Source organism: Saccostrea cucullata, unplaced genomic scaffold, assembly GCF_032062105.1.
Source record: "Saccostrea cucullata isolate Sc308-1 unplaced genomic scaffold, CSIRO_AGI_Scuc_v1 ctg1817, whole genome shotgun sequence".
NCBI classification, from domain to species: Eukaryota; Metazoa; Mollusca; class Bivalvia; order Ostreida; family Ostreidae; genus Saccostrea; species Saccostrea cuccullata.
Genome location: NW_026928842.1, coordinates 35,735 through 96,682, shown reverse-complemented (window position 1 = coordinate 96,682; position 60,948 = coordinate 35,735). Strand labels below are relative to the sequence as shown.

Sequence of the window (60,948 nt, the reverse complement as noted above, 5' to 3'; positions counted from 1 at the left end):
CATAATCGCACTTTGTGTTTAATTCGATATTTTGAAAAGTATCAATCATTTTAATTTGAATTTTTCAGAACTGATTTAAAATAAATATATCTTCCATCATGTAAAATTTTGTTAATTTACGTCGACTAGGAGAAATTTTATCGAAGTTGTGACATTACTTTTGGATCAACCCTCGTACCTAGACAAAATGAGTGCAGTTTAATACAAATAATAGGCTATTGTGATAAGTTTGAACTTTTGATGAGAAGTTTTTAATTAATGGAAGATTTTTTTCATACCTATACACTGTAGTATATACTAAAACTAACACAGAATGTACGCTTATCAATGTGTGCTGTACGCCTGAGAGATTTCCTTTCTGGAACCATTCTCAAATTCTTTGTTACATGGCTAATTTACATCAAAAGTAAGCCAGGGAAGGGAGATCAAGTGATAGCTTAAGATGATTTGCAAGATCTGTTTTAACATGATGAGCTTTAAATATCTTGACACCCAAATTTTATTGAGCAAGCAGAAATTGCTGATGAGGGCAATTACGATCAGGTGCGCGCTGTAGGAGTGATGTAACAAATTTGTTTCGTTCGCCGGGGCTAAAAAAAAAATGACATTTTGGTGCTTAAAACACCAGATTGGTTTCTACTGCGTTAAAAATACATAGTTATATTCAAAGATTTATTTCTTTTCTAATTTACATGTCGTTTTTGTAAAAAAAAAAAATCGAAATTATGCATTAGAGTTTTCTATATTTAAAGAATGAATTATGATGAATAAATGTTAAATTTAGATTATTCTCATTGGTTTGAAACAGATTTACTTCTATCTTTCAGGTCACATCAGAAGTGATAATGCTATCCCATCCTTCATTTGATTAAAACACGGGAAAAGCACGTTGTAACAACGTTTGCCAAGTCGTAATTTACAAAAAGGTGCCCTCTACCGCAGCTAAGCTCACTCCTGAATGAAATGCTACACGGATCTTCAAAATGTTTGATGCTAAAAAATGGAAATGACAAGGAGATTACTTTCAAAATAGCATCGATCACTATTTTTGAAAAAAGATTATGATTGCTGATTACAGTGAAACGGATACCATGGAAATGACGCATCTTTTATAGCTTTCATGCCTTATGGTGACCCCGCTGTTAGGTTTATCAAAACTGCTCTTCGGGAACTCTTGACTTATTAATATGATAGAGAGATGTAAGCAGATAAAGGATCATCCTCGGTATCAAAATTGCCAGAGAAAAAACTGCACTCACCCAAAATCAGCTGGAGGCGGCACTTAGGTGACGTCAGAAAATGTAAAACTGGTATTTTCAGATTTTTGAATGATTGATCAAAACTGATAGTTATTCCAAGTTTATTGATATTGTCAAAACTGTCAGAAAACAGCTTCGTGAGAACAATTTAAAAGGTATGTGAATATTTACTGAGAACCTTTGTGCGAAAGGATCGGTTAAAAAAAATGGCTACGAATATGAAGCTGATGCAGGAAATTAGTGACCAATTCCTTCATTGTAAAATATGTTTGGAACCATACAAAAGCCCAAAAACACTAACGTGCTTACATACGTTTTGTTCAGAATGTATTCAGCAGCATGTGGATTCGGAAAACACGCGTTCTCGATACTCTTTATACAACCGCCACGTCACCTGTCCCCTATGTCGCAAACGAACAGAAATTCCTACAGGTGGAGTTCGACGTCTTCCAGATAATTTTTTATTGGCCAATCTGACGGAAGTGATTGACAGAAAAAGACCACTGAAAATCCCACCATGTGAAATTTGCCATACTGTTAGACCAAGAAGCAACGATGCATGTTCAAAGTGCCTAGATTGCTCAAAATTGCTATGTAAGGCCTGTGTTGAATTACATTTAACAACAAAAGTCACGCAGAATCATAGCTTGATTGATGTTGAGGGAGAAAAAGATATTGAATGTAAAGTTCATCCAGATGAAATTGTTCGATTTTACTGCGAACCTTGTGATGCCTGTATTTGTGTTGTATGCACTTTTCAGGAACATCGGGACCATGAAATATGTTCATTCAACGAAGGATACTCGAAATATAAATCCTCCATGGAATCATTGTTGAATAACTGTAGAAGCAGATACGAGGTTGTCCAAGATCGAATCAGTATTATGAATCAATGTGAAACGATTCTGAAGGAGACGAGAGAAAATATACGAGACCTGGCTATTAGTTATATCCAACAAGTGCGATCAACTGAAAAAGAGCTGCTCAAAGAAGTTGAATCTTATTTTGGTGAAAACATCATGTCTTTTCTTGAAAATAAAGACTGGCTCCAAGAAAACTTAGACGGGCTTCAAAATGCGTGTAACTTGACAGATATTATAATGAGGGACAAAGGTGTTGAAATGCTACTATTAAAGAAAGAGATGCAGAACAAACTAGTATCGCTTTTAGAACCCACTCTTCCCGAACCTCCAGAAGATGTAACCAACTTTACAACTAAAATTAGATTTGTTCCAGGTGGAATAAAATTCGGAAAGATCACATTCAATGGTAATTCCGATGAAAATGAAAATTCAGAATATTCAATGGATCTGCAGAAGAATTCATTTGGATGCCAGACTGACGACTCTGCAAATGAGGAATGGGCCAAGCGTTCAAAAGAAAGTAGCATACAAAGCTTCTCCGAAACTGGTTCTGTGGCATCTGAAATGGAAATCAGTTACACTTCAGAGGTCACAAACTACTACGGACATAAAATGGGTTCGCAAAGTAGCCTTCGTTCCCTGACACCAGTTCCAACCGTTGATGCTTGTATGCAAACCTTTTCAAATGTTGGCTCTAAAGGTTCCGGTATTTGTGTGAAATGCTGTCAAGATTTACAATCTGAGGTCAACATTGCCTCATCAAATTTCAACACTGCCCCTTGTGTTCAAGATGTTATTGTCCTTGATTCGGCAGAGGGAAATCCCAAAGAATGGCGGCGGAGAAGACGAAGTTTGATACGGAGTAGGCGAGTTCAAACTGATCTTTCCATGTCAAATGAAAGTGTAGACGAAATGAGTCTCTCTGTTCCGAACTTGCGACATATACCAGAAAGAAGCCTTTCTTGTGGTGCAATGACAGGCATGCCTCAGCGAGAAACAAGAACAATAGCTCTGGATCCGATCATTTTAGAGTGTATCAATGAAAAGAAACATAAGATATCTACTCGAGATACAACGACAATGACAACTATGGAAATGAAACCAGTCGTGCCAACTAGAAATGCATCTACTGTCACCAATTCACCCCGTACAAGAGACTCAGAAATGCAAACCAAAGTAGAAAATAAAACATGTGATACACAAACTCCGAAAGTGATTCAGTCCACTAAGAAAATTGGGACCGATTATGCTGGACAAACAGATAAAAGCACGGCTACCGTTAAAGTCTCTCTTATGGACAGTGAAACCACCATGCCGACGATCTGTCACTCTTCTGTTGAGACCTGGACAGATCCGCCATCCACAACTGATAGGTCAACCTTTACTGTAGTTTGTGAGAAGGCAGATGCAGTGACGGAAATGACGCCAATTTCCGTCTCAGATCAGGGTTTGCAAGTAAAACCCAACCAACAAGACATGAATACTTTAACACAACCAATAAATATGTCAAATTCTTGTATTCAGACTGATCATTGGGAACCATCGGGATCTTCTGAAAATAGAAAATCTTGGCATGGTGGTCTACTGAAACTATTCAAAGGAAAAGGATCCGTAGATAGTCGAGGTTCGAATGATAGGCTTTCCAGTCAGTCGAGTTTAACAGAAATGCTACCACCTCTGAGTCCCACAATGGTAGAAGCAAGCACAGAGACATTCTCTGCTGTGTTTTCAGATAAAGAAACAAATACTACTAAATCAACAACTACAGACCAATGGACTGAAACACATAATCCTGTTTTGGTCAGTACAGGCATATCTCCGCCTCGGCCGGCAACAATAGATTCTAGTGTGGAGACAAACCCCTTAATACTGATGGACCAAGCAACACATACAGAAACTGTCAAGTTAAAAGACTCGACAACTGAGACCACACTTGTTGTTCAAGATAATGAAACATTGACCGAAAGATTAAAGTGCCAGGATGCTCAAACATTTGTAGATTTAATGACGGAAACAAAAGAGACAAGCACTGATATAAAACAAATCATCGATGCCAGTGTAGGTACATCAGATATGTTACCAGAGAGTAGATCGCTAACAGACATGTATCTTGGAAAATGCTCAACTCCAAAGCACAAGTCAACAAACGTGAGCCTAGAAGAATTTGTACAAAGGGTTGATACAGCAACAAATCCTTCACCACCTGATGTACACGACCGTGGTACTATGGCTATGTCGTTTGGCCAGTCTTCTCTAATGTTCACAGAAACTTCAACACAAACCTCTATGATTAATCTCTTTGACAAGTCAATAGGTACTTCGCGTGATTTTGATCAAAGACCAATTGAATATTGTGATATGGCAACATCAACCGAATCGTTACCGTACATCGGTTTATTGAGTGAATTAGAAGGAGACGAACTCTTTCTTATCCCCGAATCTGCATTTGATCTTGTGTCATCGGAACCATCTATAGACGAATTTGGTGATCCAATTGAAATGGTGGATGATTACACATCAACGGATTTTGCTCCAGATACCGAGACTGCCACGCAGACATTCGTTATTCCTTTTCCCCAAGCAAACGAAGTTGAACTTAATGAGTCAGAAGTATGGAAGCATTCGAAAAGGAAGGACAAGGAAGGAAAGGAGATAATTGATGTAGGCACTAACACTCTTCCAAAACTGACATTTGAAAAAGAAACGTCCACACCAATTCGGCATCTATTTTCGAAAGGGACAATGACATTTTACATTGCAAAATCCGATAAAGCTACAAGTACTTTCAGCAATTCCAGACAGATAGCTGAAAATGTTTTCGGGAATAAGACAGTACATGATACAGCAAATAAACTCACCATGACTCCCAAGATAGAGGTATCTGATGCATCCACCCTCACAGAAACAAACTCTGTCGCGGAAGGAAAAATGGCGGCTTGCATTTCAAAATTACAAAAGGTGTCACAGCGGTTACAAAGTCCTACTCAAAAAAATATGCCGGATGTACCTTGGAAAAGTTCATCGGAAGATCAGCTGTCTTCTAAAGAGAACTCAAATGACGTTATTGACGCAACGGAACAAGAACGACAGAAAAATGTCCAACAGTTAATAGCACAATCCAACGATGTTGGAAAAGCTAAAAAGGGGGACAGAAAACCACAACCAATAACAACATTGAAAGGAAAGACACTGCTACCTCCAGAAGAGTCCCTCAATAAAAGTGATATTCTTCCTCGTGATACTGGGGGAAATGAGACAATGTTACCTGGGAACACAAACAACAGCAATCAAATGCCCCGATATAATTCAGCGCCAGGAAAAATTGCGACGGTACCGAACAAGAAATATAAGATTAATCAGAAACAGCATAATAAATCCCCAAGTCGTATTCCTGTTCACACAGGTAGTAACACTTCATTGGATATAACGCCTGTTGTAAAACCAAAATTTCCAAAGGCTACGGGTACTTCAAGGCCATCCTCAACAGAGTCCGAATCAACGGCGTCATTTATTTCGTGCAACTCAGATAGTTCATTTATTTCGAATGACGCCAAAATGGACTTTTCGTCTTTGAAAATTAATCCTAATCAAACTCCCTCTTCCCTTCCTAAGGAAAGAGGGAAGGCAGAGGAGGATTCAGCAAAGAAACCTCAATCGCAGAAAAAGGCCAGTTCTTCTAATGTGAGCTTTATGCAAAAGCTTTTCTCGAAGAAGAAAAAAGATCCCGATCCAATCAAAAATCTACCAAAAACACATGGTAAAGAACCAAAACAGCTTCCGAAAGCAAATCCTCCTCCGGACACGGAACCGATGAAGCCACAGAAATCGAAACCTTTCGTGTACATTCGACAGAAATACATGTCAATAGAACATGACAGTGAGGAAGAAAAGCCCGGAAGTGAAGCCTCAGGAGGAAACCCTAGACCCGTGTCCCCGTTCCCAAAGAAGGACCGTCCCACGAAAAATGAAGTAGGAAAAACAACTCCAAAGTCAACCCCAAAACGGTCACAATCAAATCGGAAATCTAGACCAAAATCTAAAGAGATAAAGCAAGGCGAAGGAGGCAGTAATTCAGACGTGCGCCCATTGTCTTCCTATGATAATCTGTGATAGAAACTATAAAACAACAAATTCAATGTTTTATCGGAACATACAATAATGAAACTTTTTTTTCTTTTTATATAGCAATATCTTGAGCGTTCTCATTTTGTTATATGTATTTAAATATCGTGTAATTTTGTAGATACATTGAAATGTAAAATTCATAACTAATATCCTACACTTTCAGGTGGTAGTTTTCAGGTAGTTGCTAGAATCCGTCCTCAATTTTTTAGTTTGGATATACCTTCAGAGATATATTGTATGATTTGTTTATCCATTTTAGATGACTTTCAATATTTGCGAAAAATATATCCTATACAACTCTATATATATACTCACTTGTAGAGATTTCATTTTTCACATTTGTCTACAGAGTGCAAATCAATTAAAATTTGACAATCCATGGAAAAATGTTTTTTTTTATGTAAAATGTAAGCGAAACTTCTATATTGAGTGCTGAATTTAGACATTGTATCCTACGAGACAATTCTCTTGTGTGTATATTTATCTGTTCAAAAGATTGCTGAACTCTGTCATCTCAGAACTATATTGTATAGATTGTGTAACACATTCATATAAAAGTAATGAATTGTGCTGAAATAAATTTATGAATGGTCTTCTATTTGCCATGTTATATTACAATTTATTTGTAATTAAATAATATTATTATTGATTATAATTATATTTTATAATTATATAATGTAATTAATAAGTGTAACTTAAAGAATTAATAATAATAGTTTTAAAAAGGGAATCTGCTTAATTTTGCTAATGTTGCAAAGCTCAAGAAGTTGTAATGACAGTAGGTGCAGATCTGTAGCTCTCCAAAAAATAATTTGACAGACCGGAGAGCTACAGTGCCACCCATTGAAAAAAAAACCTACCGGTATATATTTATTGAGCACAAGAACGTGGGCTGTTTCTCGATTTCTTTCTCCGTGTTTTTAAAACTATAATATCAAAATATTACTAATCATGTATTCCTAACATAATCTTTCACTGTATCCACAACAAAACATACCTTATAGTTGTTGTTTATAGCCCTCCTGGCCCTGAAATCGAGATCATAGAAAATTTTGTTAGTTTATACTGCCATTTTGGTTTGTAAGAAAATTCTGCCTAATGCGCTTCGTGTAGATGTCAACTACGAAAGTACTTGATAGAAGACTGCGGAATTTTTTGAAATCTGATTTTTTTTTAAAGAGTTTATTATGGTAAGAATTTGGAAGAATTAATCCATACACAAGTGCAACTTTTTGTGCGCAATAAATATACAGTTTTTTCAATTGGTGGCACTGTAGCTCTCCGGTCTATCAATATATTTTTCGGCGAGCTACAGTTCTGCAGCTAGAATGACAGTTGATAATTCACACCATTTCTATTTCAAATAATTTTGTGGAGTCCCCATTAAAAGCTGTGCAAAAAGAAATTAAAAACAAGGAAGGGAGAAATTTTTTTCGTTGTATGACATTTGCATACATGTACATGGGTAATTTGTGATATACTGTCTTCAAGTGAACATATATCAGAGAATATTTTCACTACATTTTTGGCATATAATTAAGCAATGAATCATTTTTTTTTAAAGATATAGTCTCATAACTGCAACGGTGTGTGCAAACAAATGAGTAACGCGCGTTAACTAGCGCGTTATGAAAATTTGTTTGCACCCACCGTTGCAGTTATGAGACTATATCTTTAAAAAAAAATGATTCATTGCTTATATTTACATTTTTCAACTCTCAACCTTGACTGAAAATGTGATTTATATTCAAAAACATATGTATTATTCTTTGTGTAAGCTACAATTGATGGAAGAGCCAACGTAACAGCTTCTGGTCAATGTAAGCGTGTTTTTTTTTTAATTCCGCTTATGACGTTAAACTAAAACGCATGCTTTATCCTTTCGGCATCCTGTCCGTGTTATGATGTTTTAAATAGATAGATTCAATAGATTTCCATCCACTTTATATGCAGAAAACACGTGTAATGTAAATATATAGTGTGTTAAAATCTATGACAGTTAAAGCATGCCTTTTAATTTTACGTCACAAACGTTGAACACCGATGAAGTGCAACGTCATCAGCGAAAATCAAAAATCACGCTAATATTTGCTAGAAGCTATTGCATTTGCCCTTCCTTAAACAGTGCCTTACACAAAGGATAATACATGGAATTTGAAATATAAATCGCTTTCGCAATAAAGGCAGAGCGTTTAAAAAATGTAAATATAAGCAATGAATCCTTATTTTTTTAAGATATTATAAATTATTGCTGTTTTTCGGTCAATACAATGATTTAGCCAGTTATGGTACTATATCTTTCAAAACATAATGATTTATTGCTTAGATATGTATTGTAGATTAATTATAATTGTATTCAAAAATGTCGAATTTAAATTTTAATTTATCACTGTACAAGAGAGAGAGAAGAAAATATCTCGGTTATAAAATTTCAAATTGATATTGTTATTTACAGCCCTAGACTGGCAAAGCGGAATAACCGTTACAATTCATTCCTTAGTAAGAAATTTCAGTTTGAGGTGAGGGTAAAACCTAATAAAATTTTTTTGAAGATGTCAACTTTAAATGGCAGCCGTAAATAAGTACCTATTTAACAGTATATAATGCCAAATTATTCTAGGGCACGAACGCAGAAATAATCTTTTTTTTTTTCAATTATAAGAATTTAATAAGAAGTATGATAATTCTGGACAAATTAAAAATATAACGAAGGACTACAACACAATGAGTAAACATTTTTGTAATGAAAGTTCATAACAAAAATGTTTAAGCATTGTGTTTTGATCCTTGTAAATGTAAATTTGCCCTGAATTCACATACCCAACAAACTAGGCAGTAATTTATTTCTTTTACTATAAATCATATGAGAAACTAAGGGAAGGAGAAAAATGTTTTACGGTTAAACTTCATAGTATTATGCCACTTGTCTGCATTTTTTTCTTTTCATGAAATATATGGAGATAACAAACTTTGAGCTCAAAATTCCATTAAGAATACAAAGTTCTTAAAATTGAAAACATATTTTATTCCTACTTTCATACCCTATAATAATTTTGCCATTATTAAAAAGCAATGCTGAAGTCATCACATATATTACAATTCGTATTATTATATTACATTCATTTTTTTTTGATTTTTTATTTGTATCAAAAGAAACGATTACTTATATACTCAAGTTTAACTTCACAACATGTATCATAGACGTGGATTTTAAGAGAAATCGATGTTCTACATCTCATCAAATAAGTTCCAATAAAAATTCATTTGCATTACAGAATTAAGGTTTGATCTAGAGAGAAAACTACAGTACATGTAACTGTTATTTACTATAGAAAATCCTTATTGGTGTTATAACCTAGAAATGGAAGGTAACAACATATGGTGTTCGACGGAGATTTAAGGTTGGACCAAGAAAATGGGGAAGGTATTGTGTTTTTCCTATATATTTAAGACTTACAATTGTAGTCTCTTTGTCGTTGCTTTTAGTTCTTATTCAGCAACTCACTCTTGTAGAGGTCATGATTACGCTTTTAGATGCATTTCACACCCTTTGTTTTCTATTTATTTGTAGATTTTACGTGTTATTATTATCACACTGTGTAAATTAATATAAGTGTGCAATTGAAATCTTATTTCAAATGAAATTTAAATTTGATTTTATATACATTTTAAACAATTATATCATATTATAAATTCTACAAAAGTAATTGCCTTTATTTATTATTTGTTTCTGTTCCCAAAAATATTATATCAATAAGAATGTCAAGATTAAAATAATGTGGTTTTTTTTTTTGGTCTAGATATCAATGAAGATATTGACAGAAATCATGATTTACCAAAGTATTTATGGTATACATGGTTGATTTTTTTCTTTTTAAAAAGATTATTGAAATGTCGTATTTACTTGTTTCATTCAAGAGATGTAATATAAAATCTGTTGCAATAGAGGTGTAAGTTTTTTCTGAACTAACTCCGCCCAAAGCATGTTGCCAATTCAAACAAATCAATGTAAAATGTAAAATTTTCTGTTTTCTTACATGCAAATATCATATAAAACAACAGTGTACAATAAACTTAAATGAGAGAAATTAAAGTATGAATGATTCGTTACCTTTAAGATGTGCATTTATTTCTACCTTTAGTGTTAGTGTCTTCATCATCAGATACCTGTACGACCATTTTTTGTCGTAATGGCGGCTATTGTGAGGAGGGGAGATGTGTATGTCAAGAGGGCTTCTACGGAATTAGATGTGAAGGTAAAGTACCTCTAACTTCCATTGCCTTTGAAAATGATTCATTTTAAGCACTTATAAAAATTTAGTAATGTATTTTTTTTTTAAATATTATACTGTCAATGAACGTACATTATATTACTATTTCTTATCATGCTATCAAAAGATCCAACTCAATTTTCTTTCACGGATTTCTTTCTCTCATGAAGTTATCTTTCGATTGTTATTCCCAGGAAGTTCAAAAATTCGTAAAAATGTTCAATACTTTCTGAGATTATTAATATCAAATTACCTTTTCAAAGATCCGTCTATTCAATTTATACTGAGAGATCTTGGTAGAAAAAATTTAATTATTTGAGTAATTAATCAATAAAACATTACATATAATTTTATTTTGTAAAACGTAGATGAGTGTGATGGTCCAGATTCTTGCAACAATCACGGCGCATGCGTAGGGATTCCTAGGAAATGTGAGTGTGATATAGGGTATCAACCTACTGGATACTACGGAAAGCATTGTGAAGGTGTTGTGTCTTTTCTTCTTATTATTTTTTTTTTTTTTTGCTATTTTTGAAAAGATAATTGATCAATTCTTCCAAATGCTGAACATCAGCTATCGTAATCTTACAAAAATATAAACAACTATGTATGTATTTCTAATTATTTAGACTCATGCCATCCGTCAGTGAATGGTTCCTGTGGATTTGCAGGCACCTGCTCTGGGGCGCCGCATAGGTGCGTCTGTAAACAAGGGTTCCATGGCCCCTGGTGTGTAGGTGAGAATAGATAACACCAATATTTTATTTTAATTCTTTGATATAGCAACGTATCTTATCTATAAGCGACTTTTTTTCTACATTTTGAGCTTTTAAAGTTGTTTTTACTGCTAGAGTATTGGTGCTTGAATATGTTTTTTAATTCCCAACTCCCAAGTCCTATCCCTGATTTTCATTTATATGTACAGATCTGTATTAATACATTTAAGTTTATTGTTGATAGCATGCACACTAGACATTCACTGTAAACATGGTGGAACCTGTAATAGTGATGGAACATGTACGTGTAAGAAAGTAATTCCAGAAATCAGAGGACTGCACTGCGAAGGTAGTAAATATATGTTTCTTTTAGCCTAATGATTACAGAAACTAAGAGCTTATTTAGATTATGATTGAATTTATTGTATAAATAGCTTGATGTCCTTGTTTTACTATTATAAACACAGAGGTGTGTGTAAAAGATTCTGACTGTATGAACGCTGGGAAATGTTTACCCAATAAAACATGTAAATGTACGAAATTTGAAGATGGATTCCGATGCATCTCTGCGGGTAATCGTGGTTTTTAACTTTTACTCTTGTATTTTACATTTTTTTTTAACATCTAAATGTAAAATCAAATCAGAACTTTGCATATGACAAAAATAGTTTATTAATTTGCAAACTTCGATACGTGTCTATTCTGATTATTTTAATTGTTATTACAATTTATTTTTTACAGCTGCTGTTAAACCTATTCTGTCAACTTTTGTTATGTATCTGTTTTTCTTAGCCGTTACAATTTGTGCATAAAATGTTAAGAATTAGTTTTTTGTTTCATATATATTTCATTAATGTGAGTAACTGTGAATAAAATGAGTAACTAAAAAGATATTTTTGAACCAATTAAGATTATGGAATAAAAATGTCCCAAATTTACTCAAAGGTTTTACAATGCGGTTTTTATGTTAGTCTGCTATGACAAACTACTGAGATTAACTTTTATCACTGACTGCAATTTTTTTGCCTTTATTTTCCATCAGCTTTGTAGTTAAAGTGTGTCTTATTTAACAAACAAAAAGCCAAACACAAGTTATGTTCTATCTGTTATAAAATTCATTTTATTTATACAAAATTTAAGTGTAGAAATGAGCAATTAATTTATTAATTTTTTTCCTTACAACTCTTAAAACAAACGATATTGAATTTCATTTTGAATAGATACAGTGTACGCTAAGATTATATTAATTTAATCTAAAAATCTTTTCATTTCTTTAAATCTTTCTGTGAATTTTTGAAGATTTTCTGACATCTCCGCTCTTCTATAAAAATTCGGAACTTCTTCAAAAACCTTAATCAGTCTTTGCAATTCAAAACATCCATCATAATATGTTCTAAACAATTCCTCCCTGTTCCCTAAAGAAAAATGTGCCTCGAGTAAAATTCTGTATGAATGAAATAAACTTTTATTTGTAGGTGTCTGTTGAATGAAACTGTCTTTTCTAAAAAGGGCCTTTTCCAATATTCTGACCACCTTTGCATTTTCTCCAAGAGCAAGGAGAACATCTGCATATAAGCAATATAATTTTACCATAAAGCTATCTTCTTCGCATGTTTTCAATTTCAGATCAATGGCCTTTTGGAAATGTCTACCTGCTTCAGAATATGCACGTGCTTTGAAATAACATTTCCCTTTTGTTTTTAATAACAAGACCTTGGCGTCATCAAAAAGTCCGGGAAATCCTTGTAGACGAGTGAGCGCTTGATCCAACAGTGTAATGGCTTCACTATAGTCTCCTTTAGCTAAAATGGTTTCTGCAAGATCCCTTTCAGAGAGAGCTATGTCTTTCACTGGGGCTCCTGTTGAAATCTTTATTTCTAAACCTTGTCTTTGATAGTCGAGTGCTGTATTTATGTCACCTTTTCTTAAAAACATGCAACCCATGTTGTTTAGCGTAGACCCCATTATTGGGTGATTTTTCGTCCCTATTGCTTTTAATCTTCTTTTGTAACATTCAACCTGAAACTGTTCGCCATTTTCAATATCGTCTGCAATTAAAAAATAATCATGAAAGAAATATATGCTTAGCTTAAAGATCAAAAAGATCCCACCATCATGCTTATATTTCTTTTTAAAATTCTTACCCGAAAATATGTAGAATAAGGCCAAAGATTGCAATGTCTGTAAAATGAGTCTTTCGGAGTACATTCCTAAACCTTGTTCAACACAATAAGCCTCTCTCAGGTACCTAAACAAAAGTCAAAATTCCTACATAATAAATTCATACATAAAAAATTCATAAAAATAATTGTTTGAAATCTTTTATGAAAGATACTTTAAAGAAGCCTTGTATTTTCCTTGCATTCCAAGGTTCCATCCATAGCTCTGAAGAAGAAAGGCCAGATGATAATCACGAGTCTTGGGATGACGTCTCCTTATATCTAACGCTCGTTGATACATCTCAGCACCTTCAACTAAGTTTCCCTGTAGAACATATTGGGATAAAAATTCATACTTTGCCTTTGAACATTTTTGTTTTAATAAGTAAAGGAAATTTTTGCAAACAGAAACTGACCTTTAAACCAATTATATTATAATGATGGATGTAAAAGAAACATTTGACAACTTTTCCCAATTAATTTTTTTTTTATGGTTGCAGAAAATGATTTTATATGAAGGTTTTGGAAAAAAATATATATACTAGTATTGTATTTTAGAAGCGTTTAAAATTGATTTGATTTATTATAGGAATAAATTTCGTATTCCTTCGTCTTTCACATGATTCTTGTAATATTTTACCGTAATATTTGTAAGAACTCGTCCATATCCTGATAGTACTCTAGCTTCGTCTAGTTCTTGCCCAAACAACCTAGTTCTTTCTAGACAATGGCCGAAAAATTCAATCATTGCTTCTGTTGGTTAGTTAAAACAATATACATATTAAAGTTTATACGATAAATTCAAAACAGACACCGATTTATGAAGTTACAGACTTACGATATAGTGTCATTGTTTTCAGCAGGACCCTCCCTATGGTAAGCGTGGTGGCTAATTCTACAAACACGTGATAACAGTCCGAGGGGCAATTAATCACTTCTTTAAACAGTTTCCAGATATTACCATATTCTAAACTAAACTGACTCATGGCCCAACAGTAATCCTCAGTGCTGGATCGTGATTCAATCTCTTGTAAAATCCTTGAAAAAGTTTCACAAAATCTCTTTCGAACACCTAAAATTGAGGCGATTGAAACTGACTGAATTTTATAATTTTTATAATACAATACTGAATATTTCAGTTTGAAACCTTAAGCAACGATACATGTTTAAGACTCATGCAATCACTTCTATTCGTATAATTACTTGGTAAATGCTTTATTTTAATGAATTCCTTCACACAATCTCTCAATATCCCATGGATGTCGTATCTATTGGCAGATTCACTCTTAAAGATCAGATGATATTGGTTACAGCTACGTAGAGTATTATTAATGTTGACATTGTCAACACCTAAATGAAATGCAAAGATGAACTTGTAAAACAACATCGATTGTTTATTTTAAAAAAAAAAATGTTTAGAGATTTGAAGTGAAATAACCAAAAGATAAGTCTCGGATGCTGATTGACACTAAGTGATATCAAAAAGCGAATATATGGTTTACCAAGTTATAGAAGATTTTAAAGAATGGATATATATTTGCCTAATATTTCTACCTGGAAAATGATTTCAGAAAAGAGGTGAATCACTTCAGGTAATAGATTTTGTACGTACCCAAAATGCTGGAAGCCTCATGCGCGTTAAAAGTCCCTGGAATATAATTTAATGTCGATAGCGCGTCTTGTAATGGTTCAGATATCCTATTTAGAAATTCTCTGTAAGTTGAGTCTGCAATAGGAGAACAAGTAAAGCATTTTAACTATTTAGTTTCAAACAGATTTCCCCCATGAATGAGTTGGCATTTCACCGGATATAGAAATATATCTTCATGAGTGAAAAATTATCAAATGGGACGTAAAAATTAAAACAAGCAAACAACCACTCATTCATTCAATAAGATTTCAACAATATCTATCCCATTAGTAAAAAAAAATCTTAAATCAAATTATCAAATGTTGCCAATATCTCATGTATTTTATAAACTTTAGTATTTGTCAATTGTTTAGACGGCGGTACTTTTTACATTTTAAATTAAACGCAACTAGGTATTGTGCGATAGACAAAATAAACACATTCTTAGTCATTTAACAAAGATTGAAAAAAATATTACCTATCTGATCATTTTTTGGAAAATACTCTTGACTTAATACCTTCAGTCTGGACTTAGTGAGAAGAATCACCAGATCTTCTGGTGTAAGTAATCTACTTTCTAATTCTAACCCTACTATCTGGAGAGCAAGTGGAATCCCTTCACACAATTCAATAATTTTGCACACAAAATAATTATCTTCTTCCATTGAGGGACAAATAGTTTTGAGAAGTTCATGAGCATCAGTGTGTGAAAGGGGTTTTAAAGGTAGCTCTATTATCTGTTCATTCATCTCGACAGGACAGAAGGTTGATGTAATCAAAATTGTCACACCAGATAATGTGGAAATGGAAGTCAATGTGGAAATTGATCCTGAATCGATGCATATTTCTTCTGCATTGTCCAAAACTAAAAGCATTTCGATTTCCTGTCTCCGGTTACTTGCTGAATAAGCATTATCAGTTTTTAATAAATCGCTATTTTCAACGGATGGTTTATTTGTCTCACAGTTCTTTATTCTTCGGATCCCTCCTACTTCTGATTCTAACATTTCAATTAGTTGTAAAGGATCTTCCTCTCTCCGCCGAACGTCGATAAAAATGTGGTTTATATTTTCACAAAATTGTTTTACAAAAGATGATTTTCCTATCCCCTTCAATCCATGGATCAAAATCAAATCAGAAAAACGACACATTTCTCGTAATTCTTCCAACTCCCTCCGTCTACCCACAAAGATCGCCATTTTTCTTCATCACCTTGAAATCAAGGTCATACGCTGTCGTTATGTAATCGAGTGCAACAACTCAAGCAGCACTAACGCAATATTTAGTAAAAAGATTTAGATTTAGCGTTAAAAATACAATATACTTCCTAGTAAGGTCCTCTCATTTCTGCAAATAATACATATTTTATGACTTAGAAAATACTTGACCCTGAACATAGGTTTTGTGGGTTGAGAATTAAAAAAAAAGGATTTCCTTGTTGAAGGATATCCTATAACAACTCTTTGTATGAATCTGCGTTTTCCTGTGAAAGCAATCCTGCTTCAATAATTGAGAATTTATCAGCCTTATAACGGACGTTATTAATCATTCTTAACAATCGAGAAAAAATGTTCATTTCTGCAAAGAATTCACATTGCTAAAAAAATCGTACGTTTTAATTATGTTTTCATAAATTATAAAGAATGTTAATAATAACCTGTGTGTTTATCATAGAAATGAAAGAGCACCACTGTAATCAAATGAGTACTAAAACAACATCATATTACATGCTAATGGTTGCTCATTAGAAAAGACACACTGTCAATATCTGTAAAAAAAAAAAGGGGGGGTGGAAAGACTTTCCTTCATTATTTTCGTAATGAAGACAATTTTTAAGTTTGGTATTTCCTAAGTAAAAAAGTTTTGAGTCAATAGTTATCAAATGTACTCCCTATAATCGTTCCTAAAGACGTAACTATTTTGGGAGATCATGAGTTAAACAAACTCACATGTGGTCCAGTGGTTCTTGAGCAGATTTTCAATTGATCCCACCTATTGTTTCCTTTTTGTAATTATCCCCCAATGAAGGATGGTGTGGCCCTTAGTTTAAACATTACCCAAGGATAAAGTATGCTACGTTTGTTTGGAATTATGCTGTTGGGTCTGGAAGATGAAAATGTGACAAGGTCATGAAAACAACAACAACAACGTTTTGATCAGAAAAGGTTCAGTTAAGCTTTCGACTTAGATTAACTAAAAACAATTTATCTTCAAATTAATTTTTTTAATAAATTTTACTCTTGTATACTTTTTTATTTACGAAAAAATATTCGCCTGTTTTTCTGACGAATACTCTTACTAATATATGTATTATTTTTAAATAACAAATACTTCGTTTATGTATATTTTTAACATTAATATTCATTTTATCCTTACAACAATTAATTTAAAAAAATAAGCTTACACTTTTTAGTTAAATGTAAAATAAAACTATTTCATTTGTACCAATACGTTTATTGGAAAAAAAAACTTCCATAGTTTTTTTTTTCTTCCACACGATCTATTTAGGAAATTAAGACATATCCTTTTTAAAATATATATATATAATTATTTATGAATTTCTTAATTTTTCAAAATTGAATGTGAACAAATTTTATGCATGTAATTTCTAAATACGCATGAAATACATGTTCAGTTTGTATACTTAACTATTAAGGAATTTATCAGTGCAATTGCATGGTTTGAATCTGTTGAAAATTTTTTAATCTTTTGTATGCATATTGATTTTTAAGATAAGAAGAGAGATCAACTCGAGAGAGAAAAGATTCAAAGACGAAAAAAGATAAACGGGTTTAAATGATTCGTGTATGGAAATTATGGCATACGTATATTTGTGAGTAGATATTTTTTTCTCTATCAAATCACAGTATTATTTTGTTTTCTTTCTCTATTTAATAATTGGCATCATTTTAGTTACTTTCCCTATTACGCATTTTATGTAAACGGAATATAACTAAGAAGAATATTTGGAAGCAATTTTTGTTCGATCTCACCCAGTTTTAATTATGAAACGAAGTTTGGGAACATATTGAGAATTTTCTTCTCCGGTACTTTTTTTGTCCGCGAGAAACTACTCATCCGATCTAGGTGAAACCTTTTAGGGTCACTAGGTATGTTATGTAGATGTGCGGAACGAAGGTCATTTTGCGCGCACGTGCGTGCATGTGCGCACACGTGTAACGCGTGAAATGACCAATATGATAGATATAGCCGTAACCTTTTAAATTTTTGATGAAATGCTTTGAAACTCATAATATAAGGATATAATAGTAGTATAGACATGATGACATGGTCAAAATAGCAAGATCTCACACGCATGCACGTGCGCTTCGTTCCGATTGGCTGAAACTAAAGTCTTTATATCTTTTTTGTTTTCTGACAAAATCCTTTGAAATTTTGAACATAGTCATACATTATGAAGATCTACAGCATGATGTATAAGAATAATCATGAACGCACGCACATGCACGTGTGCTGCAATCTGATTGGCTAAAAGTTTAAATGCCTAAAACTTTCTTAGTTCTCAATAATACAGGGTGAAATTTCGAATATGAATAGATATAATGAATGCCTACATTATTCTACCATCAAAAGTAAATTCAAGGACGTCATGCATATGCGCGCACACACAATGCGTTAAACGACAGTATACTTAAGTCTTTTGATGTTCATGCAGAATTAAGAACTTCTAAATGTAAAGACATGTAACATACTGAAGCAGATCTTTTTACCCTTGACCTTGATACTTAGGTCAAGGTCACTAGTAACCTGAATAAAATGTTGATATTAGCTATTTACCAAAATGACCTTGACCTATGAACTTGAAATCGACCTTAACCTTTGACCTTAACCCAAGGGTAGAAAGACCCCCCCCCCCACACACACAAAGTAGAGAATCGCTGTAAAGCTCAAATTACACCTCGGATCCACATAACATCTTAAGGAAACTGCAGAAAAGAGCTCGAAGAAAGAGTATTAAAATATTTGATGTGAGTTTCCAAAGTATATAGAAATTATTAATTTCATTAATTACAAATCCTGTCGTGTTTGAAATTAAAGTACAGATGAACAAAGTTGGTATATAAGCCTTCTATGTTTACATGTATTTATTCGGATGTCGTTAATAGCATTCAATTCTACTGATTTGAAACAATATTTTAATACCAAGCATCCTTTGTTTATTTAACCTTTGAAATTTAATTGATTTCTTTTAGAATTACGCAATCCCCAGAAATTCAAAATCAATATACATGTACGCCCCTTCGTAAAAAAAATATCAAAAAATATATTAATAAGAGGGTCTTAAAGAATATTGGTCACATTAGCTGATACGAATGTCTTTATGAATATCTATTGTAAACCCCAGAAAGTAGCCTCCAATGCATTGGAAAAAATAAATAGTTCCGGTCAAAAACCTTTACATGTACATGTATATATTTATTTACATAGTATATAAAATTTACTAGGCACAGGTACCAGAGTTGTCAAAATGACCAGAGAGGAGATATATATAAAAAAAATCTGAACAGATTAAAGGAAAATCCCTTTTCTATGCATGGAACTAAAATTGACTTTCATTTTGATTGGTTAGCTCTCTCTCTCTCTCTCTCTTAAAATCTCAAAAAATGATATATACTTGAAATGTGGTAACTTTCTGTATCTCTGTGTTAATCGCTTAACCAACATGCCATGATCATCTTGCATATGCAATGTACCAAGCTCCAAACAGCTTATTACGTTACGCTACAACTCCATATCATCGCTGCCACAGGCCTTTTGATATGACCTAGTTCAACCAATTTTCCAGATTTTGGAAAAAGTTTGGAAAGCCTGTGGCAGTGGCGTTATTCGTATAACGACACTGTATGGAGTTTGATGCATGTACATGTACGTGTGCGCCCATGCAAAACATTAAACGATATATAGTTGATATCATTGTAACTTTTATATCTTTCAATGAAATCCTTAAATGCTTAGTATATTTATAAAAGGTCTTACAGGAAAAGCTATGGCACGAAAAGGGACATGGGGAGCGTTTGGGGAACATCTGTAACGGTCCCCGTTACAATTAGCCCTAGTTATGCATTTGCTCTCTCTCTCTCTCTCTCGACCTTCCAAATTATAATAATACTATCATATAATAAGAAAACTTTATTTAAAAATGATCAGCATAATTGCATTCACATCATACCTCTTTATGTTCGAATTTGCTCTATTCTTACTGACTTTTACAGATTCTTTAAGGAAACTGAGATATTAAATACCTTAACTAAAAGATACTTGGACGATAGCAAATACAATGGAGAGAATTTCCAGGCGTGGAAACAAGAATTAATGAAATGCCTTCAATCAAGGGTACTCAACAATAGTTCTATTGAAGAGGATTTTGACTATCTTCGGAGGCATAGATTATTAAATACAGGATTTTTGATAGATGTTTTAAAACATGTTGATTTAAAAGCTGTCGGATATGTTCAACAGTACCGGTGGCATAGGAGGATTCAACGTAAGGTTACAATTATTGATTTGTTTATGTTTGTCAAGTGTTTTTATAAGACGTCGTGTCAATATATATTTCTATATTTGTTTTGTAGGAGAAATCGAAATGCAAAAGCAGAAGCAGAATTGAATAGAAAGTACCGCACATTCAGTGAATTGATGAAAGCATGGACCCCATCACATGATTTGTTAGAATATTTGAAAAATGTACTCACTTACTGAATATAAATATCATGCTCTAGAAGAAGATCTATGTTCGCTAATCTTAAATAGTATTTTCAATGAATTGATGTGAATATTGAACACGTGATTTATGGATCATTTTAGACACAGACTCGTTATTAGAATGATGTTGATTTGACATGCCATGTATCCAAATAAAATATCTGTAAATGATGCTAAGAAATTATACATGATATGCATTCTTGTCAGAAAATATGATAAATAAAGTAAATTACGCAAATTTAAAAAAAAATCATGTAGAATGGGTTTGTATTTTTCATAGTGCTTAACACTTAAAGATGTTTTCGGGAACATCTTATGAATATGAAAACTATTTATACTTTTGTGTTCAATAATTCAAAAGTGAGAAAAGAATTCAATAGATTACTCGGACTGTACGCACTGGTCAAAGTTCCAAGCTTTATTGGCAATTTAAATATGGCGTAAGTATTATTATAATCATGGTTTCTGCAATATCACTGCATTCAAATTCATATCGTAACATATATGTCTACCCCTTGGAGAGATGTAAGAACGTCCGCTTATTCAGAGCCAAAAGGGTAAAAATGTTGGTCCTTAGTGCAGCCTTCGATTCCACTATCATGATACATGTTGACAAGTCCTTCTAATTGAATCATTTGTACACCCTCAGTCAAAAGCACATAAAGATAATTATTACAAATCTGAAAATAATGCTGGACATTTTTGTAAATGTAATCAAATATCTCTTTAAACAGATTTAGAGTTATTGTTCTTTAATTTTCATGCACACATACAGAAACACCACACAAATAACTCTCAGCGTACAAAATGATACAACAGTTACTATATTATTAGTGCAGCCTTCAACGGGTATTTCACCATTTAACTGTGCAAGCATTTCAGCATATCTTGCTTTGAACTTCCGAAGATGGTCCAACACATCCTGCCTTTTATTGAAGTTCTTCAAATTCTCGTACACTTTAATCAACCGATAGAATTCGGCTATTCCACCTTCATAGGTTTTCTCCAAGTCCTTTCTCCTCTTTAAAGCAAATTGCGCTTCCATTAACTTCTCATATGTTAGAATGATAGTAGGATTCGTTGGGTTATTTTTAATGATTAAGTCACATAAACAAAGACCTTTCTTTATTTCCTTTATAGCTTTCTCATATTCAGCCAACGCCAGTAGACTTTTGGCATACAAACATACCAAACCTAAAATAGAATGATCCATGGCAGAACTGTGAGATCGATATTCTATTGCTTTCTTGAAAGACTCCGCTGCCTCCTCAAAATTGTTCAACTTAATAAATGCGTTGCCCATTGCTTCCCAAAGCAAAGATTTTGCATCGCTAAAAAGAGATGGAAAATCATCGAGACGCTTGAAACTATTCTCCAGCAGAATAATTGCTTCCTCGGCCTGTCCACTTTCTAGTAAACTCCGGGCTACATTTGTTTCAGATATTATAATTGCCTTTAGTGGCGCATTTGTTTCTTCTTTGATCTTAAGTCCGTTTCGATAATATTCAGCAGCCTTACGAAAATCTTTCTTTCTTTCATACATTACACCCATATTGTTCATGATTGACCCAATGATGGGATGGTTATCGGTTCCAATAACATGACGTCTTCGTTTTAACACCTCTTGCTGAAAAGGTTCGCCTTTTTCAATGTTATCTGTATTTGTAAAAGAAATAGGATAATTTCAAAATTAACAAATACGAAAATGTTTATGCGAATTTTAGAGATATTTAACCTAGCAACCTTTAAAAAGTCTTCCTTAAAAAATATAGAAAGTAAATAACAATGTTCTACGAAATTTTACGTAAAGGAGTAAAAAAAAACAATCAAACCCTCAGCCAATCGACGTTACGGAAGCCTCATTGTTGCTTTTAAATGTGTAGTAATAATGATGATTATTTGACGTTTTCACTTAAATACTTACCAGACATATTTAGAAATATAGCAAGAGATTGCATAGTTTGAAGAATGAGATTTTCGTAATACATCTTAAGTTCCCGTTCCACTTGGAAAGCTTCTTCTAGAATTCTAAAAAATAATTTTTTTAGATTTAAAAAAGATCAATAATACCGAAAGCTTAACAATGAGTTTAATGTATTCAATACTTCCACCCTGCAATAGAATACTAATTTAATCGATGTATGTTTTCGAATTCATTATTAAGTGGAACATGGTTATCATCATTATACACAGTAAACTGCATCAAAGAGGCACCAGGAACAAAACTACACCAAAAGATGTATCTTGGAAAGACAGAAAATGATAACTAAATTACTAAAGAGGAAAAATAGAGGTTAATAATATGTTTTAATGAGCATGAAACGGTTAGTACCTTATGGCATCAACAAACTTTCCCTGTGAACCTAGATTCCAGCCATAGCTTTGACAAAGAAGGGCCAAGAAATAATCTCTTTTGTCTGGATGTTGTCTACGAATTGCCATTGCTTTTTGAAATTTCTCTTCAGCTTTCACACAATCTCCCTATAAGAGTTTAAAATCTCGTTTAAAGGCAATATTTCACAATTTTTATGTTCAATTCTGAGACTTTGTTTTGAAAAAGAATAAGTCATAACGCTAATGCTAACTGACGTCTTTGAAATAAATATAGTTTTTTTAATGTTTTTTATGTATATTATTCTTATTTAATTATGTATGCTTGATTCTGTCCACAGTAGAATAAACACGGATAACTGTTCAAGATAAGATCGTCAATGCAGAAGTGCTACTACTAACTGTCTTACTGAAAATCATAAAAAAATTTATAAACCTTGATGTTTGTTAATACTCGTCCATATCCAGTGAGTACTTTTGCCTCATCCAATTCCTGTCTGAATTCCTGTGCTTTCTGCAAGCATTTCTCATAAAACTCTACACCAACATCTGAAAACAATGTCTTTTGTATAATAAAAAGAAATATAGTTACTTGAGCTTACTTTTCCATTCTTTAATTAGCATCATATTAATTGAATCTTCAGAGGACAGTGGAAATGACATCACTTACTGTATGTTGCCATGGATCTGAACATAATCGATCCGCCACCTATTGTCGTTGCTGCTAAGTCTATAAACACGTGATACGTATCCTCAGTGCAGTAAATGACGTCAGAAAACAGTTTCCCGAAGTTCCGATGCTCTACATTCAACCTGCACAGAGCGTCAGCGTAGTCTTTAGTGTAAGTCTTCTGTTCTATTTCCTTCAGAATATCGGAAAATGTCTTGCAGAATCTCGACCGAACACCTGAAAAAAGAAGCACAGCCTCCCTTTTACACTATACATCAAATCATGCTGAACATTTCTAGTATATTGACGATTACTTAGCCATTTTGGTGATTTTCTTCTAGGTCATCGTGAACTTTCAGAGGAGGCTAAATTACTTAAACAAATTTTAAAATATATATTATCATTTATTATTTTCTCAATATGAACCTTTTATATCTTTGATCTTTAAATATTCAGTAATGCACTGCCTCAGTATTCCATGAATATCAAATCTCTCTTCCGTTTGTTTTGAAATCAAATGTCGATGCAAAAATATCTGTATTGTTTCTTGTGAATCTTCTTCACCAGGACCTTTTTCAAAGAGAAAAATAATTTGTTTTAAGCTATTACCACAACATGATCTAAAAGTGAAACATAACACAAGTATTACCTAAAATATCTAACGCTTCCTTTAAATCAAATGTGCCTGGAATGTAATTCACATTTGCTAAATTTTCTCCTAGGAGTTTGGGAAGTCTGTCCAGGAAGCCTTTATAAATCGAGTCTACAAGAAAATTTTCAGGTTAAGATTGTAAATATTGTTGCCTCTTTAATGAAAAACGAAAAAAGGAATTTGATTTCATTAAGTGTCTGAAAAATGCACAAAAAGATTTTTCTAGTTGTAATCGAATCAAGTTCTGAAAAATTGCTTATCATACAGGTCCTAGTATGTAAAATTTTATTCTTATTTTTGATTATAAATACTGTAATAAAAAGAACAATAATATAGATACCAATTTGTTCATCTTGTGTATAGAATTCTGAACTCAATATTCTTATCCTTTGGTGACTAAGAAAATAAATAACATCTTCCGCGTCAAGTAAATTGCTGTCATCTTCTACTTCTCCGCCAGCCAGGAGCAGTGCAAGAGGAAGCCCCTCACACAACTCTACGATCTTTGATATTTTATCTGTGTCTTTCAGAGAGGGGCATATGGTTTTCAGAAGGTCAAACGAATCCTCATAAGAAAGTTCTTTCAGTAGCAATTCATCCAACTGAACCTTTTCAGATGAAACTCTGATGGTTGATGTCACTATTATTTTTGTGTTTTTCAGTTGTGAAAGCGAAAGTAGAATTTCCACACTGAGATTATCCTCGTCTTTGAAAACGTCCTCAGCATTGTCAAAAACAATTATGCAATGTTTCCTTCTAACAATATTTTCGCATAAGGCAGAAAGCAAAGCCCTTGTGTCATCCGCTATAACTTCCTCCTGTAAGCAGTGTCTCGCTAACGAATAAAGAACTTCCTCAGAGTTGGTTATATTCCGGAGGTCTATCCATAGATATGGTCTGTTAGCGCCTTTACAATATTCCCTCGCTAAGGATGTCTTTCCAATGCCTTTTAATCCATGTATGACAATTATATCATATCGTGTAAGTTTCTCTGCTAATTTTTGCAGTTCTGATCTCCGACCAATAAACGTGGCCATTGTGTCGAATCTCAAGCGAACAGAATCGATATGTTATCTTTGATTAAGGAAGTTTAAATGGATTGCATAGCGAAAAAGATTAAATATATACAACGCTTATCCTACCTTAATATTTAAATCTTTACTTATTTTTTGTTTTCATATAGGCAGTGATAATAAAGAGGCATACTTTGATTAAACATAAAGAATAGAACACTACATTTGGCTCAAATGAGCGTGCTGATCGCGCTTCGCCACAATTCTCAAACACTTTCATCATATCATCATATTTAAGTTTCAGTGTTCTTAGACGTTCAGACATCTCTTCGCGTTTATTGAAATTCCTTAAATTTTCAAATACTAGGATCAGTCGATGTAACTCATCCTTCACTCGACTGAAGGTGAGTACCAGTTCCTCTCTCAATCCAAGGGTGAAGTTAACATCCATCAACAATATTAGGCAATCAATAATGATAAGATTGGTTTGGTCTTGTTCAATGATGAGGTCACATAACCGTAATTCACGCTGTAAAACCCTTTTAGCTTTCTCATTTTTTCCGAGCGATATCAGACACTTTGAATAATCGTAGGCTAAAGCAAGTAAAGTGAGATCACACAGGGATATTTTATATCGCAATTCGAGCGCTTTTTTATAAGATGATGCTGCATTTTCAAAATTTCCTGATCTTGAGTAAGCCTTTCCAAGTGTCTCATAAAGCATAGACCTGACATCATAGTAGAGATCTGGAATATTTTCAAACCGCTCAAGACTATTGGTTAGCAATGCTATGACCTTTTCATATTCTCCTATTTCTATTAAATTCTCTGCAACATTTCTTTCAGAGAATATTATAGCCTTTAAAGGCGCATTTGTCTCCAATTTTATGTCTAGACTCTTTTGAAAGAAATGGGCGGCTTTTTCGTGGTCTCCTTTGTTTTTATACATGATTCCCATGTTGTTCATCACAGAACCTATAATCGGATGTTTCTCGGTTCCAATCACATGAAGTCTTCGTCTTAACACTTCCAGTTGCAAAGGTTCACCTTTCCCTATACCGCCTGTAATAATAACAGATGGAAAGGTATTCTTATATTCTTTGTATTGTTATACCTGTAATAAACTCAATATGCTTTGTTGACGTTTTATCTTACCTGAGATATTGTGGAATATTGCGAGTGATTGCATTGTTTGGAGGATAAGATGTTCGTAATACATTTTCAGTTCCTTCTCTATTTCGAATGCCATTTCTAAAATACTAGTATGAGAAAGTCAATGAATGTATATTTGCAATTCTAAGGAAACATGTTTTATGATAAATTATCCAACTATGTCTTATAAATAAGAACAGCCCTATTTATATCCAGCTGGTCGAAGTATTGTCTCAGTGACCCCATACGTGCAATCTTTAGCAACACTGTATAAGTATTTAATCTATAACCAAGAAAATAACAACCCGATATTATTTTACCTTAAAAATTCGGAAAATTTTCCTTGACACCCAAGGTTCCAACCAAAACTCTGACATAACAAGGCGAGATAAAAATCTCTGTTTTCTGGATGCTGATTTCTTAATTCAAAAGCAACGCGAAACTTTTTCTCTCCCTCATCGTAATTTCCCTAAAATTGATTTCATTTTTTAAGTTAAATAAAAACGAATAAGTAAAAATATGTCTGTGTAATATTTCTAGTGATAATTTTTTTTCTGTTTTACCTTTATATTTCAATCATATCCCGTCAAAACTTTTGATTCATCTATTTCTGCTTTAAACTCTCTGGTTTTTTGCAAGCATTTCTCGAAATATTCTATACCAAACTCTGTGATAAAAGAAAAAATCAATCATTTTATATATATCTTAATCTATTTTTTTCATAATTATCAAAGATTACAGTTTCAGCGGGAATTCTCTGAAATTATTTCTTTTTCAATATACATGTAGTTGTACCGTAAGTTGCCATGGCAGTAAAGAGAACGGCTCCATCTGAGATGGTGGTGGCGGCTAAATCTACAAACACGGGGTACGTATCCTCTGTACAGTGAATGACGTCAGTGAAAAGTTGTTGAAAATTCTGGTGTTCCACATTCAGCATGCACATAGCGCCTGCGTAATCTTCTGTCTGTGATTTGTGTTCTATTTCTTTTAATATATTTGCAAAAGTATGGCAAAACCTGGTTCTAACACCTATAAAATGGAGAAAATGGAGTAGCGAGAATGAAACATTTCTAAGTTATATTTATTTCTACTTAATCTCACAAGCACTCGTGGACAGGACGCCCAATCTAAAAAAAAATCAACCAAGAGCTCGTTAGACATTATATTTCATGGCAAAGTATGTATGTTATTATCATATATATGTATTATATAATGTAGGAAAAATCAGGAAAGAGTCAAAATAATTGCTCCATACAAAAGCTTCTCTATTGTAAATCATAAAAGAGAAAATGTGTAGTAGGGAATTTTTGGTTGGAATGGTTATTTTATAATTAGGGGGTTCACAATTTTTCTTGTGATAATCTTGATAGATAGGTATGTGAAATGAAATCTGTGAAGAAAAAAATGTCAGTCAAGATCCCGGGTTGAATAGCAGACGAGGAGTCGCATGTACCTGTGTAAATATTTATCAGGCGCTATTTACCTTTTAAATCTTTAATTTTCAAATATTCTCTAATGCAATCTCGCAAAATTCCATGAATGTTGAATCTCTCTCCACGTTCAATCGACACAAAATGGCGTTGAAGCAACCCTTGCAATGAATCTTGACTTTCTTTATCGGAAAGTCCTGGCAATGAACAAAAGAATGAAATCTATTTCAATACTTTATCACTTTATTTACTCATTTATTGACCACAATAAAAGACATTTTATAAAAATACCTAAAATCCTCCTGGCTTCTTCTTCATTAAACGATCCAGGAATGTAATTAATGACAGCCAAATGTTCTTCTAATGCTTTTGATAGCCGTTCCAAAAATCCTCTGTACTTGGAATCTAAAAATGTACGTGTATATTTCAAATTTTATGAAAAAGATAAAAATAATCTGCAAGCCATCAGATTTAATGTATTTAATCTATAGAATATCTTAAAGCTGAACACGACTCGTAAATAGGCATACGCCATTTCTGATAGCATTATCTACAATACATCAATACTAGGGTATACTCGTCGCTTTCGTTACACCTGACTGCTTTATTGTCACAGGTATCGGCGTGGAATGGCGGCCCGTGTTCGTGCTGGTTATCTTGCATTACATTTGTTTATATTTTATTGCAGTTACGTTTATCTATGTTGTTTGTATACTGCTCTGACTTATACATCTATAATTGTAAATTTATTTGGTATCTTACTTTCCTGCATTAGACAAAGTATTACGTTATTATTCTCGCTACCAAGTCCTGTATAGCATACGTCCGTCTACACCGGTGTCGACTGATTAAACTGAACAGTCTCTAAGTCTTGCCCTATTTATATGGGTCTGCAGGGTAGCGAGTCTCGGGAACTAAAATGGCGGATACATTTCTTTTACGAATCGTGTTCAGCTTTAATACGGAAAAAATTTTGAATCAGACATATTTTTGTCACGCAATAAGAAATTGATAGATAAATTTATTCTAGTAATTCAATACCGTACATATAAATGGAAATAACGATTAATTAGTAGAAGCTATTCCTGTAGAGTATTAAATGTAAGCGATTATTAGTTAATGTAAGAGATTTCTTTAAGGGGAAGAAGGACCTTTAGCTGAAAAAATACCTGTCGTTTAATTTTTTTCATATTTTGTAGATCTCTAATATAGTATGTCCTACATACCTTAAAGCATATATATCAATAGGTTTCTAGACTTATTTTTGAGATATTGAGTGACAAATACTATACCCCACAGTGTCTGAGTGGAGTTTAATTCTCAATGTTTCTGGGCCCATTAATCGGTCCATAATGGCTTTTTTCAGTATAGATAAAAGATATATCAGCCAACATGTGTCTTTTAAAATATTTCAGAGTATGAATAGGGTTAAAATTCGAAAAAGCAATATTCTTTTGTTTGCTCTGCTCCTATTTTGTATTGTTTTATGGACTTTTGATCTTTTAATATTGTTCGTTATCTCCATATGTTTCGTACTTATTCTTAAGTACAAACATGTCATGAGAAACATTAAACCAACTGTATGATAAATTATTCTGACATATGAAATTAAGAAATTTACTTTTAATATACGTGCAATTCTGCAATAGCGTTCAGATATATTTCATGCAGTTTGAAATTAAGGTATTTCCATCCTCCTATGATGTAATAATATATTTTTGCAAAAACTGAATTTAATTTAAATTCATGCCAAGTAGAACAATAATTTTTAAAGGAATGCTTTTCAATAGGTGTAATGATAAATACTGTTTAGAAAAGTGTAACGCTAGCGGTTCTGCTAACTGTGTGTGGTATTTGATTTAACTCAACTTCCTTCATAAATGTACCATTCGCAAAGAAGACATGAGATTATAAACATTAAACAATTATATTTATTAAATGTATTATCAACAAACAATTTTTTTCAAACGACGACATTAACACCACATTCATACCAAATAAACAATAATAAATAAAGTTTTAATAAATTAAATAAGAAAAATCGTAGCGTAAAACAGAATGAAAAAACACCCCAAAAATCTATGTTTCTATTTCCCAATATCTAATAATGAAAACAAGCCGTAGTTATTTATAACTTTGACTTGTAAAACTTAACACAGGCTTTACTGTATTTAACAGGTTAGCTTGTTAAACTCCTAAACACTTTATAAAAACGGGACACAAGCCGTGGTTATTTATAACGCTGACTTGTTAGACCTAACGCAAGCTTTACTGTATTAAACAGATTCAGCTTGTAAATACTACGGGCCATAAATGACAAATCCTTAATCTTTATTAAGTTTAAAATAAAGTGAAATTTAAATTCCCAAGTTCTTTCATGAAAAATGCTATGAAAAATTCTAAAGAAAAATTTACGTATCTAGAAAAATTAATTACTGAATCTAAATAAAATAAAAATTGACTTTCTTTGAATTGATTGATTGATTGATTTGAATATATTTTATTGTAATATAATTACAAAGGGATTGAGTATTGAATACTTATAACGCCCTCTCCCTATACATGTAAATTACACATTGATATTATCACAGTTAAACATGCTATATAAAGGATTCAGAATTTGCAAAAGTAAACAAATTGATGCATTTTGCATATATGTATAAATATATAAAAGTTAAACAAATTCATATATTAATATATAGGTACAGTAATTAACAAGGAAATCTACCAGAATGCTTAATAAATGTTTGAACAAATGAAAAGAGACGTTCATTCTCTGCAGCACTCAGGGATTCAACCCCCCATAATAAGACATGTGTATCTAGTATGTGGATTTTATCAAATTGTAAAAAATTATTTAAAAATTCATTTCTGGCGTTCGCATACTTTGGACATACGAAAAAATAATGATATGTGTCCTCAGCTTTACCGCATGTGCACAAGGGATTTGATATTAAATTGCATCTATAAAGGTTGTTATTTAATACACAATTATGTCGTAGTCTGGTTTGAAGAACATTAAGTCTTCTGTTCTTTGAATTAATCAACTTTAGTCATTATAAAAGAGAAAAATAGCAACCGTATAACTTTTGTGACGTAGTTTGCATAAAAATAAAAATTAAATAAATGTACAGTAAAACTGTAAAATAAAATAATCCTAGATAAATTAATTACTGAGGAGAACTACTCGGTCAAAGACTGTTAAGTTCTTACAACAACCGATCACGGACAATAGTATTTTTACTATTTAATGTCCTACACGGTTAAATCCTATCCTAACTAGATAAATGAAAAATAAAATAAATTCCTAAATGAAATAAAAGATAGACAAAAATAAAAGTTAAAATAAAATCCTAACAAAAATCTAAAAGCTCCGTAAAACGGACCTACCAAATCAAAATAAGCAGAAGAGTGACTAAAATTTCTCAGCGTCTAACTTTTATATGACTCTATGACAGAAAATGACGGAAAATGCTGGGGAAAGACGGAATTATTAATTATGAAATTTAATTGGATTAACAATTATCAGTTATCAAACATTCTGATTGGTCAGTAGTAAAACATCACGATCTTTCACGTGAACAAGTGTTACCAAATATTCTATACAAATTAAACACTGGGTGAAAAAAGTGGTTTCCCATCATGGGAAACTTTATGGAAACCACATGGAAACCTCAAGTTTACATCATGTTTCCCAGTGGTTTCCGTAGCGGATGCTAGGTTATTCCGCCAAGTTTCCGTGACACGGAAACCCTCTACGCTCCGATTCCCATAAGGTATCCCGAACCACGGAAACCTCTGTAAACCTGAAGTTTCCCGAATATCCATGTAGTTTCCAATAATGGGAAACCTGAAGATTCCAATGGTTTCCAGAATCAGGAAACTTGATGGAATCGGAGCGTAGGGGGTTTCCGTGGAATGGAAACTTGGTGGTATCTTTAGGTTTCCTTATACGGGAAACTACATGGAAGCTCGGGAAACCTCACGATTCCTAAAGTTTCCTCGACTCAGGAAACCATATGGAATCGGAGCGTAGTGGTTTCTGTGGAATGAAAACTTGATGGAATCTTTAGGTTTCCTTATACGGGAAACTACATAGAAGCTCGGGAAACCTCACGATTCCTAAAGTTTCCTCGACTCAGGAAACCATATGGAATATGAGCGTAGTGGTTTCCGTGGAATGGAAACTTGATGGAATCTTAAGGTTTTCTTTTATGGGAAACAATATGGAAGCTCGTGAAACCTTATGATTCCTGAAGTTTCCTTGACTCAGGAAACTATATGGAACTTGTGTAGCACTTTCTGTGTGGCGGAAACTTGGTGGAATTATCTGGAGTCCCATTCCTGGTGGAAATTACTGGGAAACTTCAAGATTCCCCAACTTTTCTAAAGGAAGCAATGTGAAATAATGCGCATTCTTTTAAAAATCTATCAAAAAAATTTATTACATGTAAAAGAAAAAAGCATTACCATTTTCAATGTTTAATAATTCATTTGATGTACAAAAACTGTAACTGAATTTTTCAATGATATCAAAATATTAAATAAATTCATATATCTTAGATAAACAATGGAACAGTCTTTCACATTTAAGTCCATTCATAAGGGTCATTAAGTACTTCTTTCAACATCAGTTTCCTGGTTTTCTTCACATCACCTATGATCTGCAATATTCATACAAAATTATTATATGATGTCAGAATTATAATGCTTGATAACTTAGAAATCTGAAAGATCAGTCAATGTCCTTTAATATACCAATATAAATAATTAATTTCCCTGACCATGATACATATGTTTTCATCATTTAATTTATCTCTTTAATATTTAATGCTTTATGATAAGTGAAAAAAAAATAACATAATATAAATAATGTTTTCAGCCTTATTATGTCATTGAGAATATATTACTACATGTATCTCATACTAAGAACCCTGCTTTAAGTTTCATTAGTTTGAGAGAAAACATACCCTTTATAATAACAAAAATATAAGGGAGAGATTTTTTTTTTAATTTTGATATTCGACCTATAAAGTGGTTGAAGATCATTGCAGACCCTCCACCCCATTACACAAAAGCTAGATTACACCAGGGGAGAAATATACTCTGGACTACGATTTTAAATAAAGATATACAGTACATTTTGATACTGACCTTTGACCTAGAAAATTAGTCCAAGGTCACATGGAGTGATGGGTAGACACTGTCTTAGGGCATCCACAGAACAGGACCTAAAAATAATGCAATATATATGTTTTACAGTATATATACACATGTACTTGTATGTTAATGATTTATCATATGCTGCATTGGACACATATGATTTTATCATGGTTTAAGTATACATGTATCTTATGAGTAATTTTATACCGGTATTGCATGTATGCTCAGTTTATTTAAGAAATAAATAACAAGTTTATAAACTTCAATGGGAAAGATACCACAAATGTATATATAAACAAGTAATTTAATTTTTTTTTAGCTCACCTGAGTTGAAAGCTCAAGTGAGCTTTTCTGATCACATTTTGTCCGGCGTCCGTCTGTCTGTCCGTCTGTCTGTCCGTCTGTCTGTAAACTTTTCACATTTTCGACTTCTTCTCAAGAACCGCTGGGCCAATTTCAACCAAACTTGCCACAAAGTATCCTTGGGTAAAGGGGATTCAGGTTTGTTCAAATGAAGGGCCACGCCCTCATTCAAGGGGAGATAATTGGGAATTAAAAAAATTTGGTGGCATATTTAAAAAATCTTCTTCTCAAGAACCACAGAGCCAGGAAAGATGAAACTTATGGGGAAACATCCTCAGGTAGTGTAGATTCAAGTTTGTTCAAATCATGACCCCCGGGGGTAGGGCGGGGCCAAAATGGCCGACCAAAGTTTAACATAGAAATATATATGAAAATTCTTTAAAAATCTTCTTCTCAAGAATGACAAAGCCATAATTCATCATATTTATATGGAAGCATGCTCAGGTAGTGTAGATTCAAGTTTGTTCAAATCATGACCCCCGGGGGTAGGGCGGGGCCAAAATGGCCGACCAAAGTTTTACACAGAAATATATAGGAAAATTCTTTAAAAATCTTCTTCTCAAGAATAACAAAGCCATAATTCATCATATTAATATGGAAGCATGCTCAGGTAGTGTAGATTCAAGTTTGTTCAAATCATGACCCACGGGGTAGGGCGGGGCCAAAATGGCTGATCAAAGTTTTGCATAGAAATATATAGGTAAATTCTTTAAAAATCTTCTTCTCAAGAATTACAAAGCCATAATTCATCATATTTATTTGGAAGCATGCTCCGGTAGTGTAGATTCAAATTAGTTCAAATCATGACCCCCGAGGGTAGGGCGGGGCCAAAATGGCCGACCAAAGTTTAACATAGAAATATATAGGAAAATTTTTTAAAAATCTTCTTCTCAAGAATGACAAAGCCATAATTCATCATATTTATATGGAAGCATGCTCAAGTAGTGTAGATTCAATTTTTTTCAAATCATGACCCCCAGGGGTAGGGCAGGGCAAAAATGGCCGACTAAAGTTTTTAAAGATATATATAGGAAAATTCTTTAACAATCATTTTCTAAAAAATAGCAAATCCATGATTGGTCATGGGACTACTTTTGGATTTAAACTTTACAATAAAAAGCCATTTTGTACTTTTTCCTACCCTTAGTGCTCAGGTGAGCGATGTGGCCCATGGGCCTCTTGTTTTACATATATTGACCAACATTATTTACATCCATTCATCATGTTCATGAATTGGCTGATCAAAATTCAGTCAGTTTTAGATCTATATGATATACCATAAAGGACTTTGAAGTTTCACATTTACAAAAGTTATTCCCCTTCGCAGGGTCGATCTGGGGTCAACCGGCTTAAGACGCTGTTTTCCCTCTTTAACCGTATCAACGTTGAGGGACAATTTATCTTAGAAATAAAATCTGTATGAACATATTCATTATGATTTTCATGTTGCCCCCATACTCTGGCAATACAGATACAGATCGTAATTGTCCAATATTTTTGAAGATTGAAAATATTAACAAGAAACTTACAAAGGACAAAGTGGGAAAAATGAGCGATACGCCGACAATTGGAGAAAACTCTTAGAAATGTGAAATTCGTCTATTGGTGATGACAATTCCTGTTTTAATGTCACTGAAAAATTAAGAGACATTAAAAATTTAAGCCCTGATTGTCATACACGCATGCTGTTTTTTCATCCATATAACCTTTTAGTATCATAAAATTTACCAAAATTTAATACTTCAAATAATTTCATTGAATATCTATAAAATAAAGGAAACTCTAAAAACTTAGCGACTTGCAGAAATTATTCCTTGGAGAAAAAAAAATCTATCATATTTCATATAAATATATGCATAATGAGCCTTTTTTATGCATTTAGAACATATGGTATGTGCCTCATTTCCCCAAGAAATTTTCAAAGACAATGGACTATCTGTAAGCAGAAATCATTGCTGTTTACTTACATTGGAACAATTTATGAAAATAACTAATTTCCTATTTTTTTAATTTTAAATAATGCTAAAAATAATTTAATCTATCAAAAATAATCTAACTGACTGTAAAATAACATTTTTCATAATCTTAATCTAAGGGCAGATCACTCTAACTTCATAAAACTACCTGATATTAAAGTAGAACTCTTTAGTGTGCAGTTTTTACAGCTTCCTTTAAGTAATCAAAATAATGACCAGCAAGAAATCAGTTAACATGGTTAATAAGCATTTCCTTTTTTTCATTCATTTTTTTTCGAGAGATCTCAGAGTTTTTTCTTTTCAATTCAGGTTCAAGATGACAAAGTTTTATTGAAGTGTATGTATTAGAGAACTGATTGTATGTCAATCATAGCAATACACACATAACATGGAGGGGGCAAATTGTTTCAGCCCTAGCTTTTACATAAAACTTCTTGTAGCTCACAGCTGATATACCACTGTTCAGTATTTAAATAAAATTTAGAATCTTTTTTTTTCAGGCAATTGTCACATACATACTAATCATGAATGAATTACCACTTACCAAATGACCACATACATTTTCTATGATTTTATCTCACTGGTTTTCTTTTAACGTCACACAGTTTTCTTCTCTCTGAAATGATAAATTACGTCCAGGTACTATTGCATTCTAATTTAAACTAATTATGTAATAGCATTAGCAACAACCGGGATGGAAGAAAAATAACCAGAGGTCTCTGTCGAGACTGTAGCTCTACTGGTTTGTACTTATCAAAGACTGATGCACAGAATTATGTATAGTCTACTTGTGTGCCAAGTTATATTGAAATCAGACTAAAATTTAAGGAGGAGTAGTGTTTGCAGACAGACGGACAGACAGACAGACGGACGCCAGACGCATTACTATCGCATAAGCTCTTCTGGTCTCTGACCAGTAGAGCTAAAAACAAGATGCGCTTGTGAAACACAGCAACAAAGTTCAAAAATGCAATTTTTTTTAGCATACAGGTCACAGTCAAGATCACATAATCATTGTCCTTGTTGCCATTTGAAAGCACTTCATTAGTGGAGTATGCATACTAAATATGAAGCCACTATCTCGTATAGTTCTAAAGTTATGGTGAAGGTTTAAGTTGACAACAGACACTCAGACAGACACACAGATATACAGTTATGGCAAAAGTTTGAACATTATAACATGGTATACACACAGCCACTTCAAGGTATCAAGGGTAAAATTCATAGCACAGCGGGACTGCATTTTGACTTCGAGGGATCAAGGGTTTCGAGAGATCAGGAGAAATCAAGAGCAAATCTGCTTAGTTATATAGAGGAAAAAAATCGGGACCGGAGATTCACTTCAAGCGATCAAGAACTTTCGAGAAATTGAAGTTCAAGCCATTAAGAGTTACTTGTATATACAGATATAAGAAGCATGTTATTATTTGCAATTTTGACCTAATGACAGCTAAATCTGTTCAGTACCCTTAGCAAAATCAAATTGATTGAATTGTGATTTATTTTGTAGTTATATTCTGAGCATTGGATTTTCATTGTTTTTTGATTTGCAAAGAAATCAACTGTGTCTCCTTGCTAAATTGTATGGGAAAAAAACATTGAAATAGCATTGAACATTGGATTTTGATTTATTTTGCATTGGCTTTTGATTGAATTTGGCTGGATTTTCGCGAAATATGTAAATGAGATGAAGGATTAATTTGACATCACAGAAAAATGCAAAATCAATACAAAACAAATGAAATACAGTATGAAGCATTTATTTGATGTCACTTAGCATTATTGTGACATCACAGAAAAATGTTAAAGTAATACATATAAAAACATTTAAGTGATGTTATGAAACTTGAGAAGTAACATAGAAAAAATACATGGTAACAAACAATATCCAGCATCATGCTCAATGCAAACATTATTACTAATAATCCATAACATTTATCTTTACCAAGATTTTGAATACTTATCTTAAAAATTCACCTGAGTACAGTTATAAATCCAAGTAAATGTTACTAACTTCCTATTAATTAAATGTTACACTTGAATGTGTGTGAGGCATGATTGAAACCCAAAAATCACTGACACAACAACATTAATTCCATCCATTAATCACATATCACAAAGGCACAATTTAAAGTAGTCACTTCCTTGAATTCCATATCTATGTTACTCAGCAAATAAGTTTCTCACTTTCTGGATTGTTATTGGTAGTTTTTGTGGAACTGCATTAGTTGTATCTTTTTTTCCATTTAACTAGACTGCTTTAAATTTATTGAACATTTTCGGTGGCACAGGATCTAACTGCAAATTTTTGCACTTGGAGCATGTACATACTCTGAAAGAAAAAAATAAACACATTCAAGATATTTATCATTTGATAAATAAATGAATCTTTTAAATAAAAAAGAAATGAGAGTCAAGACTGCATGGTTTTTTGAGGTTTGGTGCATAAATTAGTTATTCTGTAGTGTAGACTAATTAATTTAAAGTTACACTATCTGCTCAGCAGTGGACACCAGCAGTGTTGCTTATAAAGAAAGAGCATAGATTAACTTAATCTGATCAGAAAGCATGTGATGGAAATTAAGCCCCGATCATTGTTTACATCAAGACTTCCTTGGAGAGTGAAATTTAATACTTGGCATGTTCCCCCTCTTTGAAATTCCCACAGAATGTGTAATGATGTGTAAAATAATGCTATAAACAGTGATTATAAGAATAAATTTTGAGAAAAAAAAAGAAATAACTTACTTCCTGAGAAAACAATATATCCATATTTGTATGGCATCAGTACTTCAACATTGTTCAACAGCACCATCTTTTCATCACCTTCAATATCACTTGTCTGACACAAAACAACACTAGCTGTCCTCATCATTCTTAGATTCTACACAACTTTTTGCCATAATATGAATAGAACACAACAAAATGTTGATAATTTCCATCAAAGTACATCATGGCTTCTAGCTATAGCTTGTCTGGATGCAGCGCCAGCAGAATTTGAAATGGCTGATAAAGTGACGTAGAGTAATCACGTGATTTTTATCAGCCTCTCCCTGGATAATTGTTTACAGCTGGTCAGCACTAATATAACCAGCAATATACACAGCTGATAAAGCTACCATTTATTTCTGAATCAATGCTTCAGAAAATAAAGACAAATTCAATCATGGATTAACCAAAGAGAACACTTCATGTGTAACTTGTTATTGGTATGACATCATATAAATTCAAAATAAATGCATAATAAATGCATTGAAACAACATTTAGTGAAAAAATCAAATTTCAATCATTCCAAAATCAATGGTCTGAAGATTTTTGAATTGGATTCAATCAAAAATAAATGCATAACCAATGTTCAATGTATTTTCAAGACAAATAAAATCAAAAATAAATGCAAATATAGCATTTGTTTTTGCTAAGGGTAAGACAATACCGTGTACATGTATGTACGTAGTTTTGTTGTGCATTATTTGCTATACATTGACCTACTCAGGTCAATAATTGTGAAAAAACTGATAATTCAAGCTGATGATTCATTTGCATTTCTTGACATACTATCAATATTAATTCACTATTAGGCTTTTCTTTTTTTACATCTTCATCTCAACAGGTTAGACATTACAAAAAAAATCTTTTGAGAAGTAATATATATCAATAAAAAATAAAACTAACCTAATCTCTTCAGAAAAGTGGACAGGCTTTCACCTACATTCACTTTTTTATGTATATTTTTCCTCCATATCATTAGTCTCGTTCAACCAGACCCTCGGCTGTCTCCGTAAATCTCCGACCACCCAGAGGGTCTGGTAAAGATACGTAATAATCATTTGTAATGCCAAAACGAGGCTTACCGAAATTCTGGTAAAGTTTTTGATTGGCTGAAAAGAACACACCTACACGATTTAAATAAATACATGATAAATCAGCAGAAAAATAACTTACAGATGTAAAAGTTATACCGTATAATCCCTATTAACCGCCCCTACCCCTATTAGCGCCCCCCTGGGTCTTTTTCAATTGTCAGGAAATAAGGGCCCCCTTTACAGTGATCGAAATCATCCAGAATCCGTCTGAATCGTATCAAAAGTCCGCCATAAGGAAGAAAGTGAAAATGAAAGTTTGTTATTAGGTAACTCATACATAAAATATTCTTGAAAGTTAAAGTTTTATGAACGACCTAATCATGTATTTCTGAAAGTGAAAGTTATACACACAAGTACAAAATCTGTTCTCCGTGTCTATTCCCTAATTTCAAAGTGGGAAAATGAGTCATATAGCATAATTTTGGTGGATTATTGTAATTAAAGGCAGGTTAGACAATTTTTAGTGGTTTTCTGTTATTTTTTTTTCCAAATGATTTCTTGAGGTTAAAATATAACATTCAAAATTTTTGGCAAGAATATCAAAATAACCGCCCCCTTCCCGCAGTTTTCTAAGCGCCCGGGGCGGTTAATAGGGATTATACGGTATGTCTGAAAGTTAAAGCTGTTAGATAGGAATTGTTTACGGTAATGCCCACCAGTTATAGGTAAGTGTATAAGTGTGTATCTTGCAAATATTCGGTACGAAAGCAAAAGTGAAAGTAGTGTAGCCCTACCTGCGTAATACACATTCCTTCGATTGATATAGCAATTTCTCGTTTGGTGTCCCAAATTAAAGATTAGTTTATTAATATAAAGACACAATCCAGAAGAAGAAACACATATAACGTTTGTTTTCAAAAAGGATCGTCAAAATGAAAACAAGATAGCGCCCTCTGACGGTTACAAATGCTAACGTGATTCTTTACCAGACCCTCTGGGTGGTCGGAGATTTACGGAGACAGCCGAGGGTCTGGTTGAACGAGACTACCATATCATCGACATGCATATGATTAAGGTTATGCTATTTGCTATAATCTATTCCTACTGTTCTGATGAGGATATCCTTCATGAATAATCGGATAAGCTGAGATTGAAGACACTTTTTGTAAAAATATCGATGCTTTTATCAAAGTTTTGAACCAAAAATATTTAATTTATACCTTGCCATAAGTCGTAAGTTCCAAAAAACAAGAGTTGGCTATCCGAAAAGTCAGAAAACGGGTGCGTCGATTTACCCAAATGGACCCAAATGGACCCAAATGCGACCCAAATGGACCCAAATGGCGACCCAAATGGACCCAAATGGCGATCCAAATGGACTAATAGAAGACTCAGAGATACTCTGAATCATATTTTAGTAAAATAGTAGTACGTGCAAAAGATTTTAACCGATAAGAAAAGGGTTGTTAGCCGTTATTTATACAGACACGTTGTATATGACATATTTCGAACGTATATGTATAAATAACGTTGCCCAGCTCTTGCCACGTGGAGGCCACCCATACAAAGAGCCATAATTTATGTTTTTGGAAAAAAAAAGCCAAAGTTCCGAAATGGAAAGTGTATAATAATTAATCCATACGCGTTTTAAAATTGATAATATTTTTTGGTGTTTTTAAATATAAAATTGAGGGTTAAAAAAAGACAAATGAATTTCAAAAAATAATCCATACTAAGAAAGTAAAAACATAATATTCTATATATATATATATGTGATAGACAATATGTACAAGCACTAGAAATAAGAAAATCAACAACAACAGAACATTAAAGTATATACATATATATAAGAACAACTAACTATACGCACTATATCATAAAAAAGTGAACACGAAAAAGTAAAACATTTATACATACTAATAGGCATGCAAAACAAATTTCTGTCAGATATACATATAAAAAAGGCGAAACATGTAACTGTGAGAAACGTGAAGCCTACTATAAATATATCTATCTCTCTCTCTACATATATATATATCGAGAAAAAATGTAACACTACGCACAAAAAAAGTATGGATTATTTTTTGATATGTTTTAAAAAAAAATAATTATACGCAATAAATGAAAAAAAATGTCAAAACTAAAAGCAGAACATATATACATAGTAAATAAAGGCATGCAAAACACAATAAAAAGAAGAAACAATATAAGCTACTGGGTAAGCACTACTAGTATCTATTGTATAGGTAAAAAGGTAGGCAATATAATAAAATTTTGGTCGAGAAAACTGTTCTTAACGAGTTGTAAAACACGTCACCCTACCAGGGCCCAGACTCAGTTTCTCGCATAGCCCCAAAATGTTAAAATATTACTTAACAATTAGAATATGGACGTTACATCTAAGGAACACAAGAAGGAAGATAAATAAGTAAACATCATCAACAGTTCGTTTTATCAAGTGCACAAGAAAACTGTTCTTATCGAGTTAAAACACGACGCCCTACCAGGGCTCAGACTCAGTTTTTCTCGTACATTTCTAAAATTAAAATAAATTGAAATAAACTGTTTACATATTTACATATTTACAGTGCAAATGATAATAGATGATAGTCATATATGTATTTAGTTACACTTGTTGATATAGTCACGTTCTGGTTAGGCACACGCACATTAGTGGAAAGTCCGGTAATCATGCTTCTAGTCACAATCGGTAATATAGTCACAATCAGTAAATTTAAGTCACATATGGTTTAGGCACACTCATTTAGTGGAAAGTTCTAGTCACAATTGGTAATACAGTCACAATCAGTAAAGTCACATCTATAGTGGAAAGTCCGGTAATATATTCGGTTTCACAGATAGAAATTAACGCCTCACACGCTCAGCTCTCGGTCGTTTCCTCTGGTGTGGTTTCTGGGCTATCTTCGCGGTCGGGGGAACCTGTATAATAAAATAATGTAAAATTAACTGTTTGGATTGTTATTTGAAAGTGTGCATATAGATATGTATGTATATTTCCGGTTGTCCTTTCTTATATATTACTAAGTAAAGTCACTTATTTATTTAAATAAATTTATTAACATTTATCTTTACCTGGAAACTGCACTTCGTAGACTTGATATAGTTCTTCTTCTCGGCGTCTCTGGGTTTCTGCGACAGGAGTTTCCAAGTTCGTTTCCGTTTTTCGGTCTGGCTTAATTTCACCCATACATCTGGTGACACATGATGATTCTTAAAGGTGTCCTCTAGGATGTAGTTACCATTACCATGGATGGACCGACGAAGATCATTGAACTGAAACGCACTTATTTCGTTAATTTTGCTGATCAGGTCCGGGAGTTTATGTGGCTTCCAGTTTATTGATTCTTTGAGTCTGTTATTCATGGATTCCGAGTTATTGTTTGTCCAAAGCTCGCCCACTGTCCCATTTTGAAGAGGTTTGAAGACATGGTCCAAAAGAAGTGGTTTTAAACGTTTATCGAAATAGTTGCGAAAATTTGGAAATTTGGAAATACGACTCTCCATATCAGCAATTTTTGATTCAAAGGAGAACGAGTCATCACTGTTCACAAGTCCGTCGTAGCCGAATATTAGCTTCACAATAAACTCCCTTTCCTTTGCGCCACATCTCTCTTTGTCTTTCAAATAACGTCTCACATTGTCTTTAAGGTGTTTTGTGCACAGGAGGTGAACGGGGTCGTGGAATGCTTGTTGGATGGCATTTTTAATGGCCTTTTCTTCGTCACTGCCAATTTTCAGTTGTGATGGGTAACCTAATTTGGCGTTGAGATGACAGAGGAACTTATAGTAAGTTCCAGTTTCGCCGTCCCAGTGTAGAAAGGTAGGCCCGAGGAAAATTGGATTTTGTAACGTCTCGCGTTTTAAAATTTTTTGATTTTTGTAGGTTGTTGTAGTGACAAAGCAAGGTCCCAGATTAAATGTCCTGTCTATTCCTATCACACTGCCGTTGGTCACATTGCAGTTCGTCCTTAGATCCTCAAGTTGTTCGTCGGAATAAACAACGACGCTAGGGGGTTTTGATGGACTAACAAACACTTCCCTCACGTTGTTTTCCCCGTTCTGGCACATACTCAATACGGAGAGGACCTCATCAGCAATGTTGTGAAGTTTTGTGGTATGCTGGCCGTTGTCTGTCTTTTTGGAGTCTCTGTATACTTTGTCCCTAATTTGCTTGGCATTTGGGGCGTTAATAGAATCCTCCAGCATCATCTGGTGACTGGTCTTGAGAGGCTTTTGGTGTGATTCCCTGGTGATTCTTGCCGCCTCTTGATGAATGGCCGGGTCTGTGCGAACATAGGGAACAGATGCTTTAGTACAGTTGCCATGTGGGATCTTCTCAGAGTTATAAGAGCCGAGGTATTCTACGATCGCAACTTGTTCTTTGTCTTGGTGATGAGGTGGTAATTTTGTAAAGATGGTTACCCTCCTCTTGTACTCCTCGGCGGTCTTTAATTTCGAGTAGGATCGATGGCACTTCACAACAACGTCCTCTTCCGGCTGCGGTTTTATTGGAATATAGTGTCTTTGATTTTGTATCTTCTTTTCCACGCACAGAAGGTTGTCCCTAACGACCACTGTTTTAAGAGAATCGTCTTTTTCTACAAAAGTAGAGTTCACTGTCGTACCGGCACGTCCCCATACACCACAATCGTCCGGGAACTCGTATTTGTTGGACACGGTCCTCTGTACAAGTACAAACACGTTTTGTTTAGGTCCGGGTGGTATTTTGTTTACAAAGTCCTGTGTTTTCGATGTTGTAATAATTTTGTAGGCGGAGGCTATGGACAGGAACTGGCACATAAGTTCGTCAATTTCCATGAGAACCGATAGACCAGCTGCATCAGCATCAGGCATGAAGAAATATCAGTGTCGTTTGGCCAGAGTTTTGTGCAGACATTAAGAACCTAATGTGTCGTATTGTCTTTTCAACATTGAATTCATATCATTAACATTTATTGAGAACAAGTTTGGAATATTTGAACTTATGGTGAACTTATTATTCTTATATTCCTTTAAACTATAAATTATGCAAGTCTTGGAACAATGTACATGTATAAAGAAAATAAATACTTATTTAAAAAAAAAAATTATTATTTTGTGTGTTTAGCGGCTACTGAAAGATATTGGCGCGTGGTCGGGTAATAGGTTATCAAAACATCATGGGAATCTCAATTCATTTGACTTGCTTATTTACCAATCAGATCAGTAGTTATGTTTTCATTCTATAATTGGTAAAATTATCGTCCTATAAAAACATTCTAACTTTCAATAAAGAGGTCGTTAAGGCTCTGTAATTATAGAATTTGTTTCTATTTTATAATACGTTATAAGAATTTAAAGCCATATATGGCGAATGTACAATGAAAATTATTAGACTAAAATTATAAGAACTTATTTTTTGTATCATAACTTTATTTAAAGATAGAACTTTTCCGTAAATTAAAAAATCTAAGTTAATTGCGTTACAAAGATATTAAAATTTAATTTGGATTCTCGTAATTTTCTCTGACTATGAAGAAAATACAAAATATTTAAATAACACACTACAGAGAATATAAAATCGTATTATTTGTTGAATCGAGATGTTCTCTGTGTACAGAATTTTACTATAAGTTTTAATTCAAATGTATTAAAACTATATTTCTTTACTTAATTTTGTATTTTTTAAAAATATATTTTTTGATCATTTACGCCATATAGAGCATAAATAAAATAAGATGAGACATTTCATTTAAGGCTTAATAATTGAGCTTATAAATTAACTACTTATTTAAGTCATAAAAAGAATTTAAAAATTAAAAAAAAAAAATTTATAAGGTCTTGTTGTTGTAGAATGACTGTTAACATTCACTATATAACACTTAAACTCTAAATAATTCTACAGGAAAAAAAAAACTTACCTTTTTGATCCGCTCCATCCCCATAAGAAAATCGAACTTCCCGTCATCGGAACGACACAAAACACACACATAGTCCTCAGGAATTTCCGAGAATAATTTTAAGTCATCAGCTGATAAGTCTTCACAAGCACTGTGAAACCATTTGTCACACACTACACAAAACACACAAGAATTGACACAGTTTTTTCTGCAACCACCACATGGCCACTCGTTTTTCTTCTTCTGCGCTTGTTTACGCACCATTGTGGGTACTGCAATGCACAAATTCAAAATGTTCAAAAACCTCATACAAACGATATATATATATATATATATAAATATATTTCTATTTTTTTCATTTTTTATTTTCTAATCCTAAATGATAGAAGTTAAAAGTTAAAGTTTAAATCGTATTTTTGTATGAAACGAAGTGTTCCCAGTGTTAAGAATTGAATGAAAAGCTTTAATTTAAATGTATTTTCTAATCCTAAATGATAGAAACAATTTTAAACGTAAAGTTAAAATCGTATTTTTATATGAAACGAAGTGTTCCCCGTGTTAAGAATTGAATGAAAAGCTTTAATTTAAATGTATCAACTTTATTTATTTACTTAATTTTTTATCTTTCAAAAATATATTTTTTTCAACAGTTACTCCATATATGGCTTTAATTTTTCTTGTTATTATGATGGAATATAATGATATAATTACACATTAAGTAATTATGACACTTACCTTTAAACAGCAACTTCATTAGTTGAAAATGCAGCAATTGAAAAAAACAGTGTTTATATAATCATTGGATCTCATCATTAAGTTCTCAATTGTATCGAAATATCTGAATGGTCCATCCATTCTAAAGAAGGTCATTGGTTAATAAAGTAATTATCTACTCAAAAAAAAAAACTTAGTGAAACTCTTCCTGATTGGAAAGCGTATTTTTTTAAATTTCATATTTAAAATATATGAATATCTGAATAAAAACAAACACACACACTCATAGACATTTTCCTTTAATTTAAATTAACAATATTTGTATTACAATGCAAAAATATATAATTCTATATATGTATAAGTGTATGTAAGTCCATTTGGATCGCCATTTGGGTCCATTTGGGTCGCCATTTGGGTCCATTTGGGTCCATTTGGGTCGCATTTGGGTCCATTTGGGTCCATTTGGGTAAATCGACGTGCCGTCAGAAAACACATGTATTCAAACCGGATGTTCTACAATCTGAATTTAACTACGAAACCATGCTCGGTGTCACTATTATCATCCGGATAATTTGAGCGGGGTTAAAAATATTTTTTTTTAATTCCGAAAAGTATTCATTTATATATAGAGAGAGAACATACATATGGAGCATACATTTTAATAAACATGATGAAAAGCGAAACGTTGCCATTTTACAACATAAAGCATGCACATGCACGGTGCCTTTGGGGCCTCCATAATCAAAGTTATGCTATATCACTGTCTCAAATTTTCTTCTCTCTCTCTCTTTCTCTCTGCAATATATACACTTAACAATTTAAAACTTAGGTATCCAACTTTTCAAAATGGCGTCAGAACAAAAGTTGCCTCCGATAGTGAAGATTTGTTGTTGCCAAATATTACAACTATTTACCGTAAAAAGTTAACAAAAATATACGTACACTAATCCTTCATCGTTGGCCATTGCATTTATCACAGTCTTAAAGACACTGGGTGGTGAAACCATCTTAACTTTTCACATTTACCAGCTGCTTACACCTTCTTCTTCGTCCTTCTCGATCCTCCAAAAATGGCGCCTCGGGAAATTGACCAATGAAATAAAGCGCATACAGAGCGATGCAGGATGGGAAATATAAACTGTTTTCATTCACTGTGATTATGAGATCATATATTAGAATTTAATTAAGTTTTCCGCTTTTCATGGAATAAAAAGAGGGGCTCCTAAATATTTTTGCTGATATGATGTGTAGGCCTAGTACTATATATTTAGAAAAAAGCGGTTAAATACATGATGCAAGATCGAGCAGAAAAAAATTGTTTCTTGCTTGACACCTCAACTTATTTGCCTTCGGGATATGGGTTTCGGGGCTTGGTTGTTGGTAGTGGCCGTCCTTGCTGAAAGTAACCCCCCCTCCCCTCTCCCCGCTTCTTTTAACTGTTACATGTATGATTATGAATTTATAATGTCACACCAAAAGATGTTAAATTTTTAAAAGCACATTTTTTTTATTGTGAACTTTCCACATGAATCCTAAAAGGCATGAAAATTAGCTAGAATTATAATATGCTTATCAAGAACAGTTTTTTTTTAAAATTTCAATAGTGATGATTGAAAAGTTCGGTGATTAATAATTCATTGCTAATAAATTGTTGTGTTTTTTTTTTGGGGGGGGGATTAAATTACTAATTGAACTCCCTCCTTTTTGGGGTTTAATCAGATTTTGCGCCTGCTATCAATATTACTGGTGGACCTGCTAGACTTTTCTCTAATTGCTACATGTACATTGTACTTTAAACTCCTTGGCCTTTAGCTAAAAAAATTCCCACATCATTTTAACACGGAAAAAAAGCTAAAAAAAATTTCCCACATCATTTTAACACGTAAAATTGTTAAATGAATCAGAATGTTGAAAACCTTTTTCTTAGGAGAGTTATATCTCTAAGCGGAACAAAACTAACATCTTATCAAAGGCAGGAAAATATAACAGTATTTTAATTCAGTATTTTAGTCGTGATTGGTATAAGTGAAGTCATGGGAAAGATTATGTCGAAAGTCATCTATACTCGTTGATGTGCAGGACTGTACTTATGCATACAGCTTTAGCTGGTCCCGCCCTGTATTTCTTTAATGTTTTTTTTTTTTTCGTTAAGAAATCTGGTAAGGTATGTTAGTAAAAATAAAATCCCGGTTAGTTTATTACTCTAACGGAAATTACTTTCCTACAGGCCTGAAGATCGAGTCTATTAGTCACCCAAGTTTTTTTAAAAAAAAAGAGTAGCATGTCGGCGAATAAAAATAAAATAGTGCACAACATAGATAAAGAAATGTTTGTTGAAGTATTGACAAACTTCATACCTTTATAGAATGAAACCAACAAAAACTGAACAAAAATACAATTGTGACAATTATACAATGAATTAATTATACAATTAATTCTTTTAATAGATTGCCTTAGCATGTACTACTTTAAAAGCCATTGTTCTTAAGGAAAACAAAATCATGCAAAATATTATAGACTTTAATTTCTTTAACTAAAGCAATGGCCTTTGGAGAAAAAAAATGGCTGAAAATTTTAAAGTTTGTTAAATATAATGTATGTGCATTTAGGACCCTACATTGTAATTTCATGCGAAAAGTGCAGGCGTTTACAACACGGGGATCTGCGTACATATTTAAAACAAAAAAAGGAAAGAAAAAAAAGTTTTATGTGATGAATTATATTATAAACATTTATCTAATAAATGTCTTTGTGGTACGTTAGATTACAAAGAGCAAGAGCCAAGTTTGGCCTTATTTGGCCCTGAGAATTTCTGGAAAATCAAAACCGCACTGTTTAGGTTGCAAATGCAGAATTTATCACTTGGAGTGTTGGTGACCATGTATCTATTAATTGTGACGTAATATCTCATCTAGTCAAAGCATTATGACGTCATAAGATGCGTCATTTTCCTCATATCCTGTAAATTCCTTTGAAAATGACCTAAAGTTGAAGAATGTTTTCAATATTTAATATAGAGCACAACCTCCGATCCAAAACCTGCGAATACATAATGAAAGCTCTGTTCTTGAAGATCAAAAAACATGTTTTATTTTTTGGATCGTGGGCTGTGCTCATATTTTAATTCTTTGCTGAAGATCGTCAAATACACACGTTTTCTGCAAATTTCAAGAACATTGCAATTTCTCAAACCTCTTTTCCAATATTTAGATTCTCAAAACCGAAATTTTATTATAGAAAATGAAAGCACCAAGTGTCTACTTTATTTTGATATATGAAATGGGAAAGATGGTGATAGTAAATTAATTGATATATGTACAGGGCCATTTTATACATAACATGGCTCTTGCTCTTTCACACAAAAACCCATCAACAATATTAAATACAGTTTTGATTTCACATTGATCTATTAACGTATATTAATATAATTATACACGACGAGAATTAAGATCTATTCAATACCTATAGAAAATTATTTAATTTCTAAAGAGGATAGTTTTATTTTAAATCAGTAATGAAAATTGAAATAAAAATTCTAAATAGTTTGTTCTTTCATTGAACTTCTTAAATGAAGGTTATTTTTTAAATATGTTCTCTTGTATAACTTTATTTATGGAATATACAATTTTTAAAACGATAAAAGAAACACGAATCATCATCTTAATTCAAAGGGATTTTCGGTCGGAGACTGTGTGTGTACATGCTTGACAACAGCCTATTGTTCCCTTTAGGTACAAAACCGTCTCAATTCACATAGAATATACAAAAAATACACAGTGACAGGTGTCTTCGCGGCACGTGTCTCCACCTGAAATGGCACGTGAGGACAGGTGTCCCTAATTACACAGGCCGACCATAGTGACTTTTTCAAAAACGTTTTTTTTGTGTGTGTGTGTGTGGGGGGGGGGGGGGGGGGGGGGGGGGGGGGCTTCTCAAGGAAAAAATGAAAAGCAACCCACCCACCCCCAATAATAAAAATAATAATTTAATAAATTAAAAAAAAAAAAACAATATTCACTATTAATAGTAAAGTATTAGTATGATAATATTCAACCCCCAGCCAATTCGATGAATGATTCTAATCTGACCAGTTTATATTAATATATTAATTCATATTAAAACAAAATCTTTATCACTTTCTAAACTTGTATTTGAAAAGTTGAAACACTAAAAATGTAATTTTGACAAACCAACTGAAGTATTTTTTTCCTGACGGATTACCCCGGTATATAAGAAATGCCAGCCTCTGGTATCTAACACAAATGCCTGGTAAGGTACCTTGATGTCTTGTGAAAACATGTAATTATGTAAAAATAATTCTTCAATGTCAATTGCAAAATATTGGAAAAAAAAATTAATTATTTTATTGAGGAACGTATCACCTGTCCTTAATCAGTAATCGTAACTTGACATATTTCTTTATTTACTTTTTAATCGATCTTTTTAGTAAACCTTTTCTGTAAATAATTTCATTAAATGTACCCTTCCTTAGCTCTTCCATTTTTCAAAGGAACATTCATCATAGACAGCTTCAAGAAAGTGGGATCGGAAATGATTGATTTTTACATAACTGCATGCACTTACTTTTTTCTATTCCACTTCACGCATTCTATACGAGTTTACCAAAACTTATGTGATAAATCAAATTCAAAATTAAATTAAATTAAATATAATTCAGTTCAATAAAATTAAATTAAAATTGAATTGCGTTCACGGTGCTGAAATATTAAATTAATCACACAGAAATACACATCTAGTTATTTTAACTGTTTGAAGTTAATTATTTTGATACAGCATGTAAACACTTTTGAAATATTTCTATAATTGGTAAAAATATGTTAACATAATTAAATATTTAACTTTTTGTAAAATAAAAGGTAGGTGGTTAGCATTGAGATATACTTTCAAAGTTTCCCTGCCTGGGAAACATGGGGAAAACTACACATTGGTGGCTTCCATGTCGGGAATCTGTATGGAAACCACTGAGGCATGTTTACATGGTTTCCTATCTTGGGAAACTTACGGGAAACCACCGGTTGGTTGTTTCCATATCGGGAATCTACATGGAAACCACCGGGGCATGTTTCCATGGTTTCCTATCTTGGGAAACTTACGGGAAACCACAGGTTGATTGTTTCCATGTCGGGAATCTATGTGGAAACCACCGGGGTATGTTTCCATGGTTTCCTATCTTGGGAAACTTACGGGAAACCACAGGTTGATTGTTTCCATGTCGGGAATCTATGTGGAAACCACTATGTGGTTTCCATAAAATGGAAACTATATGGAAACTACTGATGTCATGATTCCCATATGTTTCCATCGGGTTTCCAAATTTGGGAAACCTGGCTTTTCATCCTGTGTAAAATCATTCTTTCTCACATATTCTTATAAATTAAATCAAAATATATTTCACAACAAATAATTCAAACAAAACACATTATTCAGTTCATCTCAAAATACATTCTTTTGTAAGATAGTGCCATTTATACTCAATAAATTTATCGACTATACAACCAGTAGGAGAAGAATTTATCGAATAGATTAACAAGTTTCTAAACCGGAAGTACATCGTACAGAAGAGCTCCAAAACTGTCCAATCGTAACTACTCGGCCATTTCCGTGAACGATAAATAAATAGTTATTTCTTTTTCGGAAACTGGCCGAGTAGTTACGATTGCAAAACTGTCATGTGCCAAAAGAAGATAAGACTGTTTACAGGTAGCATATCAATTAAGTAACTCCAAACAAACAACAATCACATACTTTTACACACGGTTATAGCCTTGTAATATATACATAGGTAATAATTTACAAATGGCTCACTATGAATCTACCAAACTCTAATTCATTTCGAATTATCTCTGTCATGTTTACATTACCAACATACTATGATACTACAATTTACAAATACAGTTACATAACTTAAAAGTATACACGCTATAACTTGCGCCAGTTAAAATACGATTGGCAATTGATATCATATGTTTATCAATAAAAGTTACGAAAATACTGTAAATTACACCATTAAAATTAAACGCGTTACAAAGTTATCAAATTATAATTATTTATTATCCTGCAAGGAAAGAAAAATAGCTATTTTTAAATAAATCCATCACGTGACGCCGTCGCTACTTTTAGATTGATAAACACACGTGGCGTAAAGAAAACAAGGTAGGCCGTCTGAGATACTACTCACTTTTGACGTGGATGGAAAGCGTCTTACTCTTAACGGTACTTATCTTTTAATGTATTCAGTATCAACCATCTTCTCTGTTATGACGCATATTGACCTTATATTAATAATTGTTGTCAAAATGCCGCGTTGTCTGTGATTTCCCGTGGACATGTGTTTCTATATATAGGCCTACTGTTTACGCACTTCCTTCATCAATATTCATGAAAAGACTGATTTCTTAATTCCTAGATATGTTTAATTGTTTTGTTATCACAACGACATCTATAGTACAATTTTGTGGAAAGCATTATTTTTCATTACACTTCATGTGTTTTAAATCATTAATCATTTTGTTTTACACAAAATTCGGCGTTCATACAGCGTATATGACTTTAAGTACAACTTTGCGAACAGCACATTCATAGTAAAACAAAATAAAAATTCTTGAATAAACAGACTTCATCAAACTGTTCCAAATCACCATAAAGCATGATAACATATTACAGAAAAATCAACCCGCTCCAAGCTCACACAATTACAGTAAAATATTACAGACATTGACTCAGAATAAAACTGTGTGAATAAACAAACTTCATCAACCCGCTCCAAATCACCATAAAGCATGAAAACATATTACAGACATTGACTCTCTTTGATAGAAAAATCAACCCGCTCCAAGCTCACACAATTACAGTAAAATACTACAGTCATTGACTCAGCATGGATAAACACTATTATTTTGGACTAAATAATAAATGCCATATACCCTAACTTTATTACATAAAATTAAAAAAGGAGGGGGGGGGGGGTCACATACACTACAAAAAGTATTTTAAAAATGTTCATTTTCTTTTTATTTTAATTAATTATTCAATTTTTATAAATTTTGACAAAGGCAGTAACTCCTTCTCAGGTATCTTCATTCAGGCATTTTCTTTATTGTATTTCTTATGTAATTAGTTTCCTTGGCATTCACAATAATTATTCTAAATTATCTTCGAAGTAACAAGTATATCGGAATTTTCGGCACCAGAATTATGCATTTGAACCATATTTTACATAATTTTTATCATAAAATTTACAAAAAAATGTACATTTTTTTATGTTGACATACTCTTCTGTTTAATTATGTCTCCTATCCTAAATGATATGGCGACCTATACATTTTTTGCAATAATTAGTAAATTTGAATTATTTGATTAAAAATCAATGCAGTTTTTGTACTTTGAACCATTAAAATTGTAAGGGTGGAAAAAACTTAAGATATAACATTTATGATTCATCATAATAGGTTTGCAGTGGCTTGACATCCCTTTCCATTATGACGTCAAATATAAGTAGATCTTAAGAAATTAAATTTCATTTTTAGAGTTTCATTGGGATATGACATGAAGTCGGTGATCATATTCTATTATGCCTGAAGGGATTCATAGTAGATTTGATCACGCACTGACTTCATGTCACATCCTTATAAAACTCTTTTTAAGATAATTTTAGTTCTTATATTTAAATTTTATTTTTTGTGTTACATGGAAAAATTGGCACTATTTTTACTTTGTCATGGAAATGCAACATATCATACCTACAATTTCAAATGACGTCCCAATCGGAACTTTCCAAATGAATGCAGTTTGCTTTCCATATACAATACAGTTTTATCATATGAACTACTGCATTCTTTGAAATTTAAATTTCAATTTAATTAGTATTGTCATATGAAAAAACATCGGCAAATGTAAATATTGGCGCACTCTACACTGTGATACTGTTTTGGAAGCCCACCTGCGTGGTAAATTTCTTTTTTACACTAAAAGATGAAATGTGTGGTCATTCAATGTGCTTCAAAAATGGATTTTTTTCTTTTGTTTGTACAAAGTCTCTTCGAGGATTTTCACTCATACTGAGACCCATTTCTTGCTGCTCGGTAAAGGGCTGCAAATTTAGGCCTGTACTCGGTACCTAATGTCTTTGAGCAGTAGCTTCAGTTTTATGTGAAGGACCGTTTCCACGGAAAATAGATATTCATAAACACTTTAACTACCGAAATGTTCTTGCAAGTGTAAGATAACTCATGGTAACTGTTCATGTAGAAATCAAAACTCTAATGACAATGATTTGTAAACATCAATCTTTTAGTAAACAGGGAGCTCTGATCTTTTAATAGGCTGCAGAATTTTATTTCTTGTATAAATTTTGTCAGGATTTCATCTGTTCATACTACGTCTGAAAATCAAACGTATGCTCGCAATTCACTTTCCAAACCTGAAATTCTTCAAAATCAGATTTCAGTGTTTTGTATACTTTTAACATTTCAGTTAACCAAGATGAGTTCAATCTACCTTAACATGACGGGATTCCAAAATTTCATAAAAATCCTTAAAAACAAAATACACTTCCGGGTTCAGAAAATGTTTTACCAAGTCCCCATCTTTACTCCTTACAAAAATTTTACCTGTTGTTAAGGAGAATTTTCAGATGTGCCCTGCTACAGCATATTCTAGATGTAGTGTAATTATGTTCTAATTCGTTCACACTCTAACGAACATAAATAACTTATACCATAAATAAACACAGTGAGTAGGTAGCGCTCTCAAGAGTGCAGTTTATTTTCAACATCATACAAGAAAATAATCTTCGGTAAATAATCCTGAAAAGTTCATTCTCTTTAATAAAGAGAAAAAGATAATATGAAATATCATAATATAAAATACTGTGTGGGTGGGTGCGTGGGCACCATGTCTATACTGCACGAAGAGAGAGCCTTCGAATGGGGTTCACTTGTTAAGGTAGTCCGATACTCAGGTTTATAAAATTAGCAATTAAGTAATCAAAAATACTCATAAAAGTATCTCTGAATCCACAAAGTTTTTTTTAATGTATTTCTTTAAAGTTAAAGATTAAAGTTAATCATATTATATGGGGAAAATTGCCAAATCTCCAAAATTTTTGCAGAAAAAGCGAATTGGAATTTCTGCAATGTATTTTCTAATTGCAATTTGATCCACAAATATATATTAGATTTAAAAACAACAGGTATCCAGTCATTCAGAGAAATTGTCATGATTTTTATACCTACTTGGTATTTTTGTCTTTTATTTCAGTCATATATTCTATAGTACATAGTATAAAAGGCTTTTGCTATCATTGCAAGACACCATAAATCACTTCGTATTTCATATCATGCCATTAAGCATTGGTATCTAAGCCTGGATTCAAGAAAATCTTATTTCTCTAAGACTGTATTAATGTTTTTCCTTTTATAGGGTACAAATGTCAACTTTCATAAGACCATTAAAGACGCAGATGATGCCCTCTCTGCCTTGCGTCTTGGGAAAAAAATTAAAACAAATGAACAATGGGAGTCGACAAAAAAAGAGGTCATGGAGGATATCCTTGAAAACAAGTGTGTTCAAGTCCCAGTCTTCTTAGAAAAGCTGAGAACCGCTAAGCAGTCCACAACCTTTGTAGAGGCCACCTATAACAACGAGTGGGGATCGGGACTGGATCGTACGGGAACACTAAATACCAAACCGGAACACTGGCCGGGATCTAATACCCTCGGTGTCATGATGAAGAAAATCTCAAAAAAAATTCGAAAAAGGAAACTAAGCGACAGCATTAGTCGTAAACAAAAACAAGCACATCGTGAACAGTCTAGACAGCGAAATATCGTTCAGATGCTGAAGGATCTTAGAACTGCATCCGATAGTGACGTTTCTGGATGCAATGCCGATTCTGATAGCTCTGAAGGGGACAAATAAACATCCAAAATCCTCAATCCAGACGCTGTATATAAATGAATTGAACTTTTTGTATTATTATACTTCTGTTAAAATGATTCCTATATGAAGTTCCGAAGGTAAAATAGCTATCTTTTATAGTCCACGCATAGCAAAGCTATACCCCGGGGTATAGTTTTTGCTATCCACCCTCGGAAAATTTTCAAGCAATTGTTGCCGCCAATTTTGATTTCCAGCGATAAATCTTTAAACTGATGAGGTCATAATGACTTCAGTAGCATTGTGAAGTCATCAGGATTTCAGATTAATCTTGCAGAATTATCTTACTCCAAAAAAATTTAAAATCTCGGAAATTATATCATACATCAGTATAATAAAACGCTTACCCACTGGTTGTGAGTGGGATAGCTCTTTTATCAAACCCTTGACAGGAACTATTCCCCTCGGGCAAGCCCTCAGGGAATAGTTCTCTGTCGCGGGTTTGATAAAAGAGCTATCCTACTCACACCCGGTGGATAAGTGTATACTATCACATAGGTACGTGTATTTAAACATTATTTACTTAGAAATGTAGAACTACCTCATGTGTAATTTAAACATAATATCTGTCAATGTCAGAGGATTGAATTTGTTTGAAAAAAGGAATAAGTTTTATCTTTGGTTAGAACAAAATAGATTCGACGTTGTATTGATACAAGAAACTCATTATATAGATAAATTTAAAGAAAAATATAACTCAAATTGGAAAGGTATATCCATACATGCTTTTTCTGATTCTTCATATAGTAGAGGGGTTTCCATACTATTTCGTAAAGAACTTAATGTAAATATTCTTAATATGCACAAATCTGAAGATGCAAGAAAACTTTTAGTTAATGTCAAGGTAGATGACAACTTAATTACATTTATTAATGTATATGCACCTAATAGTGAAAATGCTCGAATAACCTTTTTCAACAGACTTAAAACATTTACTTCTTTGTATTCCTCTGAAGGAAGTAAAATATTTCTCTGTGGAGATTTTAATTGTAGCTTTGAAAAGAAAAGTGATAAATCGCAAAAGCGCTTATTAGAAATTTTAAATCAATTAGATCTTGTAGACCTTTGGCAATATAAACATCCTCAGAGAGATGGTTTTACCTGGTGCGATTCAGATAACTGTCCTAAAAGCAGAATAGATTATGTATTTGTAAGTAGCGATACTTTAAACTTTATGAAAAATATAATTATTAGACGCATACCAGGCACACACAATAAAAACACTAGAATGAGCGATCATAGATACTTAAAAACATCTGTGGATTTTAACAAACAAGAACGCGGCTCCGGATATTGGAAATTAAACGTATCTCATTTAGATAAGACTGAATATAAAGAAGGTGTCATCAAGATTTTTAATGAATTAGATAAGTCGCTGGATTCAATTTCAAAATGGGAATTATTCAAAGTAAAGATTCGCGATTTCTCAATACATTATGCTAAACAATCAAAACACAACATAAAAATGAAGATACAGTTAGTTGAAAAGAAAATTGATGAACTTGAAAATCTTCCTAGGGCTCAAATTAATATGAACGAAAAAAGAAAATTGGAAAAAGATTTAGATGAAATGCAAAACGAATTGGCAAAAGGCGCACAAATAAGATCTAAAGCACAATGGATAGAAGAGGGCGAAAGAAACACAAGTTTTTTCCTTGGATTAGAAAAGAAAAACCAAACTAATAATACAATTTTTGAAGTACGAAATGAAACTAAGACATTTTCTTCAAATTCTGAAATATTGCACGAAATGTGCACTTTTTACAAAAACCTTTACAGTAGTAAATTAATTGATAATGCTGAAATATCCGAATATCTACAAAATGTTAATTGTCCAGAATTAGAAAATAAAGAGAAGGAAAAATGTGATGCAATGCCTACAATAGATGAATGTAAAGAAGCTGATTTTAATATGAAAAACAATATATCTCCTGGCTTAGATGGTTTACCGTGTGAGTTTTATAAATGTTTTTGGAACACTATAAGCTCCTTATTTTACGAAGTACTGCTATCCGTTTTTGACAATAAAGAGTTGACTTTTTCACAACGCATATCTCTTATTACAGTTTTATTTAAAAAAGGAGACAAGAATGATTTAAAGAACTATCGACCTTTAAGTTTAACAAATACTGACTATAAGATAATAGCTTTCATATTTGCAAGAAGATTACAAAAAGTTATAGATCAATTAATAAGTAATGAACAATCAGCATATATTAAAGGACGTTATATCGGAATTAATGCTAGAACTGTTTTAGATATTTATGAACATTGTATGGAAAATAATAGTGAAGGACTTTTGTTATTTATAGATTTTGAAAAAGTTTTTGATTCGATAGAATGGAATTTTTTATTTAAAGTACTAGAAAAATTTAACTTTGGGGAAAACTTTATCAGATGGATAAAAATTTTATACACCAACCCAATTTTTAAAGTAAAAAATAATGGTTGGATTTCCAAAACGTGTTCTATGTCTAGAGGCATAAGACAAGGGTGTCCCATTTCAGCCTTGCTATTTTTATTTGTCGCAGAAATATTAGCTATAAAAATAAAAAGTAATGAACATATCAAAGGTATTAAACTAAATACAACTTCTCCAGAAATAAAAAATCTACAACATGCGGATGACATAACTTTAGCTTTAAAAGATATATCCTCATTAGAAACAGCAATGGAAAGTGTTCAAACTTTTTGCAACCATGCTGGATCAAAAATTAATCTGAATAAAACACAATGTATACTTTTAGGTAGTCTCAAGGACAGGCACTCAAATGTGTGTGGTATAAATGTAACTAATGATGCTGTTCGCTGCTTAGGTATTTTTATTGGTCATAACAAAGACCAATGCTACAACTTAAATTGGATTAAAATTTATGAAGATATGGAAAAACTGTTTGAATCATGGAAAAAAAAAATTAACAATTTTTGGAAAGTCTTGTGTAGTTAATTCTTTAGCTTTATCAAAATTAATATATGTTGGCTCCATATTACCAATTCCAGACTACGAGTTGATAAAAAAATTTAAAAGTAGTGTATTCAATTTTATATGGAACAAACGAGATAGAATTAAGCGAGACACTGTTATAGGCAAACAAGAAAAAGGGGGAATAGGATTAGTTGATATTGAACTAAAATTAAAGGCCTTAAAGGCATCTTGGGTAACAAGACTTAGTGATGAATCTTGTATACTGAATAAAGTCATAAATGGATACCTGAATGAAATGAATATAGACATTAATTATTTACTTACATTGTCTGAAAGAAAACTCGAAAACTTTTCACTTATTTCTCACCTGTCTACTTTTTATAAAGAAATATTCTGTTATTTCAATGAATGTAAAAAGGAAATAGAAATATCAAATTTATCAAATGTCAAATTTGCACAACAACCACTTTGGAATAACATTTTATACCAATTTAAAGGTAAAACAATATGTTTTAAAAATTGGATTGCAAGTAATATTTTGTATACGAAAGATCTCTTTGATGAAAATGGTAACTTTAAAACATTACAAGAAATTTCAAATACTTTGATAAATAAATCTAACTGGTTGTGTGAGTACAAGATTCTAAAAAAAAGTAGTAACGAAACAGAGTAACATGTTTGATATGAAGTGTTGTATTTTTACCAAGACAACTCCTGTAAATTCTTTCAATTTTAACAGTGGTTTAAATTGTATTACAGATAAAAAATGTAAGTTTTTCCATGAGAATATGTTGTCTAAAAAGTTTAAATATCCATGTTATCAATCAATATTAGGTCGAAACTTCTGTGTGAGTAAAGAATACTGGTGTAATATTTATAGAAATAAAATCAAACTCATGTATGATAAACGTCTAAATGAATTTAATCATAAATTGTTGAATAATATTCTATGCTGTAATTCTTTTTTACAAAAATGTAAATTAAGAGAAAATGCAAAATGTGAATTTTGTGGAAATGAAAACGAAAATATAAAACATCTAATTTTTGATTGTGATAATGTAAAAGGTGTATGGCAAAAGTTGAATATTGTTATGCACTATGATGTGCAATGGAAACATATTGTTGTAGGATTTTACTTGGAAACAAATTCAAGAATTCGTTTTTATAATACTATAATATCATATTTGGCATATAAAATATATAAATTTAAAATGAAAAGCAGAATAGAAAATATTATACAAGAGAAGTTCATGTTAGAAAAAAGCATTAGATATTCATTAGAAAAAGATATAAATTTCATGTTAAATTTGTCAAAAACTGGTATGTTTAAAGACCTAGTCAAACTTTTAACAAATTTGTTATAATGACTTATTTTGTAATTTTCTTTTTCTTTGTTGTTTTTATGTTGGTTATCCTAAATACCCGGGTTAACTGGCAATTTGTAAATGGGTATTGATTAGTGTTGGCAAATCGGACGATTTTTAGTAACCGGTTACTCGCTCAATCTTCCGATCGAGTACCCGGTTACTCGGACGATTTATTCATATGTATCATTTATCTCATCTTTTACTCATCGGTTCTAATAAAACACAAAGGTATTGTGAATTAACTTTATTTATAAACTTAAAAAGAATACGCACGCAATATCTTGAATTTTAGATATAATTATAATCAAAAAATTAATTAAATCAGAAGAAAAATAAATGTTTCACGCTATTTTACAATGGCGTTCATCAGTTTTACTTTTCAACCCCCGATATATGTCACGATCAAAGAGAATAGTTATTTAGAAATTTGAAGTCACAATAACTCCAATTCATATTAATTACATTTCACAGGTATGGAATCAGCTGTTCTTTTAAAATACTTTCAAGCTATAGATGTCTTTGGCGGCATCTCGTTAAATTATTTAATGAGGTAATTGTGACTTGGCAATCAAAGCTATCAATTTAGTGTGAAAACCAATCAATCGTATTAGTGAAACCGTAGATCATTAAGTCTAACGGTAAAGAAAATTAGAGAAATGTTTATTTGTACGCTTATAAACAAATTAACATTTTATTTTTTAGTTATTTACCATATAAGATGCATTTTATCCGAGTAACCGAATAGCAATTTTACTAACCGATACTCGCATCGTTCGACGG

The 60,948-nt window shown here is 32.6% G+C and overlaps 5 protein-coding genes and 1 pseudogene across 7 annotated transcripts; 3 read left to right on the top strand and 3 right to left on the bottom strand.

Moving 5' to 3' along the window:
* Nucleotides 1-999: 999 nt before the first annotated feature.
* LOC134278904 (mucin-4-like) lies at nt 1,000-6,840 on the top strand. Its single transcript, XM_062761205.1, has one exon. The coding sequence runs from the start codon at nt 1,466-1,468 to the stop codon at nt 6,230-6,232; it is 4,767 nt and encodes a 1,588-aa protein (XP_062617189.1). The 5' UTR covers nt 1,000-1,465; the 3' UTR covers nt 6,233-6,840.
* A 3,196-nt stretch (nt 6,841-10,036) lies between these two features.
* On the top strand, nt 10,037-11,823 carry LOC134278897 (protein shifted-like). The gene is made up of 6 exons (XM_062761197.1): nt 10,037-10,096; nt 10,390-10,503; nt 10,887-11,003; nt 11,148-11,255; nt 11,479-11,583; nt 11,702-11,823. Exons 1-6 carry the CDS (start codon nt 10,054-10,056, stop codon nt 11,821-11,823), a joined length of 609 nt encoding a protein of 202 aa, XP_062617181.1. The 5' UTR covers nt 10,037-10,053.
* A 590-nt stretch (nt 11,824-12,413) lies between these two features.
* On the bottom strand, nt 12,414-16,593 carry LOC134278903 (uncharacterized). 2 transcript variants are annotated; one of them, XM_062761203.1, is made up of 8 exons: nt 15,502-16,591; nt 15,006-15,119; nt 14,597-14,743; nt 14,232-14,465; nt 14,034-14,146; nt 13,570-13,718; nt 13,379-13,482; nt 12,415-13,282 (listed from the first exon to the last, which is right to left on the bottom strand). In XM_062761203.1, exons 1-8 carry the CDS (start codon nt 16,220-16,222, stop codon nt 12,483-12,485), a joined length of 2,382 nt encoding a protein of 793 aa, XP_062617187.1. In that variant the 5' UTR covers nt 16,223-16,591; the 3' UTR covers nt 12,415-12,482. The 2 variants fall into 2 exon arrangements, with proteins under 2 accessions (XP_062617188.1, XP_062617187.1); XM_062761204.1 differs by lacking the exon at nt 14,597-14,743 and having other exon boundaries at nt 12,414-13,282; nt 15,502-16,593.
* A 4,541-nt stretch (nt 16,594-21,134) lies between these two features.
* On the bottom strand, nt 21,135-25,437 carry LOC134278901 (uncharacterized). 2 transcript variants are annotated; one of them, XM_062761201.1, is made up of 8 exons: nt 24,741-25,437; nt 24,398-24,511; nt 24,175-24,318; nt 23,749-23,985; nt 23,515-23,627; nt 23,080-23,228; nt 22,672-22,775; nt 21,137-22,403 (listed from the first exon to the last, which is right to left on the bottom strand). In XM_062761201.1, the coding sequence occupies exons 1-8, from the start codon at nt 25,435-25,437 to the stop codon at nt 21,490-21,492; spliced, it is 2,472 nt and encodes an 823-aa protein (XP_062617185.1). In that variant the 3' UTR covers nt 21,137-21,489. The 2 variants fall into 2 exon arrangements, with proteins under 2 accessions (XP_062617186.1, XP_062617185.1); XM_062761202.1 differs by lacking the exon at nt 24,175-24,318 and having other exon boundaries at nt 21,135-22,403.
* Nucleotides 25,438-25,543: 106 nt separating this feature from the next.
* On the bottom strand, nt 25,544-29,349 carry LOC134278896 (uncharacterized; annotated as a pseudogene).
* Nucleotides 29,350-54,831: 25,482 nt separating this feature from the next.
* LOC134278895 (uncharacterized) lies at nt 54,832-55,857 on the top strand. Its single transcript, XM_062761196.1, has 2 exons — nt 54,832-54,882; nt 55,360-55,857. The coding sequence occupies exons 1-2, from the start codon at nt 54,832-54,834 to the stop codon at nt 55,855-55,857; spliced, it is 549 nt and encodes a 182-aa protein (XP_062617180.1).
* The last annotated feature ends 5,091 nt before the right edge of the window (nt 55,858-60,948 follow it).

Excerpts from the sequence above, each read along its gene's own strand:
- LOC134278904 (XM_062761205.1), top strand. The coding sequence starts at position 1,466 with ATGGCTACGAATATGAAGCTGATGCAGGAAATTAGTGACCAATTCCTT.
- LOC134278897 (XM_062761197.1), top strand. The coding sequence starts at position 10,054 with ATGAAGATATTGACAGAAATCATGATTTACCAAAGTATTTATG. Across the intron at positions 10,504-10,886 it reads CTACGGAATTAGATGTGAAG|ATGAGTGTGATGGTCCAGAT; the intron begins GTAAAGTACCTC and ends TGTAAAACGTAG. Across the intron at positions 11,004-11,147 it reads CTACGGAAAGCATTGTGAAG|ACTCATGCCATCCGTCAGTG; the intron begins GTGTTGTGTCTT and ends CTAATTATTTAG.
- LOC134278903 (XM_062761203.1), bottom strand. The coding sequence starts at position 16,222 with ATGGCGATCTTTGTGGGTAGACGGAGGGAGTTGGAAGAATTACGAGAA. Across the intron at positions 15,120-15,501 it reads TCCAAAAAATGATCAGATAG|ACTCAACTTACAGAGAATTT; the intron begins GTAATATTTTTT and ends CTCCTATTGCAG. Across the intron at positions 13,483-13,569 it reads AAATACAAGGCTTCTTTAAA|GTACCTGAGAGAGGCTTATT; the intron begins GTATCTTTCATA and ends ACTTTTGTTTAG.
- LOC134278901 (XM_062761201.1), bottom strand. The coding sequence starts at position 25,437 with ATGGCCACGTTTATTGGTCGGAGATCAGAACTGCAAAAATTAGCAGAG. Across the intron at positions 24,512-24,740 it reads TACACAAGATGAACAAATTG|ACTCGATTTATAAAGGCTTC; the intron begins GTATCTATATTA and ends ATTTTCTTGTAG. Across the intron at positions 24,319-24,397 it reads GGAAGCGTTAGATATTTTAG|GTCCTGGTGAAGAAGATTCA; the intron begins GTAATACTTGTG and ends TCTTTGAAAAAG.
- LOC134278895 (XM_062761196.1), top strand. The coding sequence starts at position 54,832 with ATGTCTATACTGCACGAAGAGAGAGCCTTCGAATGGGGTTCACTTGTT. Across the intron at positions 54,883-55,359 it reads AATGGGGTTCACTTGTTAAG|GGTACAAATGTCAACTTTCA; the intron begins GTAGTCCGATAC and ends TTCCTTTTATAG.